Below are 69,218 nucleotides of genomic sequence, written 5' to 3' on the forward strand. Positions count from 1 at the left end.
ATTAATTTTGGAATCAGATTGTCATTTCTGCAAAGAAACCTCCTGGGTTTTGACTGGGTTAGTGTTGAATTTGTATATTAGCTTGGGAATAATTGTTATCTTAACAATACTGAGTTTTCTGGCCTATAAGCAAGTTTTATCTCTCCAAGTATTAAAGTCTTCTTCGATTTCTCTCAGAAATATTTTGTAGTTTTCAGGGTATAGATATTTCACATCTTTTCTCAAACTCATCCCTAAGTATTTCATATTTTAATTTTATTATAACATTTTTAAACATTTTATTTCTGATTGTTGCTAGTATATACAAATGCAGTTGAGTTTTTTATATTGATCTTGCATCCTACAGCCTTTCTGAACTCAAGCATTAACTCTAGTAACTTTTTGTACATTCTGTCTGATTTTCTACATGAGATGGCCACGTCATTTGAGAATAACGGTAAGTGCTATCTTTACAATTTAGAGATTCTTACTTCTTTCCTTCCATTGTTCCTTCTTTTCTTTCCTCTTTTTTTTCCCCCTAATTTCACTAGCTAGAATTTCCAATACAACATTGAATAGAAGTGGTGAAAGCAAACATGACTATCTTGTTTACGACCTTAGGGGGAAAACATTCAGTCTTTAAGTATAATGTTAGTTGTAGATTTTTTGTAAATACCCTTTATCACATGAGGAAGTTCTCCTCTATTTCTAGTTTACTGAGAGTTTTCATCAGTAATGAATGTTGAATTACGTCAAATGCTTTTTCTGCCTTATAGTGTGACAGTCCTCCACCAGCTTGCTTAAGGGTGATATCTGCTACTTGAACCCTGAAGGCTGGGTGATAAGCCAAGGCCATGGTACCCAGCCGAGGAGCAGGTATCCCTGAGAACCCAAATATCCCAGAGAGTATCTGAGAACCTACCAAAGAAAACAGTCTCCTTGCCTAAACACAGTAGGCAAAGACCAGAACATTAGCTTAAAAGCAGCTTAGAGATGGTGGCAGCACAGCTCTCTAGAGCTGTCTTGCTGCCGTCCAGGAATGCCCTCTATATAAGTCCTAATAAACTCATCTACTTATCAAGCTGAACTTGTCCAAGTCATACTTTGGTCTCTGGGTTCCTTCCGAGTTTGGGAGAAATGTTACAGTCCCAAGTTTTTCTTGTAACATTCCTCTGTTGAGATTTCTTACTTTGTTAATATGGTATATTATGTTGATTGATTTTTCTAATGTTTAACCAACTCCACATTTTTTGGAAAAGCCAGGAATACTTGATCATGGTGTATTATTGTTTTTACGTATTACTGAATTTGATTTTCTAAAATTTTGTTTAGAACTTTTGTATCTCTGTTCATGAAGGATATTGGTCAGTAAATTTCTTTGTTTATATTTGTCCAGTTCTAGTACCAAGATGATGTTGCCCTATGGAATGAATTAAGATAAAAGTTAACCAATATTTTAAGAAGCCAGACAGTAAATATTTTAGGCTATGCAGACAATCAGGTCTCTGTCACAACAATTCAACTTTGCTGTTCTGGTGGAAAGTAGCCATAGATAATACACAAATTAGTGAATGTGATTGTGTTCCAATAACACTTTTTTTTGAAAATCAGGTGGTGGGTCATATTTGGTTTGTGGGCCATAGTTTGTTGACCTCAGTTAGGAAGTATTTCTTCCCGATTCTAACACTTCTATGAAAATGAAAAGCCAATTATAAAGAAAAACACAGTTGGAGAATTTACAGTGTAAGTTGCCAACCCCTATCTTAAACTATGGTAATAAGAATGATTGCTATTGAGCCAGAAACATGTGTGTAGTCACCTGATTCATGAGAAAGGTAACACTGCAATGCAAGGGTTGTCTTTTCAACAAATTGTGTTAGGTCAATGATATGTCCATATGGAAAAGTCCATATGGAAAAGATTGTTACAAATCAGTAAGTAAAGTACAAATAATTTAAAAATGGGCAAAGACATGAACATTCTCTTCCACTAAATGACATTCAATGTATATGAAGCATATGAATAGGTACACAATATTAAGACTCATCAGGAAACTGAAAATGAAAGCAACAGTGAGATATCACTAACACATCCTATTCAGAAAGGCAAAACTTAAAAAGCCTAACAAGATAAAGGCAAAAATTTGAAGCAATTAAAATCATCTTATAGGAGTTTGAATTGGTTTATACATTCTAGAAAAATATCTGTCAGTGTTTACTAAACCTAAATATATGGTTACTTTAAAAACTGTTAATTCCATTCCTATTATATGCTCAAAAGAAATGAGCATAGGCTGGGTGCAGTGGCTCATGCCTGTAATCCCAGCACTTTGGGAGGCCGAGGTGGGTGGATCACAAGGTCAGGAGATCAAGACAATCCTGGCTAACACAGTGAAACCCCGCCTCTACTAAAAATACAAAAAATTAACCGGGCGTGGTGGCACCCACCTGTAGTCCCAGCTACTCGGGAGGCTGAGGCAGGAGAATCACTTGAACCTGTGAGGTGGAGGTTGCAGTGAACTGAGATTGTGCCACTGCACTCCAGCCTAGGTGACAAAGTGAGAATCCGTCTCAAAAAAAGAAATGAGCGCATATGTACACCAAAAGACATACATAAAAATATTCATAAAACTTATATTCATAATAGGGAAAAAGATAAGCTAAAAGCAACTGAAAAGTAACCAAGGCCATTACATTTTAAATTGTTAACATTTCCTGAAATTGTCTTCTAAAACAATGTCTTCTTTTAATTCTTGAAGTACAGATGAACACTTTAGTCCTAATGACATCATCATTTACAGAACATGGTGAGTTAACCAACTATTTTACCATGCATGTATAAATCTCAATAAAACAAAGAAATTTTAGAACTCAAATCTATAAACTTTAAAGTATTGACTTTGTAACGTGATTAATTTAAATGTAAATTAAAATATATGTTTGTGCCTGACATAGTGGCTCACGTCTGTATTCCCAGCATTTGGGAGGCTGAGATGGGCAGATCACCTGAGTTAGAGTTCGAAACCAGCCTCAACAACATGGAAAAACCCTATCTTTACCAAAAAAAAAAAAAAAAAAAAAAAATGGCCAGGTATAGTCCCAGGTACTTGGGAGGCTGAGGTGGGAGGATCGCTTAAGCCAGGGAGGCAGAGATTTCAGTGAGCCAAAAATGCGTCATTGCACTCTGGCCTGAGAAACAGAGCCAGACCCTGTCTCAAAAAGAAAATATATATGTATATTAGTTTGATAAACTCCAATATAACTTTTTTACATAAAATTGACTTTTTTTAAGTTTATAAATATAAATATTTTAATATGATATTTAAATCCAATTTTGCTGGAAAGCCTAAATACAATGTGGAAGCTATTGACTTGTCCTATTATCAGTCTTACATACTATTATAAAAGAAATGATATACCATTATAGCTTCTCCCAACTATCCAAATGCTTATGGGTCAGGTGTGAAACCTACAAGATGAAGCAAATGAGGATTTATCTAGGGGTGACAGTTTTGTGGAAAGAAATGAGTATCAGGGAAGGCTACACAATGCAAAAACAAAATTCTATGAGGACTTGAACCCAAGGCATTTTGCTTACCAGACAAGTAAGCTGAATGACAAAGCAACAATTCCCTGTCATAAAAGTTAATTTATTTGATATTATAGTATAGACATTTTAAAACACACCAGAAAAATTTTAGAGTTTGAAAATAACAAGTCACATTTTGTTTTGAGCAGGAAACATATCAAGACAACTTCCTTCATACAAGACATTATTGTAATCCCAGCGAGTCAGGAGGCCCAAGCAGGAGGACCACTTTAGGCCAGGAATTTGAGATTAGCCTAGGAAACATAGTGAGACCTCGTCTCTAAGAAAATAAATTAGTCATTGTAGTAGCACACACCTGTAGTTCTAGCTACTTGGGAGGCTGAGGTAGGAGGATGACTTGAGCCCAGGAGTTTGAGGCTGCAGTGAACCATGATCACACCACTGCACTCCAGCCTGGGTGACAGAGTGAGAAAGAAAAAAGAAAAGAAAAGAAAAGAAAACCAGTTATTTCCACTGTTTTCAGAACAAATCAGACTGAAGTTTACTTGTGTCAACAGTGTGTGAGGTTACAATGTGATACTTACTATTCTTGAGGAGATGGAAATGTTCAGAAAAGAAGCCACATAAAGTACATGGTGGAAGAGCAAAAATGCAAAACAGGCTTAAAGAACTGTGAGAGTTTAGAAAAAAGCAATAGATCAAAGGGATCAAGAATGGGCATTAGAAGATGAAACTGAAGACAGAATAGGGAGTAGGGGGTTCCAAGTATAGAAATAGGACATCATTATGAGGAAAAGAGAAGAACCTGTTTAGTTGGGCATGAAACATACATTCTAGGTAGAAATAATTTTTTTTTCTTTTTTTTTTTCTTGTGACGACATCTAGCTCTGTCACCCAGGCTGGAGTGCAATGGCACAACCTTGGTTCACTGCAACCTCCGCCTCCCAGGTTCAAGCGATTCTCCTGCCTTAGCCTCTGAGTAGCTGGAATTACAGGCGCCCGCCACCACACCCAGCTAATTTTTGTATTTTTAGTAGAGACGGGGTTTCACTGTGTTGGCCAGGCTGGTCGCTAACTCCTGACCTCGTGATCCGCCTGCCTTGGCCTCCCAAAGTGCTGTGATTACAAGCATGAGCCACCGCGCCTGGCCCAGTAAAAATAATTTTTAAAAGCTTATCTGGAAAAATGTATATAGAAACAAGTAATGGTTTAAAACCCAGACTAAAAGGATAGAAGCTCTTTTGAAAAACTTCGAGTAGAGAAGTTACTTTCTCAGACTAAGCTTTGAAGTGTATTTCTTATCTGTCAGGAAGGTTGGAAGATGGTGAGCCTAGAAGTGGAGAAACCAGAAACTTTTCAAACAAGGCCCCCAGATGCTAGGCCATGTTCTTCAGCCTCTGAAGTCAGCAGTGAATACATGTGACACCGCATTTCCTCGATAATGCTATGTGCCACGAATGCATGAAGGAATGAATGAAAAGAAAGCAAATGTGCGGGAATAATCTACAAGAGTTGGCGAGTCATTGGAGGTGGAGATGTATGTCTAATGGGTGGGAATGCACAAATCTGTAAATATGTGTCAAGTGAACCGTTGGGTACATGCGGACAAGGAATGTGGAGGGAACATGAGCTGATACGTGAGAAGCAGCACATTTCAGAATCAAAACTATTCTGCTTTCTAGTACTGGCTTTGCCACTTATCAATCTTGGGACTTAAGGAAGTTTTCTACTCTGAGTCTCAGCTTCATCTCTAAAATGAGGATGATGATACCTGTTTGTGAAAAATATTAAGCTGGATAAAATGAAACAATGTAAATGACTCAATTTTTTTTTTCTGAGAGTCTTGCTCTGTCGCCCAGGCTGGAGTGCAGTGGCGCGATCTTGGCTCACTGCAAGCTCCACTTTCCGGATTCACGCCATTCTCCTGCCTCAGCCTCCCCAGTAGCTGGGACTACAGGCTCCCGCCACCACGCCCAGCTAATTTTTTGTATTTTTAGTAGAGATGGGGTTTCACCGTGTTAGCCAGGATGGTCTCAATCTCCTGAGCTCGTGATCCACCCACCTGGGCCTCCCAAAGCGCTGGGATACAGACATTAGCCACCACACCTGGTCATGACTCACACTTTATTGTCCCCTAATACATAGCCCTGAATAGATGGTGGTGATTTTTTATGATAAGGTCCTTTTGGTGATATTTTCAAGAGGAGTATCTCAGGCCATGTGGTTGCAAGTGCAGATTTAAAACAAGGAGAAATCTAGGCTAGAGACAAGTTTGCCAGCATTCATCCTTTCAGCTGTACTACGTCACCTACTCTGCACTAGGGCCAGAGAGGAAACAATGGCTGGTGAAAGAGCAACTGATATTTCTGAAGGCGGGAAGACACAAATAATTAGAACGAGAGGGTGAGCAAGGAACATTGACAGCGCAGCCCTCAAGTCTTGGGTCCTTCTAAGTGCAGGACGAAAAAGGAAGCCTTGGCGACACATAAATTCTTACAAGCCAATGTTTCTCTTCTGGAAGAAATGGAAACTCAGAAATCAGTGCTCTCAAAGGGAAATTAGGTATGATTTCTTGAGAGCCACAACCCAACCAGGCTACAAGGCTTTCCAAATAATAGTCCTGAGTTTGAGCTTCAGAGAAGGAAGGTATATTTTCAAGTCATGCACTGTATCAATTGCCTTTTTTGGTACATAAAAGAAAATACTGTATATGCTAATAATCATTAACAAAAAAACATTCAGGTAAAAAGAAAAAAATCTGAGTTTTAACAAAACTGAAAAACACTCAGAAGAGGACTATATGGAATGACAATTTGTTTTTCATCTTCTGGATCATCCCCTGAGGAAAGTAAAGAAAGTTCCCTCAGGATATTCCAGTTGGCAACAGCGGAGCAGAGGAATATTATTTTATCCATTTATTCAGAGAAGTACTTTGCTGGGCACTGTTCTAGAAGCTGGGAAATACAAGTGATCAAAATATAACCTACCCCACAACTCCCCAATCCAGCTCCAAAAAACTTTTAGTGTGGAGGATGGCATAGTAAAGATAATAAGCCAATGAATAAGGAAAACATAGCATTTCAGATCTTTATATTATGACCAAAAAAAAAAAAAAAAGTCCTAAATTGGAACAGGAAACACAGATGGGGTGGCTCAATTACAAGATGGCAGTTAAAGAAGGCCTCACTGACAAGATGAGTTCCCAGTGTTAGGACCCCAATATCCTTCCTTACAAAGAGTGGGGATCCCACCCTAGAAAAGGAATAGCAGTTCAACCACCCCACAGCAGCTCTGGCAGGGCTGTTTCTGGATAACTTCATGGAGAAATGCACACACTGCCTTTCATTTCAAAGATGAGCATCAGTCTCGTCTTCAGAGAAGATGCAGCCATTTTGGGGTTAGGGTTTCTCTCCTCAGGTCACTAGTGTAGGTGCACCTGCTGAGAAGTTTCAGCCACTCCACCTGCAATAAGACAGTTAGTTAATGAGAAAAGCAAGACAGAACCTGTGAAGAACATGTGACCATCAGCCATTTGAATGAAAGGGGGCAAATTTGAATGAAAGGGGACACATTTGTTTGTGTTTGCATAAAGATATTCCAGACAGGTACACAGGAAACGAATAAAAGTGGTTCATTGTAGTATATCAAAGATAAAACACCAGGCCTTACTTTAAATGACGAAAACAGATTTTATTTAGTAACCACTGACAGTGGGGAACGATCTGGGTTTCATAACTGGCACATATCAAAATCAGGCTCCACTCCTACCACAGAGCCTGGGAGACGAGGGCCCTATCTTCAGACATTGACTGAAACAAACGGTAAATTCCTTTGGCGGCATCAATTGAGTTTTCTCAGGCAGGCACTTGAGGAGACTGGGGCTATTAGGAACTATGTTCGGGTTTGTTCAGGTCTTTATAGGCCAAGGTGGCCACCTAGTCCAGAAGAGGGCTCAGAAGAAGCCGCCTAGAGTTTGGTCAAAAAGAGAATCTTTGCCAAGTAGATGGGGGAACTGGGCGGCTGGGGGCTGTTGGAGATGGGATGGTTTAAAGTATTTTTTGTATATTCAATTATTAAACCGTAGCAATGAAATACCTAATCGAAATCATAAAACTAAACAAAGTTTTAGCTACATTATCCTATCCGTTATTGCCACAAGATGGCGACAGCGCTTCTCAACTCATAAAACTAAAGTTGTAGCTACATTAGCCTATCCATTATCGCCACAAGATGGCAATAGCGCTTCTCAACTCGCCTGCGGGATGGAGGGAGGGTGTGGCCCCGAGAACTCCTCCCTGTGCCAACAGCAGCTCTCCAGCCCGCAGCGCTTCCTGATGTTCCGTTAGTTCAGTCGTCTGAACTCTGCATGTAGATTCCTCTCAGGGCAGCCCTTTGTTGACCAAAAAAGAAATATGTTCACTGATTTGGCCAGCTTTTTTAAACTTTTTTTTGGAGGGGAAAGGGAGTGGTCATGGACATCCTGAAGTAGAACACAAAAATACAGAGAATCCTGCACTTCCCAAGTCTCGTCGCGCAGGCTTCAACAATTACCAACATCTTGCCCATTTTATTTCATTATCCGCACCCACACTGACAGACGAGGGAGTCTAAAAAATATCCAAAACATGAAATCCCAAATATGTGATTTTAATCATGAATATTTTCACAAATATCCTAACAGATATGGATATAAAGAAAATACACTAAGATTTTACACCAAAGAAAATTTAAAAAATGATGTGTAACATTATCCCATACCTAGCCCTTAAAGAAAATCCTGAATTGTCTCAAATATTTTTTGTATTGATTTTGCCTGAGATCCCACCAGATCCAAATATGGCATTTGATTGCTGTTCCTCTTGAATGTATTAAAATCCCTAAATTTACCCAAGTCTCCAAGTAGCCTGAGTGCTCTTTGAAAAAGGAATTGACTTCCTTCCTTCCTTCCTTCCTTCCTTCCTTCCTTTCTTTCTTTCTTTCTTCTCTTTCCCTCTGTGGCCCAGGCTGCAATCTACTCAGCTCGCTGCTGCCCGCGCCGCGCACTGCCTGGGACTGCCACCGCACGCCACCGCTGCCTGCTTTTTCTCCTTTGGCTGCAGGCGCGCGGTCGCCATGTTGGCCACGCTGCTCGCCAGCTCCTGACGCCGAGTGCTCTGCCCGCCTCAGCCTCCCGAGCCCCTGCCCGGCCACCGCCCCGTCTGGGACGTGGGGAGCGCCTCTGCCCGGCCGCCCCGTCCGGGAAGAAGTGAGGAGCGCCTCTGCCCGGCCGTCCCGTCCGGGAAGAAGTGAGGAGCGCCTCTGCCCAGCCGCCCCGTCCGGGAAGAAGTGAGGAGCGCCTCTGCCCGGCCGCCCCGTCCGGGAAGAGGTGAGGGGTACCTCTGCCCGGCCGCCCCGTCTGGGAAGTGAGGAGCACCTCTGCCCGGCCGCCCCGTCTGGGAAGTGAGGAGCGCCTCCGCCCGGCCACCCCGTCCGGGAAGAAGTGAGGAGCGCCTCTGCCCGGCCGCCCCGCCTGGGAAGAAGTGAGGAGCGCCTCTGCCCGGCTGCCCCGTCTGGGAGGTGAGGAGAACCTCTGCCCGGCCACCCATCGTCTGGGAGGTGAGGAGCGCCTCTGCCCGGCCGCTCCGTCTGGGAGGTCTACAATGGAGGCCAGAAGCAATGTGGGGGCTGGACGTGGTGGCTCACGCCTGTGGTCCCGGCACTCTGGGGGGCGAGGCGGGTTGATCACTTCGGGCTAGGAGTTCGAGACCAGTCTGGCCAACTTGGCGAAACATGAAAAATACAACAGACAAACCAACCAACCAACTCAGTGACAACAAAACAGGTCTACCCTGGAGTCATACTCTAATTTTTTCTATTTTCCTCCCTTTCTGATCCTTTATCCCACTTTCTTTTTCTTCCTCTTCCTTCTCCCTCTTGTCAAATAGAGGATTGAGTTATTATCACTGATCCACATAAAGTCCCTCTCTACCTTATTTTAACTCCCACCCCCCATTTCTATTCCCCGACTTCCCATGTGTAACCTTCCTAATATGTTTGATACGCATCTTTTTGTTTGTATGTATTTTTAGAAAATGTTTATTGTTTTTGTGTGCAAAAAAAAATAAAAAAAAAAAAAAAAAAAAAAAAAAAAAAGAAAAAGGAATTGAGAGACCATAATCTGGGTGGGAATTCTCACTGATCATGGATTGTCATTGCTTTTAAACCATTCTTTGAAAAGTGTTGGGGAAAAAATGTTTTGTTTTCTCTTTTTTTTTGAGACAGAGTCTCGCTCTGTTGCCCAGGCTGGAGTGCATAGCACGATCTCAACTCATTGCAACCTCTGCCTCACGGGTTCAAGCGATTCTCCTGCCTCAGCCTTCCAAGTAGCTGGGACTACAGGCACGCATCATCACGAATGGCTTATTTTTGTATTTTTAGTAAAGACCAGGTTTCACCATGTCGGCCAGGCTGATCTCGAACTCCTGACCTTACGTGATGTGCCTGCCTCAGCCTCCCAAAGTTCTGGGATTACATGCGTGAGCCACCGCACCCAGCCAAAGGTATATTTTTTATGAGTGTTTTTTAAAACACTCAAATTGTCTGTCACGGCTCCTTGCCTATGCCCCTAAAAAGAGAGGGGAGGGGTAGGGGAAGGGGGGCAAACAGAAACAAAAAGAAAACTGACAAACAGAGGAGAAGTCCAAAATTCCAACACCCATTAAGTCAAGACTTCCCACAGTTCTCTAAGCCAGCAAATGAATGTAATTTAAACTGTTTTAAACTTCTCATAAAAATAAATCATTTTTGGTAAATCAATAAACAGAGGCATCTCCATGACTACTGGTGGGAGTATGTACTCCTCCTTTTCTAAAACAAAAAAACAGCAGAGAGCCCTGAGTTGGAAACATGAAAAGCATAACTTTTTTGAGTTAGCTATTATTAAGTGTAATATGAGAGGTACCACTCCATTCCTACCTCTCCTTTCTTTAACCAATGCATTTTGGCTACAGAAGAAATTATGCTTTTTCTTAGTCACTATTCAGCACATCTACAACGTCCAAAATTGAACAGTACTCCAAGAGGGTGCTAAATGACTACATGCCACTTTAACTGAGTCTTCCAAAAATTCAGACTTCTGCTTATAAGGAATGTGGTACACATTAGGACTACCAAGTCCCATGGTCATCCATGCATTACCTTACCCTTTCTGTATAATGTATAGAAATGGGTCCAAAAAATGTTGAGATATGAGGTATAAAGTGTTCAGTAAGTTCACAGATGGTCCTGCTAGCAATAGCATGTAAGAAATTGAAGCATATAGAAATCTAGTGTGTTTATCTCAGTGAAGACAAATCCCTGCCTCATCCATGACAAAGTACTTGCAAGAATGCAAGAATACTTCCCCTGACATATGGGACACTTAGCAGCATCAGTATCCAGAGGTCAGCCTTGATGAGCTAAGTCTATGCTACAGAGCTCAAGTATCACCTCTACCATTGCCTACCACCCTGGTCACATTGTCTACAAGTAAATCACTTGGGCAAAACGTGGGGTGATAGGAAAAGAGACTACATGACAGCCATATGGTTGATGTGTACCTGATTTTTGATAGCCTCCTCTGAAGAGTGGGAATTTAAGTTAGCATTCACGTGGGACATTATTCTCATACTCTGGGACCATTCGGGGAAATTCATCCATATCACTGGTCCCCAAAGCTTCTTGTCAACACAACCTCCACTTTTGCCCACTTAAAAAATCTCTGTCTATCCAAACCATTAGCCATGTACATTCAGTTTAGATCAGTGTCTTAGGTCACTCTCCTTCTAGAAAAAGTAAATAATGACATTCAATACTCCAAATTGTGCTGAGTAGCAGCAATTCTTTTCCGTATTGCCATTTATGGACATACTTGAGTTACGGCTTCTAATACTACTGTTACAACCGGCATCAGTAGTATTAGCCAACATATATTGAATGCTTACTATGTAGAGGACATTGTTCTTCTAATTATACCAAAACTATTTGCTCAAGAGGCACTATTAGATCCCCCTTTTTAAAATGAAGGAAATAGCCAGAGGAAAAAAAAGGGAAAAAAGCCAATTCTTTAGGAACTGGTTAGTAATGGGTTGAACTTGCAGCATCCAGTTTTTCTTGTTTCTTTTTTGAGACGGAGTCCCCTCTGCTGCCCAGGCTGGGGTGCACTGACAGGATCTCGGCTCACTGCAACCTGTGCTCTCTGGGGTCAAGTGATTCTCCTGTCTCAGCCTCCCGAGTAGCTGGGATTACAGGGTCCCACCAGCACATCGGGCTAATTTTTGTATTTTTAGTAGGGACGGGGTTTCACCATGTTGGCCAGGCTGTTCTCCATCTCCTGACCTCAAGTGATCCACCAGCCTCGGCCTCCCAAAGTGCTGGGATTACAGGCGTGAGCCACCCCGCCCAGTCCCATTCAGTTTTTCAAGCAAAGTATTAACTCTTTGTCCTTATTCTTAAGGGGACACTAGCAAGATGAAAATAACCCATAAGGTGATCATTTGTTTCACTACTCCTTAGGCAGTTTAGTCCTCTGAGTAACAGGAGAATTAGCTGGGTTCTTTTCAACTTAACTTTGTATAGTTTTCGAAAACCTAGCCTTTACAAATTTTCACCTGTGGCTGGAGAATATACCCATGAGTCAGTCACAATCCTCCTTTTCTTACAAACTCTGCTTTTTATTCTGATTTCTATATCCTGTAAGATAAAGAAGCGAGTTATTTAGCTTGGAAATTATCATCTGACTATTTGGATTAATAGAGAGGGTCAGAGGCCCATGTAACATAACAATAATGACATAAAAGTAATTTAAGTTCTGTTTATTCACAGAATTGATAACAGTTCAGTTATCCTTAGTATGGGATGATTATGGTGAAGGAAAAGAACTTGAGTGTATATTTTCTACATAGAAATATATACAACAAACGAGATAGCAATTCAAAGAGATATATATTTTAGAAACTCTACAGAGACAGTTTCCAAAGGCTGGACAAGTGTCTGAGAAAAAGCTCAAAAAATAGAAGAAATTTCATAAAGCAGGCAATATTTCACTGGGCTTTAAAAAAATAGGTAGGACTTGAGTCAACAAGGGAAAAGTGTGTATTTGGTAGTGGATTTAACAAAAATACTAATTGTTTTAGATGTTTTTACTGTTCTAAATTTAGATCTATTTTAAATAAACTAGATAGTAACTCAAGTTTATATACAATTACTACCTTTGAAACCAAAACCCAGTCATAGTAGGAGCTTCCAAATGCTTTATAGACCTTGGATTTTTACCTAAAAGACACATGACTGAAGTTACAACCTAGAGCAACATCGTTTGTTGGGTGACTGGTTCTCATTTGTGACAACCTGAATATGGGGGAACTTGTTTTTCCTCACTTCTTCTAGGCAAAGTCAAAAACAGTATTTAAAATGCTAACGAAAGGAGTTTTAAAATTGAAATTGACTTGTTTCAGAAGAGTCTGGGATAAATGTCCTCGAGCTTTCTGCCTTCCTTACGCCCCGAATTGTCCTGTTTAGGCTTCTAATGCCTTTGCTTATATAGATATACCATAAAGGGAAAATAGTATTCTGATTAGAAATAAAGCATTGATCTTTCTCAGGCTGAAAACTACGGCATTCAAATTCCGTTGTAGCCGGGCTTGATGGCTCATGCCTGTAATCCTATCACTTTGAGAGGCTGAGGCTGGTGGATCACCTTAAGTCAGTTCGAGACCAGCCTAGCCAACATGGTGAAACCCCGTCTCCACTAAAAATACAAAAATTATCCGGGCGTGGTGGCGCATGCCTGTAATCCCAGCTACCCGGAAGGCTGAAGCAGGAGAATAGCTGGAACCCGGGAGGCGGAGGCTGCAGTGAGGTGAGATCGCGCCACTGCACTCCAGTCTGGGCGACAGAGGAAGTCTCCTTCTCAGAAAAAAAGACTGATTATGTTGCCATAGAGGGTCCCTTTAAAAAAAAAAAAAAAAAAAAAACCTCTATCCAACGAAAACTAAGAAGAAATAAATCTTCCCGAAAGCGATAAAATACTGAAGAATGAGAAACTGACAGTTTACTGAGTTTGTAAGGAAGGCCAAATAAAGGCGGGGTTTGGATTCCTTTGGCGCACCCAAGCCGACCGTGGACTTCCTGGATACAACAACCAATCAGGATGCAAAGAGGAAGGGCGGGCGTTGCCCGGGCAAATTCAAACTGACAACCGCTGCAACTTGGCACTGTTCCAAATCACTATCCGACGGGGGATCGACGAGCATTTTAATTGGTTTCGAACTTATAATAGAAAATCTCCCATCTCCTTACTTAACTCTAAGGGGATTAGAACGGCAGATCTAAAAAAAAGTCATTAAGAATTAGTTAAGTAACTCCTCTACTTCAAACTAAAAAACACAGTAGCGAGTTACAAGGGCTAGTCAGCGGCCAGCACAGGACGAATGCAAGCACCAGCTCTTTCTTTGAGAAGATGGGTGGCTCTTAAAAGAGCCGTTAGGGTTGAGACTTCGCAATCAACTTACCGTTTACTTAGCGCTAGTGTACTTGGTGACGGCCTTGGTGCCCTCGGACACGGCATGCTTGGCCAACTCCCCGGGCAGCAGAAGGCGCACGGCCGTCTGGATCTCCCTGGAGGTGATGGTCGAGCGCTTGTTGTAATGCGCCAGGCGGGAAGCCTCACCTGCAATGCGCTCGAAAATGTCGTTCACAAACGAATTCATGATGCCCATGGCCTTGGACGAAATGCCGGTGTCGGGGTGGACCTGCTTCAGCACCTTGTACACGTAGATGGAATAGCTCTCCTTGCGGCTGCGCTTGCGCTTCTTGCCGTCCTTCTTCTGCGCCTTAGTCACCGCCTTCTTAGAGCCCTTTTTCGGGGCGGGAGCAGACTTCGCTGGCTCTGGCATAGCACTGTCCGGCTACAAAGCGCCAAGGAAAAGGAAAAACAGCGTGAGTAGGGTATGACAAGGCGCTTTTATATAGAATCGTTTATGCAAATAAGGTGAAGAGTTGAAGTCTTCTGTCTGATTGGTAGTTATTCAGGGTAACGTCAGAGGTCAGTTCTGCCCAATCAGAATTCGTAAGTCCAGAAGACGCACTACCATTGGTTGAAATTAAACTGCAGCCCTAGCCAACAGCACATCTTCTTTTTCGCGCCGAATAGTGTTTATAAAAAGCGCCGCCTTTCATGTTCGCTTTGTGGTTGCGTGTAGTGAGTTGTGGCTGCTATGTCTGGACGTGGCAAACAGGGAGGCAAAGCTCGCGCTAAGGCCAAGACCCGCTCTTCTAGGGCTGGTCTCCAGTTCCCCGTGGGCCGAGTGCACCGCCTGCTCCGCAAAGGCAACTATGCCGAGCGGGTCGGGGCCGGCGCGCCGGTGTATCTGGCAGCCGTGCTGGAATATCTGACCGCCGAGATCCTGGAACTGGCGGGCAACGCGGCCCGCGACAACAAGAAGACCCGCATCATCCCGCGTCACCTCCAGCTGGCCATCCGCAACGACGAGGAGCTCAACAAGCTGCTGGGCAAAGTCACCATCGCACAGGGCGGTGTCCTGCCCAACATTCAGGCAGTGCTGCTGCCCAAGAAAACTGAGAGCCACCACAAGGCGAAGGGCAAGTAACTACCTGGACTAGTTTGTGGCAACTCAAGTAAAATCGAGTCCAAACCAACGGCTCTTTTCAGGGCCACCCACGTCTTCTCTAAAAGAACTTAACATTTATTCCATGTGAAAGAAAAAGTGAGACATGGACAAGACTCTAGTCATAAATTACCCATCTTTGTCCTTTTTGAAAACAGTGTAGCGAACACCGCAGATTTAAAAGAAAAACTAGAGGGAAGGTGGTCAGATTCTACCACGCTTAAAAGTTTAAGATGTGAACAAATCTATTAGGCCATTACTTAATTTTAAACTTAATGTGTGTCCACAGAGCACCAGTGGCTTCGTGAGTTCTTGAAGCACTTTGGCCCAAAAGAGTTATCGCCCTGGCTAGAATTTAGCACACAGCTGTTCCACGCGGGCTGGGGAGGCATGAAGAAGTCGCGCCGCTACATGCCGGGCACGGTGGCCCTGAGCGACGTCCGGCGCTACCAGAACTCCGAGCTGCTGATCAGCAAGCTGCGGCTCCTGCGAGAGCTCGGCGGTGACGTGACGCCGCTGCACGAGAGCGAGGCTGCAGAACTTTGTGACACGATAGTCCACCTCCTTGCAAAGGCTCTGTCAGAGACACATCTTTCCTGATGGATAGCTGTGAAGCATTCTCTTCACCACCCCACTGCATGTTGCAAAGTATTCCTTTAAAATGAAGTGAGTAAAATACTGGGATGACTGTTATCTGGAGCCCAAGAAAGATGGCTTATTTGGAAAGGCCTAATATCCCAAGTTGCTTACCCAGAGGAACTTGACAGGAGAGTTATTTCTAATAAACCTTAAAACCCATCAAGAAATCTGAGGTAAAGTGTTAGCACACAGACTGTTAAAACGTCTGCCTCACAGATATGGGGGGAAATATATAGAGGATTATAATATGGTTCAACAAATGTTGATGAGTATCAGAAATGTGCATTAGAAATAAGTATTAGAAATGTTTATGAGTATTAGAAAAGTACAAGGTGTTGGGCGTTCCTGACACAAACTGAGGCCTCCTAGCAAGACTGGTAGTTTTCTGTGGAGGAGGGTTATTTAGTACGATAGTGCAAATAACTTTTGGTATTCTCGCTAAACAAGGAATACTCATGCCAAGATTGCACAATCGTGCCTCCTACCTCTGTTCACTGAACTCTGATGTAATTTTTTTTTTTTTTTTTTTTTTTTTTTGAGACAGAGTCTCGCTCTGTTGCCCAGGCTGGAGTGCAGTGGCGCGATCTCGGCTCACTGCAAGCTCCGCCTCCTGGGTTCACGCCATTCTCTTGCCTCAGCCTCCCGAGTAGCTGGGGCTACAGGCGCCCGCCACCACGCCCGGCTAATTTTTTGTATTTTTAGTAGAGACTGGGTTTCACCATGTTAGCCAGGATGGCCTCGATCTCCTGACCTCGTAATCTGCCCGCCTTGGCCTCCCAAAGTGCTGGGATTACCGGCGTAAACCACCGCCCCCGGCCCACTCTGATGTAATCTTAAGAAAAAGACATTAACTCATTTTTCTTGTGTATTGTAGACACTTTTGGCTGTCTGGTAACATGGAAAATCTCAGAATGATGTTTTAAGTATATAAAATGCCTAACAAAGTTAAATTACAGTTATCAAAGTATTTTTAAAACTTCATAGTGATAAATGAGCCTATATAGTTATGTTGTTAATATAGTTAACACATTACATGATTTGGTGAGCCTAATTGCTGTTACTAATTAGAGGAGTAAAAATGTTTTAAGATAACTCAGCAATTGTAATGAGAAATGAAACATCTAATGTCTTTTGGGTTACAAACTAACAGGTACTGAGATTTGTGGCCTGAATTCATAATAAAGTGAAATGTTCAAGTTCAGTCAAGGTTAACTTTTTAAAAATAGATATTTTACTACCCAAACTCACGGACTTCCCCTTCAACACCCTGCAATTACTGAATTTTTTCCTTAGGGGCATTGTGACATATAAGTATGGACTTCAGGTTAAAAACTCTTGCTCTAAAATTTGGTCGACCTACCCCATTTCTTTTCAGCTCCTTTTCTCTAGATACCTCCTCTTCCTATCTGGAATTTCTTTAGCACTTAGTCGATTGACGTCTCATAACCTTTTACTGTTTCTGTTTCTTGTTCTTAAAATATAACTACTTCCAATCCTAGTATAAATATGATGTTTTGGAACAGAAACAAGTGCTGACAATATCTAGCAAAAATAGGTACTTGAGAGGCCCCCAAAATAGTAAAATATTTGGCTTTTTGATGGATTTTTATACTGTGTAACCCAAATAATAATTTTACTCATTTTTGAATTGCTCTGTCTTTAAAGGTCTTTCAACTTATTTAAATTAATATTTAATAAATTTCACAATTAAATGTACAGTGGTTAGACGCAGGATGTACTTTGCAAGTGTAACTGTTACTGGAAAGGGGTCCCAATCCAGACCCCAAGAGAGGGTTCTTGGGTCTCTCTTAAGAAAGAATTCAAGGCAAATCCATAGAGTACAGTGAAAGCAAGTTTATTAAAGTAAATTGTTCTTTTGTTCTATTCTAAGGATATTTATAGTTATTTCTTGATTACGTGCTAAACAAGGGGTGGATTCTTCATGAGTTTTCCGGGAAAGGGGTGGGCAATTCCCCAACTGAGAGTTCCTCCCCTTTTTAGGCCTTATAGGGTAACTTTCCGACGTTGCCATGGCATCTGGCACTGGTGGGAGTGTCTTTTAGCATGCTAATGTATTATAAGTAGTGTATAATGAGCAGTGAGGATAACCAAAGGTCAATTTCCTCACCATCTTCATTTTGGTAGGTTTTGGCTGGCTTCTTTACTGCATGCTTTTATTAGCAAGGTCTTTGTGATCTGTACCTTGTGCCAACCTCTTCTGTGACTCATTCTGTGACTACAAATGCCTTAAGCCTCTGGGAATGCAGCCCAGTAGGCCTCAGCCTTATTTTACCCAGCCCCTATTCAAGATGGAGTTTCTCTGGTTTAAACGCCTCTGACATAATAAAGTTTGCTGCCAGATTTGTTTTGTAATGTGAAAGAATGTGAGAACTCAGAGTTACTCTATTTGAACTAAGTTTATCTTGATAGTCAGTTATCCTGTTAGAAAACAGACTGATTAGCATAACATTTTTTAAAAATATTATACTGTGTGTATGTTTACTGTCGATTTCAGAACTAAATTTACCGTCAATTTCAGAAACTAAAGACTCTGACAAACTCAAATATCCTTGTAGGGGAGGCAAAATTTTACCTCTATCCTCTTAAGAGTTTTTATGGCTGGGCCTGATACTTAAACTGACATAAGACAGATTAAGAGGAGAAAAGCATATAAATTTATTTAATATAAATTTTATGTGGCATGGGACATGGGAGCTCTAATAATAGACCCCAAAGAAGTAGCAAAACCTAAATGCTTTTATAGTAGGTTGAACGGAGTAAATTGTGGAAATGTAACTATGTAGGAAGGAAGGCTAAAGGAAAACAAGAATTATTTTAAGATCCGCTTGTACAGATTTCTCTTGGTTTCAACTTCCTGTCCTTGAAGAAAATGTTCTTTTCCTTTTGGTATGGGGAGGACATCTTCCACATGGGAATTTTAATTCCTGCTTTTAGGGAGTAAAAGGGAATGGTCAGAGTGCCTTTCTTGTACCTACTCTTTTTAAAATTGCCTGTATCTCAGAATAATTCTTATTCCAAACTTGCATATTTTGGGATGGCATGCTCTGCCACCTTTTACCATTCATTGCTATCCTTGTCACTAATTGCTATGCAAAACTCATGAAATCAGATACAGAAAAAGCCTTCTGATTGGTGAGAAGCTCAAGCAGAGAAAAATACTTAACTAATGTTGGGGAAATACAATTTTAAAATCTCCCAAAGAAGAGAAAGGAAATAATTTTATTATTGAATAAGCATTAAACCAGACAGAGTTGCTTATCACAGGCAATCTTATGAAGAGGTTGCAAAAGCAGAAAGAAATCTTGCTTTCTTATTATGTATAGCTACATTAGATAGGTTTTGCAATTTGAAGTCAGGTGACAGCTAAAGTTCAGCCCGTTTTCTCGCTGGAAACTGGGAGACAGAGCACTATCTTTTTTAATGATTAACATTTCAAAGGGATGGCTCTCCAGGCATTGGGAAAATATTCTGAGTTATAAGGCCTATTAAGCCATTAAAGGGATTTACATACATTTTAAAAGGACAGAGAAAGACATTTTGAAAGTGATGGGAAAGGAAAGGGAAGTCTCTTGTTTTCAACGGATAATTAAGCCTCTTATTTTTAATTTGTATTTACCCTTAGCTTAGCATATTCAATTAACCTATGCTACCTTACCCTCTTTACAACATATACTGAATTCAGCTACAGCAAGTTACAGCCAGTCATATCAGTTTTTTTGTTTTCCAAAGGTGTATGGCAAGTTCTCTTTTATTGCAACATAAATGCAAAAATTTCTAAAGTATTTTAATGAAAGGTTTATCTTCATTTACTTTATGACATTTAAGTGGAATACTTTGAAAATACTTCAAGCACTGCTGTAAGGAACTCATTGAAATAAAGAGTAGCAAGAAAATCACCAAATAGGCCAGGTGTGGTGGCTCATATATTCAGTATATGATAATAAGTTCCTCAAATCAGTGGGGGAAATAGTTAATGTATTGTGCTGACTAACCAGCTGATTAACTTTTTGAAAAGTTATTTCTATATACAAGAAATCAAGTCCTTATTAGTACAGTTATTGAAAATGGTTCTACCCAGCATTAGTTAAGGTTGTAGGCATATCAAGAACTGCTATTGGTGCAGGGGCCAAGAGAAAACCTCCCTTTTGGCCTCTGAAAGTTCAGTGAAAATCAACTGACAAGATTAATAAGAGAAAAGACATACAAATTTATTAAGATACAGGGCTGAGGACCACAGAATAATTACCCCAACCCCCCAGTGGGGTACAGAAGCTTATATATCCTTTCTCAGAGGCAAAAGAGGAGATGGGTAACGTAGACAATTCTTTGAGGAACAGTAAATGATTATTAGGGAGAAGGAATGGACCAAGGAGACAGAAATTAACTTGTAAATTATTCTCTTTGGAATCTGAATGAGATCAAGAGGCCAGCTTTATCTTGTGGAAAAGTACATCTAGGTATGGTTGCATTCTTGTCTTCTTTTCTGCAATAGATAATGAGGTAACCGAAGGCAATTGTGCTTCTTTTGATAAGAAGCTTTCTTGGTCATATCAGGAAATTGCAGAGAAAATCCCTCCCTGTATTTGGGGAAGAGAAACAAGACAAAGTTAGAGGGACCTTGATTCTTAGACTTGTTTCTTAGAACCCTCAATTTTCAAAAGCACCCACCATTACCAAGCTCGATATTTAGGGGGATAATTCTCCACCCCAAACACTGGAAATGAAAATAAGTAGAAGAGAACTTAGCAATCTACCTAAACGATCTTTAAATTCTGAGTCTATCTTGTTCTATTGCTAGGAATGTAGCATATGGAGTATATTTCCATGGTATATTAAGGAGAAAAATGCCACAAAATAGCATAGTTCCATACAAATAATGTTAAAAGATGTACATATGCAGAGATAATATTCTTTTTGCTTTATGTATCTTCTACAATGTTAACATTTTTCTTATGAGGCAGAAATCCAGCCTAGGTCTTGAGGATTAAAAAGGACTGAAGGAGAACAAAAGGGAGTAGAGCACGGCAGGCCTGTTTCCCTTTTAGGTCCCCTCCCCCAACGCAGAGGGACTTCCCGCCAAAGCTCTTCCGGTTTTCAGTCTGGTCCGCAGAGGTTACCCATAAAAGAAAGCTGCCATCACAGGCAGCAGATCTTTGTTCTCTAACCACTTGATAATGTCAGGACGCGGCAAAGGAGGTAAGGGCCTGGGAAAAGGGGGTGCCAAGCGCCACCGCAAGGTGCTGCGCGACAACATCCAGGGCATCACCAAGCCAGCCATCCGGCGCCTTGCTCGCCGCGGCGGCGTGAAGCGCATCTCCGGCCTCATCTATGAGGAGACCCGCGGGGTGCTGAAGGTGTTCCTGGAGAACGTGATCCGGGACGCCGTGACCTACACGGAGCACGCCAAGCGCAAGACCGTCACCGCCATGGACGTGGTCTACGCGCTCAAGCGCCAGGGCCGCACCCTCTATGGCTTCGGCGGCTAAATGGCATTTTGAAGCCCTGTCATTCTCTAAAAAGGCCCTTTTTAGGGCCCCTAAGCTTTCAACAAAAGAGTTGAAATGACTGCAAACTGAGTTTCTTAATAGGGCCATTGTCAGTGAGTTCTGTCATCCTGTTTTACAAGATTAACTCGGGATGTCGAAAATGGGCTGATGACTACAGGTGACCCTGGGCCGAGATTTTCCAAGGCCAGAAGAGCCTCTGCTGGCCAGTAACTTCTGGCGGCTGCCTGGAAATTGCCTGCAGCCAGTTTACCGCTCGGATTAGTTTAGAAAACCAAGGGGTCTGGGGTCTAAATAGGGGCGGGCTAGACAACTAACTTCCCTCTGGACCTTCAAATACGTCTCGGGAGAGATGAGGAGTTTGATGGGCTCCATTAAATGCTGGAACCTCCAGGAAAACTTCGTGGTGGCTAGTTTAAGAGAGGACTTGGGGGGCACAGAGCTCTGCATGGGGGGGAGGGGGGCAGACCATATTTTTACTACTGTAGAACAGTCGGGCACTCTTGAGTCTTAGTAATAATATTCCTTTATGTTTGCCTTCTGGTACGATTTTTAAATACTGGAATATATCAAGTATACAAAATGCGCTGGTGACCACACCACTTATTCAAGTGCAGCTAAAATCCTTCCTTACGTCCCTTTCTCAGTAGCACAGCCCTCCCTTTTTCCTATCTAGAATTAACTGATATTCTAGGATAAACTGATATTCTGAATTTGGTGTTTACTGTTCCCACACGTTTTATTTTTAACTTGAGATGCACATACCCCTAATCTATTTGAATCGTCTTCATGAATTTTTACATTTGCTCTTGAAATATATCCGTGTTGAAATGTGCAGTTCTAGGTTATTTTTATCATCAATCTAGTTTTCTAATGTGTCAGTAAATACTTTATTCATTTCTCTGTTGATTTTTTTTTCCTCATTACAAAACAGCACTGTATACAGCTGTGCGTTTTCTGATTACATGGAAGTGGAATTATTTGGTAAAACTATGTGCATATTCAACATGAATAAAAATGAACAATTTGCTTTCCAGGGTAGTATTTTAAATTTACACTCCCATATTCCACCAGCAGTGCTTGAGTTATTATCAGCATTTCCTAATGTCAGATCGGAGTTTTTTTAATGAGATTTTTGGCTATTTGGAGATTTTCCCACTTTCCTGGGAATGGTCTATTCAGATTCTCTATAATTTTTATGAGTTTTGATTTGTAAATATTCTTTATATATTTGAGTTTTAACTTTTTGTCAGTATGTGACAAATATATTCTGTCACCTGGTGGGTTTGTTTTTAACTGTTCGTGATATCTGGATATGCAAAATTTTAATAATGTTGGGTTTTTATTTTTTATAGTTTTTGAATGCTGCCTTTTCATAAAGGAGTTATCTGACTTCCACTTTCCCCAGGAGCTGCAGGCATCAATCTGGGAAAAAAAAAAAAAAAACATTTAGGCTGCTTATCTCCTGATTTGGCTTGAATTGGATAGTAAGGCTTTTCTGAAATAGCTGTAAGAGTAGCATTAAGAGCGAGCTAAGGGGAGACCTCATAAAAGATTGATCTTACTCTCTAAATAAGCAATGATTAACAATACCTAAAATTTTCAAAGTATTACAAAACGGACAAAAGAAAGGGTGAAAGAGGAAAGTAATGCCTAAGATACACTGGAAGTTTGTTGAAAATTGTGTTAAGTGCTTTACATGGATTCTCATATCTCATATTCTTGTGAGATAAGATTTTATTACTCTTATTTTAAAATGGCAAAAGAGGCCAAATCAAATAACCAATTCACAAATGTTAGATTTTATGACCCAAACTTGTAATTTTTTCTTTAATTTTTATTATTCCAGGAGCATAGATTCAAATTGCCCGGAACATACACTCACTCAAACCTGTAATATTCTTAATCACACTCTCTTAGTAGATAGAGAAGCCATCACAGAGAGTAGTAGTGGTGCTAGTCCTATAATGGAGAATTTGGGGAAATGTGTCAGGACAGGTACAAAACCTGCCTGTCACTTATCCCAATTGGAATGAATTATTTTCATGTGTCAGTTTGTGGGCCTACCTGAGAAAGTCATTTTTATTTTGTGTCTATATAGTTATGTTATTGTTAATCTGCAGCAATGTAACATGTCCTTCCCTGTCATTTTTCATGTTCCAAGCCCAATGGGTTAAACACTCCCTTAGGAAAAACTGTAGTAGGTGGTGATGCCAGAAGGAATTGTAATCCTTTGCATAGTGCCCTAGTGGGTTTCAGGTCAAGTTCTGGCCATTGAATGTCTTATGGTATTATAGCACTAGCCATGCATGGAGTTTGAGCACTTACAATGTGGCATGTGACTGAGGGAGTAACGTTTAATTATATTTTAATTAGTTTACATTTAAAAACTGGTGGATTCAATTAGATAACATTCAAGTATACTTGGAACACCTTAGAGACATGAATCAGAATCTTCTTATTCTAATTACAGATGAAAAATTCCCCATGAAAATTTATTTTGATATACTGCAAAAGTGTAAAATACATACCAGATTTTGAAGATTTGAAATGAAAAAAGAATGCAAGATATTTAATATATTCTGTATTGACTATATGCTGAAACTGTATTTTTGATATATTCTGTCAAATAGGATACATTATTAAAATTAATTTTTTTAACTTTTTTTTTTTTTTTTGGAGACGAAGTCTCACTCTCGTCCCCCAGGCTGGAGTGCAATGATGCGATCTCGGCTCACTGCAACCTCCGCCTCCCGGGTTCAAGTGATTCTCCTGCCTCACCTTCCCAAGTAGCTGGGATTACAGGTGTGTACCAGCATGCCAGGCTAATTTGTATTTTAAGTAGAGACGGGGTTTCACCATGTTGGCCAGGCTGGTCTTGAACTCCTGACCTCAGGTGATCCGCCCGCCTCGGCCTCCCAAAGTGCCGGGATTACAGGCATGAGCCACTGCACCGACAATTTTTTTTAACTTTTAAAAATGGTTACTGGAAAGATAAGAAGTACATGTATGACTTGTATTATATTCCCTTTTTTTTTTCTTGAGATGAGTCTCGCTCTGTTGCCCAGGTTCGAGTGCAGTGGCACAATCATGGCTCACTGCAACCTCAGCCTCCCGGGTTCAAGCCATTCTCCTGCCTCAGCCCCCCAAGCAGCTGGGACTACAGGCATGCGAAACCATGCCCAACTAATTTTTGTATTTTTAGTAGAGACGGGGTTTCACCATACTGGCCAGGCTGGTCTCAAACTCCTGACCTTGTGATCCACCTGCCTCGGCCTCCCAAACTGCTGGGATTACAGGCATGAGCCATCGCACCTGGCCACATTATATTTCTATTTGAGTAGTGTCTTAAGAGTAACAAACTGGCTTTCAGACACATATAATAAAGACAAAAAAATCCTAGTTCAAGAAAGAATGAGAAAGTAGGAGAAACCAAATGAAGAACAAATCTCCCAGGCCCGGTGTGGTGGCTCACCGGCCCGGTTCACACCAGCACTTTGGGAGGCCAAGGCGGGTAGATCACCTGAGGTCAGGAGTTCAAGACCAGCCTGGCCAACATGGTGAAATCTCATCTCTACTAAAAACATAAAAACTAGCCAGGCATGGTGGCGGGCACCTGTAGTCCCAGGTACTCAGGAGGCTGAGGCAGGAGAATTGTTTGAACTCAGGAGACAGAGGTTGCAGTGAGCCACACAGTGCCACTGCATTCCAGCCTTGGTGAGAGAGTAAGAGTCTGTCTCAAAAAAAAAAAAAAAAATTAATTTCCTTTCCTTCACTTATATTCCTGAAGACAGAGATAAGGTCTTCTCCCAACTGTACACCTCAGGCAATATCAAGAAAGCAGTGACATGATATATTACATTTTCATGGGCATAGAGTTGTGAGATTTGCTCCTTTGTATTAAGCACTTGAAGAATTACTAAGTTTTTCCAGCTCATCTAAGGTAGAAAGCCATGCCATTTTCTTAGGTCCATTGACCTCTTTACCTCCAACTTCTAGACTTAAAGATACTAGATAACAACAGAGACCAAACATATGATTGCCAAGTCCCTAACCACAGTTAAATAAACCTCCACTTTTCAATCCCAGAGCTACTCTCAGTTTCCCAAAGGATGGGAGAATCTGAAGCAGGCAATTATTCTGTGCAAGCATTCTTCAGCAGGCTGTAACAATTGCTAGATTGAATTGCTGTGGTCCAGAATCACACAGCAATTATTGTAAAGCACTGAACTACTCTTTAAAGAAAAAAAATATATATTTTGAGACAGGAGACAATTTAGCACATTCAACTTTTTAACGATTTAAAAGAGATTATGAAATATACAAATAAATAAGTTAAAAGAGCCCTATTTTTGTTCCAAATTAAGTCAAAGTAATACACGTGGCTAATGAGAAAATGACAAAGAGATATATGGTATAATGGAAACAAACAAGAGCATAATGGAATCTTGTTCTGAGTCTAACGATCTGAGCAAATTAAGCTTTGCAACCATTTAGCTATTTGTAAAATAACATTGATCTGAACTTTTTGATTCCTTCAAGCTGTTAAATTCTGTGCTATCAGCCAGGCGTGGTGGCTCACACCTGTAATCCTAGCACTTTAGGAGGCCGAGGCAGGTGGATAGCCTGATGTCGGGAGTTCGAGACCAGCCTGGCCAACATGTTGAAACCCCATCTCTACTAAAAATACAAAAATTAGCTGGGCGTGGTGGCAGGCACCTGTAATACCAGCCATTCGGGGAAACTGAAGCAAGATAATCACTTGAACCTGGGAGGTGGAGGTTGCAGTGAGCCAAGATCTCACCATTGCACTCCAGCCTGGGCAACAGGGTGAGACTCTGTCTCAGGAAAAAAAAAAAAAAAAATCTGTGCTACCAAGAGAAATAAAATGAGATCATTTTGAAGGGAGAAAGGGGTGAGGGTGAAAGCAGGAGAAAGTTATGGCCACTTCCACCACGTATTTCTATTAAAACACAAATGCACTTCCAGAATTTTGTAAAAAGAGCAAAAAGGACTGAAAGTAAATTGTATAAAATCAAGATGATATGTCCATTTGCAAAAATGGTTTGTAAGTCTAAAGGTAATAACAGCAGATAGCTCCAGAGTAAAAATTTTAGTCTATAAAGAGTAGTCAGGTATACCTGAAGGTAGAATTCATTGGCATAGTGTATTTTAGTTTATTTTTTAATTTTATTTGCGACAGAGTTTTGCTCTGTTGCCCAGGCTGGAGTGCAGTGAGGTGATCTAGGCTCACTGCAACCTTTGCCTCCTGGCTTCCAGCAATTCTCCTGCCTCAGCCTCCCGAGTAGCTGGGACTACAGGCACATGCCACCACGCCCAGCTAATTTTTGTACGGTTAGTAGAGATGCGGTTTCACTATGTTAGCCATGCTTGTTTCGAATTCCTGACTTCAAGTGATCAGCCCTCCTATATAGGTATGAATATAGATCAGTGCCTCCCATGTAGGTAAACAATAAATATAATTATTTGTTGATACATTTCTTGGAATATTAATGTAACCCCAAAATTACTGGTAGGATAAATAAGACTTGGATGAACAGTGAACATATGCTTTGCATGTATGTTTTCCAATATGACCCTGCTACTCTCCAAATGCCCAAGGGCGGGCAATATCCCCAGACTAGAACAATGCGTGGCCAAATATGTTAAACATATATACACACACACATAAAAAATTTCCCTGTGAAACTGGCCTACATTTCCAAATCACAAATTTAGCCAGGTAGCAACCTAGCTTAAAATTCATGGACCCTTTCTTTCACTTGGTTCTTCCAAAAGTTTCACATTGCTCATCACCGGCATAGCCATTCTAGCCTCTAATCACACAATAAAACCCACCACCTAACTCTAACCCACCACCTAACACCTAGCTCAGACCCTGTGCTGCTGGGGAAGTTCTCTTCTCCTCAACTCCAACTTCTTATTTCGGGGCGGACTGTCTCTAGTCTCAGTCTGTCTCCCCTCTGAATCCACTTGCTTTTCATTTTCCTTTTCTATAAGCTTTCTTATCAAAAGGAAAAATTATTGATTGAACCAACTGACGCTGAACATGCCTTAAAAACTAGTAAACTATTCCAAAAATCTCCGTGATGATCTCATGTTCCGTTTCTTCACTCATGAGAAAAGCTGTGCTCCTCCCCTTACCCTTGCAGACTATCCTGCCTGGTGGTCTGGCATCTTCCCGATGTCCTGTGGGCTGGAGAGATGGAATCGGGGGGTGAGGGGGAAGCAAAGCAAGGCAGAGCTGGGTACAGCCTAGAAGGGGTTAAATAAGGTAACTGGCTCGATCGAAAGCCATACGTACTGGAAGGCCATCGGAAACCAAATTTACTAATATAGAAACTCACGTTAGAACTCCTTTACATAGTGGAAAGTACACGTGACACAATAGGCTTTCAACAAGTTCTAACAGGAAGTCACAGCGCTCGACACAACGGAAGTATCCATTTTCGCGCCAAGAGCCAGGAAGCACTTTCTGTTAACACAAGTTTCCTGCACATCCCTAATTTTTTAGGCGCCATATTCCTCTCAGTACCAACAAAGTGCATGTGGTTTCTCCTTAGCCAGACTCGATTACAAGCACTGCACGCATTACTCAGTGTAATAAGATCATAATAATCCCTTTAAAGAGATCGCCCGAATTTAAAACTGGATTAGGAACTCGTGTTTGCAGCTCTAATATAGACAATTTAAGTGGCTCTTAAAAGAGCCTTTGGGGTTGGGCTTTAAAACGCTTACTTGGCAAGTTTACTTGGCGCTGGTGTACTTGGTGACGGCCTTGGTGCCCTCGGACACGGCGTGTTTGGCCAACTCCCCGGGCAGCAGCAGGCGCACGGCCGTCTGGATCTCCCTGGAGGTGATGGTCGAGCGCTTGTTGTAATGCGCCAGACGGGAAGCCTCACCCGCGATGCGTTCGAAGATGTCGTTGACGAAGGAGTTCATGATTCCCATGGCCTTAGAGGAGATACCGGTGTCGGGGTGGACCTGCTTCAGCACCTTGTACACGTATACGGAGTAGCTCTCCTTGCGGCTGCGCTTGCGCTTCTTGCCGTCCTTTTTCTGCGCCTTAGTCACAGCTTTCTTCGAGCCCTTCTTGGGCGCGGGAGCGGACTTTGCTGGCTCCGGCATGTCGAAGGCGAACTACGAGTCTGAGGCGAGCAGGAGATCGAGAAAACGGGAAGTAATGTGAGCAAAGCACCAGGAGTCGTTTTTATATAGAACCTCTCATGCAAATAAGGTGAAGAGTTAAAGTCCTGTATCTGATTGGTGGTTATTAGGGTGACGTCAGAGGTTAGTTATACCCAATCAACCCAATCTGCAAATCCAAAATACGTACTTCCATTGGTTAAAATTAAGCTACAACCCTAACCAATGACATATCTTCTTTTTCGCGCCCAATAGTGTTTATAAAAGGCGCTGCCTTTCCACTTTCTTTTCGTAGACTACTCTTAGTAAGTTGTGACCAGTATGTCTGGACGTGGCAAGCAAGGCGGCAAAGCTCGCGCCAAGGCCAAGACACGCTCTTCTCGGGCCGGGCTTCAGTTCCCCGTGGGCCGAGTGCACCGCCTGCTCCGCAAGGGTAATTATGCCGAGCGGGTTGGGGCTGGCGCGCCGGTGTATTTGGCTGCGGTGCTGGAGTACCTGACCGCTGAGATCCTGGAGCTGGCTGGCAATGCGGCCCGCGATAACAAGAAGACCCGCATCATCCCGCGTCACCTCCAATTGGCTATCCGCAACGACGAGGAGCTCAACAAGCTGCTGGGCAAAGTCACCATCGCTCAGGGTGGTGTCTTGCCCAATATCCAGGCCGTGCTGCTGCCTAAGAAATCTGAGAGCCACCATAAGGCCAAATAAGGAGCGAGGTTGTGAAAACTGAAAAACAAAGGCTCTTTTCAGAGCCATTCTACACTGTCCTAGAGAAAGCTGGACACAGTCATGTTTGTTTCACTTCATGTTTGCTTCACTAGATAACATTGTAAAGCGCTTCTTTGTGGTTGGGCTGGAGCAACTCTTTACAATGTTTTTAAATGTAAGTTAACCCACTGGAAGGCAATGAGGACCCACAAGTTGTTGTAGGATACTCCGGAGAAGCTGATTCAGCAGGGGTGACAAGTGAAATCAAACGTACAAATCCCTGAAATCTATTTACTAATTCCAGTGGGGTTTTTTTGTTTTTTTTTTTTTCTTTTTTTTGAGATGGAGTCTTTGTTACCCAGGCTGGAGTGCAGTGGCGCGATCTCGGCTCACTGCAACCTCCACCTCCCAGGTTCAAGCGATTCTCCTGTCTCGGCCTCCCGAATAGGTGGGATTACAGGCACACACCACCAGGAACGGCTAGTTTTTTTGTATTTTTAGTAGAGACGGGGTTCCACCATGGTGGCCAGGCTGCTCTCGAACTCGACCTCAGGTGATCCGCCCGCCTCGGCCTCTCAAAGTGCTGGGATTACAGGCGTGAGCCACAGCGCACGGCCTCCAGTGTAATAATTCTGTTACATTAATAGTGTTGTCAAACAGCCATAAAAATGGGATATACTCACCACTCTTTAAAGGCAAATTTTGCAATTCTAAGTATTCTTGAAAGGCAAGAAAGGGCAGCCTGATTAGTCTATCTCTTAAGAGTAAATTCACCCAGGTGATGAAAATCTAGTGACTCATTTGCATCAGAATTTGATTCCGATGGGAGGAGAATACGGGATGCAGAATTTACTGAATCCCATATTTGTAAATCCTTAGTCCCATTTCTTTGGAGCAGGTGTATTAATGCACTCTTGTAGTAGCTTAGGATACAACATAGTTTTTTCTGTCTGGCTAATTTGTATTATCAAATTTATTAAATCAAGATTGCTATTGCTTTTGATTGCTTGTCCACATTAATTTACCTACCCTAGGAAGCCCTATGAGTTTCCTTCCTCCCCCCCTCCATCCCCTCTTGATATTACTTGCCTGCTTTTACTTCATAGCCTCAAGGCTTTCTGGCTATTCCCACAAAATGCCAAACACATTTTATGTCTTAAGGCCTTTGCACTTTAAATTCCCTCTTCCCCTGATAACTACCTTTCTCACTTTTTTTCAATCTATGTAGGTCTCTGATCAAGTAACACCTATAAAGAGGTCATCTTTGTTTATCTCCTATCTAAAATGGAGGGCCCCATTATGCTCTCTATGCCTATGGGGAGAGGATATATATTAATTGAAATATTACATGTATACATCTTTATTTTTTCTCTGTGGAATTCAAGCCACTTAAAAAAGACACCAAAAAGTAGTATTAACTTTGTATTTCACAAAGATTTAAGAGGACATAGTTTATAATTCAATACACATAGATTTGTTTGCTACTCCCAGTCTTTGCATTGCAGAAGCCCAATTGAAAAAGAAATGCAAGAGATGCAGAACAAGAAATTATAATGTAGTGACATATGAGTTCTCGATAAACAGATGCTGAGATGGAGTTTGGGATGCAAAATGTTTATTAGGGCTCAATATCTGTGAAGGGGTGAAGGAAATAGGATTAGGCAAAGGAAAATGTCAGACTATGATACAGGCCAGACAAATGCTCAACCAACCCAGTGGAGAGCTCTGGAGCCAGTATGCCTGTCAAGTTGCCCCCACATTGGGCCAAAGGGGCTCTAGATCACCCTTTTTAACTCCTTTGTGGGTCACTGAATGAGGACTGTCCTCGGGAAGGATGCAGCCTTGAGTGGGGAGGAGCTCTGCAGCTGAGGCAAACACTGAAGAAGCTAACAGCTGGTGTTTATCTGCCAACTGTGCTCTCTGCAGTTGGGCTGCAAGCCCTTCCTGGAAGGAGGATCTGGGCAGTGTATTTCCATGTCTATGACATATATTAACATGAATATAAATATCAATGTTAAGTAAGGTCTATGATAGTATCTGGGAGACTGACTTTAGCATGCGTAAGTGCATAGCTGGTATTGCTCTTTGACTTTTTTTTTTCATTTTTCTTTTTTTTTGAGATGAAGTTTTCCTTTTCTTGCCCAGGCTGGAGTGCAATGGCCTGATCTCGGCTCACTGCAACCTCCACCTACCAGATTCAAGCGATTCTCCTGCTTCAGCCTCCCGCTGGGACTACAGGCATGTGCCACCACTCCCGGCTAATTTGGTAATTCTAGTAGAGACGGGGTTTCACCAGATTGGTCAGGCTGGTCTCGAACTCCTGACCTCAGGTGATCTGCCTGCCTTGGCCTCCCAAAGTGCCGGGATTACAGGCATGAGCCTGTAATTACTTTCATCAGGGAATTTAAAGGTCGGGGGGGGGGGTCTTTTCTTTTTAGAGAAATAAGAAAATGTACAGACTTTCTAAAAATCTTTATTAGTTTGATATACTCCTGTAAGAGCTTTAAATGCCTCAATCGTTGCACATGGAAGGTGATAGAAAACAATTATAAAGGAAATGGGAGATTCTTCCACTGACTTTTCCTACCCCAGATTCAGCAAATCTCTTCACTTTTCCCAAACTGAGAAATAATCCAGCTTTGCTCCATACTGAAGAAACTTCAGAATGAATATTTGAGGCTCAAAGGAGAGGAGAGGAAACCTTTAAAAAAAAAAACCATGGAATGAGTTTCTGTAGTATAGTGGTTATCACATTAGTCTCACGTGAAAGGTCCCTGGTTCGAAACCAGGTGGAAACACATTTTAGGCCGGGTGTGGTGGTTCATGCCTGTAATACCAACACAAAAACTTAGCCGGGCGTGGTGGCAGCTGCCTGTAGTCCCAGCTACTTGGGAGGCTGAGGCAGGAGAATCGCTTGAGCCTGGGAGGCAGAGGTTGCAGTGAGCCAAGGATGCACCACTGTACTCCAGCCTGGGTGACAGAGTGAGACTCCATCTCAAAAAAAAAAAAAAAAAAACACCTAGAAGAGATATTTGGTGCCAGCCACTTATGGGCTACATATGCAATATGAATGTGCTTATTTATTTCTCACAACCTTTTGAGGTGGGTATTGTTTGGACTCTAATTTGGAAAAGAAAGTGTGGTGTTACTTATCCAATCAGATTCTCAATTAGTAAGAGAAAAAGCTATCAGAATATTATCTACTCAACATGGAACACACACATAACTGCCTTCTCTTAACTATCTGGTCTCATGTGCTTTAGTCTAAGGTATATAGAAACTTGGGTAAGAACTGTTAAAGGGAGATGTTGAAAGGTTCTACCAGAAGAGTATCATGATCATATTTGAATTAATAGATACAAAATGAGAAAGAATAAAACTGGACTTAATTATTCAAACAGTGTTTACAATAGTTTAAAGTGAATAGCTAAAGATTCCTGAAAATGGGAATCACACTTAAAATATATACTTTTAAAAAATATATTTTTAAAACACATACAATTTTTAAATTGCCTACATACATGCTTTTCCTCAGTTCCGCCCTTCCCCCTCATCTTCATACCTATTACAGATGGAGTCGTTGTCATGCACTCCTTGTAAGGAATAATTCTGGTAAAATCAAAATAGTAAAGTCACATCTAAAAATATGTGAAGGTTTATATCCCAGAGGAGCTGCATGATTTAAATAATTAACAATGACAAAATATGGGAAACACATGTGATTATGGATAATGAGGGTACTTAACTAAGGACAAAATAATATAATTTTATATCAGGCTAACTATTGACATGGCTTCACTTATCTGGGAAGCTAGATTCTGTGTGTAATAGTAAACACCTGGGAGGAATAGTGATTGTTTACAAGGCTGACTGGTATCTGGACTCAGAACTGGCCATCAGTAAATCAACTTGAGATCACAAATATGCCTTGGAATCACACAAAGGAAAACACCAAAAAAAAAAAAAAAAAAAGGAGGTAAAATTGCTGGTGTACGTTGTTGATATTGCTTGACTTATTAAAAGCTAACTTTATTCACAGCAGAATTGCTAAGCTTTTTTCTATTCACAGCAAAATTGCACTTTTTGAAGAAACCAGTGCATTTTGTAATTTACTTGAAACTATAAGATTTAATAAAATTAACGGACTGGAATTAGAAAGTGTATTCAAGGATTGGCCTGTTTGATTCTATCTGGTACTCCCGTAGCTTTGCACTTGCGATTTCCTAGGCCCAGAGTGTTTGTCCTACCAGCCTCTCCTTGGGTAACTCCTATTCATTCTTCAGTTTTCATAATATGGCACCTCCTCAGTGAGGTATTCTCTTATTCCTAGTTCTCGTTATGCCTTCTGGGTTTACCAGATCAGGTTCTTTTTTTTTTGAGACAGAGTCTTGCTCAGTAGTCCAGGCTGGAGTGCAGTGGCGCGATCTCTGCTCACTGCAACCTCCGCCTCCTGGGTTCAAGTGATTCTCCTACCTCAGCCTCCCAAGTAGCTGGGATTACAGGCGAGTGCCACCACGCCCTGCTAAGTTTTTTGTATTTTTTGTATAGATGGGGTTTCACTGTGTTAGACACGACAGTCTCAATCTCCTGACGTCGTGATCTGCTGGCCTCAGCCTTCCAAAGTGCTGGGATTAGAGGCATGATCTTCCGCGCCCAGCCCAGATCAGGTGCTTAAACTCCATGTCATCACCGCTTCTCAGCCTTTTGGCTAAGCCCAAGTGTTTTCAGCCTTTTGGTTAAGATCATCTGTTCTTATGGGTTTAAACTCCATGTCAATGATTATATTTTGAAAGTAAATATCTTGTTTGTATTTTCATTTAATATCTGTAAACACAGCAGCATATAAGCTAAAAGAGGTCAATATGTCAGCCAGTGTCCCATCAGGAAAGAGATGAGTCCTTCAAATTGGGTACTTTGGGCCTGACGCGGTGACTCATGCCTGTAACCCCAACACTTTGGGAGGCGGAGGCGGGCAGATCACTTGAGGTCCAGAGTTCGAGGCCAGCCTGGCCAACATGGTGAAACCCCGTCTCTACTAAAAATACAAAAAAATTAGCCAGGCGTGGTGGTGGGCACCTGTAATCATAGCTACTCAGGAGACTGAGGGAGGACCTTGAACCTGGGAGGCGGAGGTTGCAGTGAGCTGAGATTGCAACACTGCACTCCAGTCTGGGTGACAGAGCAAGACTCTGTCTCAAAAAACAAACAAACAAACAACAACAACCACCACCAATTGGGTGCTTTGAAGATTGACAAAGAAGTGAGCAAGGTGTTAGGAAGCCACAAGAGATAGTGCAGTATTTTGAAGCTAATACCATATATAAGTAATTACCACACCTAGGCCTAAAGGGGCAATGGGAGGAAAGGAAATCTGGAAACAGAAAAAACTCCTTCCTTTCTCTGACATATTTTCACTTTTCATCAGCCAAATTTGACCAGAAGCCAAAGGACAAGGATCAAATTCATGTATAAATCAGCCTCCTAGGGACACAGGATGAAAGAAGGGGACAGTGGGCCAGGCATGGTGGCTCACACCTGTAATCCCAGCACTTTGGGAGGCCAAGGTGGGCGGATCACAAGGTGAGGAGATCGAGACCATCCTGGCCAACATGGTGAAACCCCATCTCTACTAAAAATACAAAAATTAGCTGGGCATGGTGGTGGGTGCCTGTAATCCCAGCTACTTGGGAGGCTGAGGCAGAAGAATCGCTTGAACCCGGGAGGCGGAGATTGTAGTGAGCCAAGATTGCACCACTGCACTCCAGCCTGGGTGACAGAGCGAGACTCTGTCTCAAAAAAAAAAAAAAAAAAAAGGAGAGGACAGTGTATCTAGGCTGGCAAAAGTAAATATCTAGCACAGTCCATCCCTTTTGTCCTTTGGCATGTACTGTCGTTTTCTCAAGTGAAAATTCTGCATTGCATTCCAACATGGAATTTGTGAAATCACAGCCAGCTCACGGGGGTGATGCCAGTTTGTTCATAATCCTACTTTAAAACTAAAATGTTAGTTGTCACCTTCCTAGAATGTACTGGGGTAAAAAGTGAGAAGTACTTAGTTAACATTATACAAAGCTGTTATGAACCTTGCTTCTGTAGATGATCATAAGGCTTAGGTTAGCAATCACAGCTTCCTTCTAAAATTCATTTCTTAGGCCAGGTGTGGTGGCTCATGCCTGTAATCCCAGCACTTTGGGAGGCCGAGGGGAGCAGATCACTTGAGCCCAGGAGTTCAACATGAGACTGAGCAAAATGGCGAGATTCTCACTCTACAGAAAATACAAAAAATTAGCCAGGCATAGTGGTGCATGCCTGTACTCCCAACTATCGGAGAGGCTGAGGTAGGACAATCACCTGAGCCCGGGAGGTTGAGACTGCAGTGAGCCATGATCATGCCACTACACCCCAGCCTGGGCACCAGCCTGGGCAATGAAATGAGACCCTATCTCAAAAATAAATAAATAAATAAAAATAAAATTCATTTCTTGTTATCCTGACTTCTGTCAGCATGTTGGCTGAATTCTTTACATGGTAGTATAAAATATGCCCTTATTCCTGTGGGATCTGTGTCCTCATGATCTTTTATCTCATTGTCACAATTTTTAATTGACGATGGCTTGTGGGCAAAAAACATTTAGAGACTTCCTGGATTAGTAATTTTTGTTTGTTTGTTTGTTTGTTGTTTTATTTAACCTCCACTGTACAGCAGACACCAAACTACCTCCTAGAAACTGGGAGCAATCACTCCAAGTAGAGGGACACTTTTCCCTGCATATTGGTTCAGTGGCATGAAAAGACTAAAATGGCCAGAAGCAGTTTTCAGGTTTCAGTTGATTTGAAAGGTGACAATGCTCCCTAGTGGAAACATTTATCCACTGGGCACAAAGACACTCGTTCCCTCAGAGCTCAATCAAGGTCACAGGGATAGGATACAAAATTGTCCAAATGGATCACTGAGTAATAATGAGAAGTGCCACTCACACCTCTACTTCTTGACTCCCAGACATGTGCATTCTGGATATGGAGAGATGGCTCTACATATTGGCCACTGTTTTAATACTTATTAATACTATCACATTGGTAATTAACTATCAACATAAGAATTTTGGGGAACACATTCAGACCATAGCAGTTTCTAAGAGGAGGTAGAAATCCAATGTATCAAATAGTGTTGAGAAATCATATAAGTTGAGGACTAACATAGCTATTTCAACTAGTGAAATGTAAAAGATCAGTTTAAGTGGAGTGTTGGAGAAGAAAGCAAAATGAAGGAGCATATTAAAGAAATGAGATGAAAGAAATAAGACATGGGTTTGATGACATTTCAAGGAAATATGACTATAAACTGAAAGACAGTACTGTCAATAGCTGAAAGGAAAAGTGAAAGCAAGAGAACATTTCTTTCAGATGAAAGAAATAAAAGCAGCTTTGAATGCTGATATGAAAGATCCTATAGAGATCAAATAGAATTTTTTTTAATACAGGAGAAAGAGGAAAATATTGCTGGAACTATGCCCTTGAAAGAAAGAGGGTTTTTAATTATTTCTTACAGAAAATTTAGAAATTCAGAAGTAGAAGAGTGCATGGCATTGGTAACGGTAGAACTGGTAGGTTCAACTGTGCCAGCCTGTCTCTCATTCTTCCCAGAATCCCTGTAGTGAATGTGTCAGATGAAATCTTCCAAATGGCCTTCCAAAATAAGCACAACAAAAGAGGCCTTTTTCTAGGCCTATGACATCAAAGATACAGCTTTTCTCTCTTTTTATGGAGAAGCACATGCAGATCAACCCAATTTCCAAAAACATCCCAGCAGAAAATGCTGAAAAGCACTTTCATTCACAGCAGCTTTCTAAATGAGGTTGGGGAAGGCCCTAAGCAAAGGAAAAGGAAAGATCCAACTCAAGAGTCTTGAGACAGAGGCAGCTTGCATTTCCTTCTTATTGGCTGCATTTTCTTTGATGGAGCTCATGTCTTTGAGACTGAGAAAGCCCTTAGGTCACTTCCCTGATCAAAAAAATTAATGTTAGGGCTGGGCGCGGTTGCTCACGCCTATAATCCCAGCACTTTGGGAGGCGGAGGTGGGCGGATCATGAGGTCAGGAGATGGAGATCATCCTGTCTAAAACAGTGAAAACCCATCTCTACTAAAAATGCAAAAAATTAGCCAGTCATGGTGGCACGCGCCTGTAGTCCCAGCTGCTCAAGAGGCTGAGGCAGGAGAATCACTTGAACCCGGGAGGCGGAGGTTGCAGTGAGCCAAGATCACCCCACTGCCCTCCAGCCTGGGCGACAGAGCGAGACTCTGTCTCAAAAAATAAAATAAAATAATAATAATAATAATAATAATGCTAGGAAACAGGTAATTCTTCATTCAGTAAACCTTTTAGTAATTAGAATACTTTTGTGTAATCCAGACAGGAAAGGAGATAAAGAAAATTTTAGGAAATTAAGCACATTATTTTGGCTCTGCTGAGAAGCTTTATTATGGATAGCTGCAGGGGTAATTTTGAACTCCCTTCGTTTTTAAATTTATTATTATTATTTTAGAGGCAGGATCTTGCTCTGTAGCCCAGGCTGCAGTGCAGAGGCACAATCATAGCTCACTGCAACCTCAAACTCCTGGATTCAAGTGATCCTCCTGCCTCAGCCTCCCTTGTAATGGGGACTACAGGCATGCACCTCTGTGCCTGGCTCAATTTTTTTATTTTTATTTTTGTAGAGACAGGGTCTCACTATGTTGCCCAAACTTGATTCAAATTCATGGCCTCAAGCAATACTCCTGTCTTGACCTCTCAACCTTCCTTTAAATTATTACCAATCTTTTCCCATCAAAGGTCAAAAGGCAAGCCTGCTGAACTGGGCCAGATGCTGCTGGGAGAAGTTGCTTTCATAGAGCTTTGGATTGTAATCTCTGCCCATCCATTCATTCATTCTGCAGCCAAACTATGTTGATAAAGAACCTACCAAATGGGGAGCCCTAGTGATAGATTATTGAACAAAATAGATACTCCTCGTCTTGAGGCATATGGAGAAGGAGGAGGGAAGCTGACATTAATCAAATAACTCTGGTATTATACATTACAAACTGATATAAGAGCACTAAAGGAAAAGTGAAAAAGAATCAAGTGGCCGGGCATGGTGGCTCACGCCTGTAATCCCAGCACTTTGGGAGTCCGAGGCGGGTGGATCACTTGAAGTCAGGAGTTGTAGACCAGTCTGGCCAACATAGTGAAACCCCATTTCTACTAAAAATACAAAAATTAGCCCTGCGTAGTGGCTTACGCCTGTAATCCCAGCTACTCGGGAAGCTGAGGCAGGAGAATCGCTTGAACCCGGGAGTTGGGGATTGCAATGAGTCGAGATTTTGCCATTGCCCTCCAGCCTGGGCGACAGAGCGAGACTCTGAGAAAAAAAAAAAGAAGAGGAAAGAGAAAGAAAGAAATAAAAGAAAGGAAGGAAGGAAGAGAGAGAGAGAAGGAAGGAAGAGAGAGAGAGAAGGAAGGAAAGAAGGAAGGAAGGAAGGAAGGAAGGAAGGAAGGAAGGAAGGAAGGAAGGAAGGGGAAGGAAGGAAGGAAAGACGGAAAGAAGGGAGGGAAGGAAAAAAAAATCAAGGAACCATGTGTTGCGTGGAGACTGGAGGTCAAGAAAAGCTTCCTTGATTTGAAAGCTTCCTTAAGTTGAAGCTGAAGCATTAAACAAATTTAACCAGGTAAAGAGAAGAGGCCGGGCGCGGTGGCTCACTCCTGTAATCCTAGCGCTTTGGGAAGCCGAGAGGGGCGGATCAGTTGAGTTCAGGAGTTTAAGACCAGAATGATTTTACAGAAAGAAAATCATTTCGTATCAAGGGGAAAACACGACCAGGACCTTGACTCTAGAGGCTACGTTCCTAAAACAGCAAGCGGGGCAGGAGGGAAGTCCCACAGAGATTTGGAGCCCCAGGAGAGGCACTCTCTTATCTCCCCCTTCTGGCAAACTAGGTATGAAAGGGAGAAAGAAGTTTCACTCTGAGGTGCGAGCGCCGCCGGACATTTCCTGACGGCTCAGGTGGGCAGACTGAGTGCTCCAGCGCCTCACTGGCTTCTCATAGGTACCTGGGTCAGGACGAAGCCACATATTTCCTCGTGCTGAGAAATTCACTTCTGGCACCTGTCGAGATGCCAGATTCCATGCCAAGCCCCCAACGATTCTGACTAGTTTGGCAAAAAAATGGGATCCGGCAGGTCCACTTCAAAGCAGCGCCCTCTTCCTTTTGTTGCCAAAGATCTGAGGACCATACTGCTAAACTGAGCAAGAAACATGCGTGGGTTGGAGATGGAAGTGAGAGTAATGAGTTTACAAGCACAGTATTACCAACCCCAAAAAACAACCACCACGCTGGGAAAATTCCATATAGTGAAACTTAATTTGTGTTAACTTTGGCTTGTTTGCCATAAGCAAAATATTGGGGACCGGGAGTGGATAAGGAAGTAAACTGGGTAGGTGTGTAAATAGGGACGGAAGACAGTGCACCATTCTTTAGATGACAAAAAATAGACGTTCCTGAGAAAAGAGCAAAGGAAGAGCCTCACAAGCAGCGGCCTCTGGTGGCGTGCCGTGATCGTATAGTGGTTAGTACTCTGCGTTGTGGCCGCAGCAACCTCGGTTCGAATCCGAGTCACGGCAGTACCTTGACGTTGCCTCAATTTTTCAACGTACTGGGCAGTACCTTGACGTCGCCTCAATTTTTCAACGTGCTGGAGTGGAGACGGTCTAGGAAAAACCCTTGCAAAATTGAATTGACTCATGATCTAATCTGTACACAAAAAACACTAGTATTCATCATGGTGCCCCAACCAGTCAGCCAACCAGAGAGTGTCTAGGTTTGTTGCCTTGTCTTTTTTTCCCTCTCCAAAGATTCTCTTCCCAACTCTACCCAAGCCCTACAGTCTTGTTGGCATTGGCTGTATGTGAAGAAACTGAGATAATTTTTTTTTTAATGGAAAACTTTTACTTTCAAACACTGGTAGGCATGAGGAAAGGACTGTTCAAAAGGGGATCCAGGTTTGTTGTGGAGATCTTTCTTAAAACACAAAAGACAAATTATTATTATTATTATTATTTTTTTTTTTTGAGACAGAGTCTCGCTCTGTCGCCCAGGCTGGAGTGCAGTGGCGCAATCTCGGCTCACTGCAAGCTCCGCCTCCCGGGTTCACGCCATTCTCCTGCCTCAGCCTCTCTGAGTAGCTGGAACTACAGGCGCCCGCCACCACGCCCGGCTAATTTTTTGTATTTTTAGTAGAGACGGGGTTTCACCGTGGTCTCGATCTCCTGACCTCGTGATCCGCCCGCCTCGGCCTCCCAAAGTGCTGGGATTACAAGCGTGAGCCACCGCGCCCGGCCGCAAAAGACAAATTATTAATCACGCGTTTCTAAGTATCCTAGCTGGACCAATGCTGAGAAACTGTAACCTTTGATCGTCTGGAGAAAATTAAAGAAATTTGAATAATTGAAGGAATTTGGGAGGGGGTGATAATGGCCCAGAAGAACAGCCCCCATTTCTAGCCCGTCCAGTTTCTAGAATGAGTTCTAAAGGGCCAAGTAGTCTGGGTGAGGCGGGAGTGGAGGAGAGCTGATCTGAGATAGGGAGGTGGCTGGAAAGAAGTAGTTGGTGCTACCTGGGACCAGTAGGAGGTGGCTGGAGACAGGCAGATCCCCAGAGGCACTTCCATGAGCCCAGTTCTAGTTAGCAGCACAGTACTCTGAGAACACATTAATGGCACTTCGTCCCTCCTGGCCCTGGTGGATGGTTAGTATTCAAACAGCCGTGGTGGCTCATGCCTATAGTCCCAGCACTTTGTATAATCCCAGCACTTTGGGAGGCCGAGGTGGGCAGATCACCTGAGGTCGGGAGTTCGAGACCAGCCCAGCCAACATGGTGAAACCCCGTCTCTACTAAAAATACAAAAATCAGCTGGGCGTAGTGGCATAGGCCTGTAATCCCAGCTATTCGGAAGGCTGAGGTACGAGAATTGCCTGAACCCAGGCAGTGGAAGTTGCAGTAGCCAAGATCACACCACTGCACTCCAGCCTGAGTGACAGAGTAAGACTCTGTCTCAAAAAAAAAAAAAAAAAAAAAAAAAAAAAAAAAGAATACTCACACTTTTAGCAACTTATCAAAAATTTCAGCAAAAGAGATTTGTTCTTTCCTTCTTGGGGCTAAAATAGCCCCCATTTCTTCTCCAACTGTCCATCCAACTGACACGGATTCTGAAACTCAGAGATAGTGTAATTGAGCTGAGCTGCTTTATACTGTAGGATATCATCTCTCCAACAGGTTAGGTTCTAGGCCTCTTCTCAGTAATTTAATACCATTCACAGTGGTTATTCATGTTCACTTGTATCACACTCCACTTCAATTTTCTTTTTAGTCTATTTTATCTTGACTCAGTCTTACAAGAGTGAAGACAGGGATTAAGTATGTATTGACCCTAAAGGATCAGTTCTTGTCAATTATTTTGCCACAAGTGAGTGATAAAACTGCTAAAGCAATAAACGTTTTGATCTTGCAATTCTCCAGAACACATTTTTTCAGATCTTACTGGCCTGAGTAGCAGAAATCTATGGACTCTAACTCAGAGGCTACCTCTTAGTGAGAGAGCTAGGGTCCTAGATCTATTACAGAATAAAATTGTAGTGACAAGTGAGTAATAGGGATCGATAAAACCCATGCTATATGATTTGCTAGAAAAGTAGAGAGCTTGCTTGGTGTGTACCATATGATATTCGGTGCAAAGCACATGTTTATCTTAGAGGTGTGAAGTTCTCTGGTTCACAAGAATGTTTTGCAGCTTTGAATGAGCATTGCTAGAAATCTCGTATAAAGTAAACAGGGGAATTGTGAGATTAAAAGCTTGCATTTTATGAATGCACTAACATTGGTATGGAAGTATCTTACACAGTCTGCCAACCACATTTTCAGAAAGAAAACTGTCTTACTCTACCTATGGCATTCATGGTCTTGAAATGACTTTTTAACATTTCTATGTCTTATCATTCTCATCTCTCCATGGAAGTTAATGAAAGTTACCACCTTCTAAAATTGTTCTAAAGATTTAAGGGTGTTAGATGCATGATGGCACTAGCTCAGTAAGGTACAAACAAACAAAAAAAAAATGATAAAATAAGCCATTTTTAAAGTTAAATAAATAAATATCATTGCTACTTAAGTGGTGGAAGGCCTTCATGCAGTAGTAATATTGCAAAGACTGGTACCAGACTCAGCATCTATTTAACTTGACTACAATCCTCTGCTTCTTTGATGCTGATAAGATAGTTCTAACAATAACAAGAAGAGTTTTGTCTGTCTTCAGGACTGAGGCTTGTTTGAAGATTTGAGCAAGGCTTTTTATAAGGCGGATGTTGGCCAAAATGTTTGCTATGATAGGCCGTAAGTTTAGGGAAGACACAAATGTTGTGGGAAAAGGTAGGTTCTAGAAAGAATAGCCCCAAAAGTCAGGGAATCAGGAAAAGAACTTTCCTTCTAATGTCAGCAGAAATCCAGATGAAACACTTTAAGCAGCGGTTTGGTAGTGTTAATTTCTCTCAAGAGTGCAGCAATCTATCTGTAGCCACACCACTCCAGCACCTACTTTATGTTGAAAACGTCTGCTCGTATCTTGGAAAGATTTCCTAAAGGAGAAACAAAGGGCTTTTCTTCCAGGGTTTTACACCATAGCAAGATTTACGAAACACCTGTCAGTGAGAAACAGAAGTCAGGGAATAAATAACTAAACTTCACAAAAAACCTCAGCCAAGAAAGCTGAAAAATTGGTATATCCTGGCTTTGTGATTAGCTAGGTAGTGAGTAGAAGCTCATGACCCACAGGAAATAAATCAGAAGCAACAACAGCCTTGGTTAAAAAATAAAAACTCAACCTCAACCTAAGTAATTTCTCATCTTTCCAGAGTCTTGCATTTTGTGGATGTTTAATGAATGCATATGCAAAGCACCAGGCAGTTATTTAAATATTTCAGGATATTGGTTTCATCTGCTTTTCCCCATGCTAAGCTGCATTCAGTTAAACATTCCATGACTCCTTCTGCATTCATCTAAACATTCCATGACTCCTGCATTCATCAAACCAACATAGAACCTTAGATAAAAGGTCATGCAGCTCTGTGAGGCCCAAGTGAGAGGTTCCCACAGCATCCTGTGAGGGCTATCACATCGTACTCTGCTTTGTTCTCTACTTCTCTGCATCATCAACGCAGTTTTACAATCTATGTGGGTCTAGAAATTGAGTCTATTTTAACCCAGCAGGCAAATGAGCAGAACAAGACTATGACAGAAGCAAAGATATCCACCCAGGAGAACTCCCTGTGTACACCTAACTCATTGTCTCTAACAGCAGACCTCCTGTTGAGACCAAAGCTGTCTTTGAAACAGAGGGTCTCAAGGTGCCTAGTCTGGGTAAGTGGGAAGCAGGGTGACCACAGATCTCTACGGCATCACTGTGTCCTCATCTAGGCTCACTTTCTTGTGCCAGATTAGATAAAATAGAAGGAAGCATAATGGTTTTACTCAATTGCAGTGAATTAGCTCAGAAGGTAGTGAAGCATAATGGTTTTACTCAATTGCAGTGAATTAGCTCAGAAGGTAGTGTCGTGGGTTCTATAACCCAGCGGTAGAGAGCTTGGTTTTCATATCACTTGTGTTTTTGTTTGTTGTTGGATTTTTTTAGGTGGTTAGTTTGTTTTGGGGTGTTTGTTGTTGTTTTCCGCAAATTTTAAAAATTTGCTTTTTTATATCCCTGTAGAACATAAATCCAACAATGGAAGAAAATTTTGCTATTTTATTCAATGTTCCATCTCCAATACCTAGAAAAGTACCCGAAATGCAGTAATGACTCAACATTTGTGGACAAAATGAATGCACGAACAGAGAAATAAATTAAAAATATGTTGCGATATCCAATATTTCCTGTAGGGGGAGATAGTCACCATGAAATAGAAATTTCAGTCATTTCAATTTGAAATAAATTCTGAAACCTTGCATTGAAGAAAAGTATTTTTTTTAGTGTTGGAATTGCTGCTTTGTTGCTGGTTCAGAAACACAGATGTGCTTTCTTTGTCACAAAATTAAATAAACTTTTGGCAAATTGATACATTTCACAAAAATGTTATAAATACGATATATCTGAACATATGCCCAAGAGGGGCCCTGTGGCTTAGCTGGTCAAAGCGCCTGTCTAGTAAACAGGAGATCCTGGGTTCGAATCCCAGCGGGGCCTTACTTGTTCAATTTTATATTTTCAATAGTATGTTGCAAATACATATGTTGAAAATGCATTAAGGAATTTATAGGTTGTGAAATCTGTATTGAGCGATTAGCACAGTTATGGAGAGTCCCTTGCCAGGTAACTGTATCACAGTATGAAAGGGTTGGGATGAAGGGAAAAATGAATAAAGTTTCTCTTGGTAAAAAGCAATGGGTTTGCTGATGACAGGTAAGACTGGGGATATACAAGTTGTACAAAAAAAAATCTTGTAATACATATTAGAGAGTAACATTTCAAATTCTGTTGTAGACATTCAGTCTCCAGCCTCTTAACCTTGATAGTCATCATTTTCAGCTACATGACAGATTCTGATTATCAGTGTCAGGCAAATAATTAATAAGCCATGGCGTTTTGTTTGGAGTCTGATTCACTTTGATTTTTGAAAACAAGAGAGCAATGGTGCAATTTCTATTCTCACCATTTCGGTTTTGTATGACCCTAAAAATTGTCTTATTTGTGCATCTAGGATCTAGGGCCTCAATTATATCTTGAGGAAATAAATCGCAAATGAATGAAGACTTTCCTGAATCTTAAGTGGCATTGCAGTTCATAAACTAAAGTGTACCCTCTACAGCACTGGCCTACTCATTAGGCTTCTCAGTTTTATCTAAAGAGATTTCAAAGGTTATTATCAGAGTTCCAGCAGAGTCATTGTCTTTTCACTGCTGTAAAAGTAGTCCTGCACTGTGCCTGAAATCATTTGTACTTCAGAGTAAATCTGAATTCTGCTTTCTCATTTTATTCATAGCAGTTCTCTCCCACCTACTTTCAAAGGAATGTGAGCGAAAAAGACTGTCACAAGCCTCAGCTTCACTTCTCAGAAAACTGATATTTAAAGGATCCTGAAAATTGGAATGCTGCTATTGAAAAATTTGTAAACAATTAGTTAAGCTGTGTCTTCAAAGTTTAAGTATCTAAAAATACAAACTTGAATACTACAGTATTCTCTCCTTCTTGCAAACTAAATTCAAAGAAGGCTGAAAATATCTTAAGATTTATATATTACATGTTATAGTGTTATTCTTGCTCTACGCTTACTAAAAGCTCAGAGAGGAACAAATATGTTCTCAGGTACATTTCAGTTAAGTGGCCCTAAACAACCTCTGTCTGAAATATTAAGTGGAACACACAAATCACATACCAAACTCTCACTACCTGAGACCTGTCAGTTACTCCAAACTCAACCCACACTTTGAAAGGAAGCTTCAGGTCAGGTGCGGTGGCTCACGCCTGTAATCCCAGCGTGAGGATTTGGGAGGCTGAGGCAGGTGGATCATGAGGTCAGGAGTTCAAGACCAGCCTGACCAACATGGTGAAACCCCATCTCTACTAAAAATACAAAAATTAGTCGGGCATGGTGGCATGTGCCTGTAATCCCAGCTACTCAGGAGGTTGAGGCAGGAGAATCACTTGAACCCAGGAGGCAGAGGTTGCAGTGAGCTGAGATCATACCACTGCACTCCAGCCTGGGCAACAGAGCCAGACTCCATCTCAAAAAAGAAAAAAAAGAAAGAAAAGAAACGGAAAAGAAAAGAAAGGAAGCTTCCTCCATTATTAACATATTTGCAGACTGTCTCACAGCCTGGTTTTGAAAGATGAGGAAGTAGAATTCTCCCTTCCCCCTGTTACATTTACGAAAGAAGGGAGAAGTAAATTAAGAGGAATGACAGAAGATGACACAGAATATATGGTGTCAATGTTATTTAAAGCTTTGCAAAATAACAGAGATTCAGTGAAGAATTTTTATAGAGGAGTGACATGAAATATTCTTAGAAAGACAATGATTAAAAGGAATTCAAGAAAGCAAGACAATCAAGAAAGTAAGATAAGATAAATAAAACAAACCAAAATAAATAAACAAAAGACTTGCTGGGCTTGGTGGCTTATGCCTGTATTCCCAGTACTTTGGGAGGCGGGCAGATCACCTGAGGTCAGGAGTTTGAGACCAGCCTGGCCAACATGGTGAAACTCCATCCCTATTAAAAATACAAAAATTAGCCAGGCATGGTGGTGTGCGCCTGTAATCCCAGCTACTTGGGAGGCTGAGGTAGGAGAATCACTTGAGCCCAGGAGGCGGAGTTTGCAGTGAGCTGAGATCACACTACTGCACTCCAGCCTGGGTGCCAGAGTGAGACTGTCTCAGAAAAAAAAGCCTTCAAGCAAAAACAAAACAAAACAAACAAAAACAAACACTTGAAAATAAAATATCTGACAGTTTATGAGCAGTAGCTTTGGTTTTTAAAGATATTGATTTATAAATCAGATCTTGAAATATATTTTAATGACTTTTTAAATAATTTTCTGTACTCTAGAGCAGGCAGAACATTCTTCACACAGAGCATTTCATCTCAAAAGCTTTCTGCTCTTTGTTTTAATTCTCCAGTGACCATCAATTCACTTCTCAGAAGACTAATATTTAAAGGACCATGCGAATTGGAATGCTGCTATTGAAAACCTTATAAGGAATTGATTAAACTGTGTCTTCAAGGTTTAAGTATCTAAAAATACAAACTTGGCTAATGCAAACCATCACAACACATATTTTTATTTGTATTTATTATTATTATATATTTGATATTAAACAAGATGCAATAAGCCATAATTTCAGTTATTTATTTAAATGTTAACTTAGTCACAACTTTACTTTGTTCATTTGAATTTAGCATCTCTAGGCCAGTGGTTTGCAACTGGAGATTTGCATCACTTACCTATGGAGTTTTATTAATATGCAAATATTGTAGGACTTACTCCAAGCTTACCAAATCTCCATTTGATATTATTAATATATTTTTTATGTTTTTATTTTTATTTTTTTGGAGACAGGGTCTCACTCTGTCACCCAGGCTAGAGTGCAGTAGCATGATCATACCTCATTGTAACCTCAAACTCCTGGGCTCAAGCGATCCTCCCATCTCAGCCTCCCAGAGTGCTGACATTACAGGTGTGAGCCACTGCACCAGCCTTTATTGATATATTCTTGGCATAATCTTATCATATGGTAATATATTTGTGGTATATCATGTTGTATCTTAAGACTTTTTTCTTTGTAAAGATTATGTTCATCCACTTTAATAAATTAAATGCAATGTCTACTCTTGTCTTTGAAAATATAATTAATCAGTATGTTCATAACTATTATGTCTAAAATTTATTTTGGATTGGCTTTATTGTCTTGTCTTACATGCCACAGAAAAGCCAAAACTCCTTATTAATGTCATTATTCTTATTATGAACTCTCATCAGATATTTCACTTTTTTTTTTTCTTGAGGTGAAGTCTTGCTCTGTCACCTAGGCGGGAGTGCAGTATGGTGATCTCGGCTCACTACAACCTCTGCCTCCCAGGTTCAAGCAATTTTCCTGCCTCAGCCTCCCGAGTAGCTAGGATTATAGGCATGTGCCATCACGCCCAGCTAATTTTTGTATTTTTAGTAGAAGCGGGGTTTCATGATGTTGGCCAGGCTGGTCTCAAACTCCTGATGTCAGGTGATCCACCCGCCTCTGCCTCCCAAAGTGCTGGGATTACAGGCATGAGCCACCGCACCCAGCCAGATCTTTCACTTTTGAAAATTATAAGTAATAAATTAACTATAACCATTTCAAGTCTTTTGTCATCTACATATAGTTATTTTGTTTTACTTTGATGCTGCATTGAAAGCCCTTGCAATTAGCTATAGGCCAGAGTGCTTTATCTTCAACAAAGAACTCTCAAAGCCTTATGGAAAAAGACTATGCCAGGTACTTTTGGGTACAGGCTTCTGAGGGCATCACTTAAGCAACTTTAAGACCATATCATTCTACCAAGGCAGCATTTCCAAACTCTAGTCAAGAAACACATGGTCTCATGAGAATGTGCTAGGGAAATAAAATAATCTTGCCAACAAAAATACCCTTCTGTACCAATAGAAGAAAGAACATCTTTTACTGAGTGTGCATTAACAGATGCATATGTATGTAAGACAGCATAAAGGTGATGACAAAATTAGAACAAAATCTCACTCATTTTATGTAGCAAAGCTGAAAAAAGAACAATAATTCCTCTTAACTCCTTGAAAAGCAAAGAGCTGCACCTCATGACACTCTCCCATTCGTCTTTGAGAGAGACCACTGACCTAATTCTAGAGCTACCTTTTCTACATATCTAAAGTTTATTTAGTCCACCAGCTTGGAAATAGCCCTACATTGCAAAATCTGGAGACTGGGTTTAATCTTTTTTTTTTTTTTTTCTTTTCTTTTCTGAGATAGGATCTCCCTCTATTGCCTAGGCTGGAGAACAATGGCATGATCATAGCTCACAGCAGCCCCAAATTCTCCAATTCCTGGGCTCAAAGGATCCTCCCCATCTCAGCCTCTCAAGTAGCTAGGACTACAGGTGCACATCACTACGTCCAAGCATTTTTTTTTTCCTTTTATAGATGGGGTATCACTATGTTGCACAGAGGCTGATCTCAAACTCCTGGGTTCAAGCGATCCTCCCACCTTGGCCTCCTAAAATGTTGAGATTACAGGTTTGAGCCACTGCACCTGGCCTAATCTTTAAAAATACTAATCTCTGCTGAAGATTAGCATAAGGACTCAGACTCACTATGTCTACAAGGAAACTCTATAAAGAGAGAGATAAGCACTTTGCCATACATGAATGGAGAACATAATTTTCATTTACCCTTACAACTGCTAACTGGAGATCCAGTGGGGCCGGAATTAATTACCTAGAACTATATGAATTTATGAGGGATGGTTGTAGTTAATATTTAGAATATTGTTGATGTCTTTTTAGTGTTCTATTTTCTGAATGTATAAAAAAGCTCTTTCTCTTTCCTCTCCTTTTTTTTTTTTTTTTTTTGAAATGGAGTCTCGCTCTGTTGCCCAGGCTGGAGTGTACTGGCACAACTTCGGCTCACCGTAACCTCCGCCTCCTAAGTTCAAGTGATTCTCCTGCTTCAGCCTCCCGAGTAGCTGGGAGTGCAGTGATGCGATCTCCGCTCACTGCAACCTCCGCCTCCCGGGTTCAAGCGATTTCCCCGCCTCAGCCTCCCGAGTAGCTGGGACTACAGGCGCGCGCCACAGTGCCCGGCTTATTTTTTGTATTTTAGTAGAGACGGGGTTTCACCATCTTGGCCAGGATGGTCTCGATCTCCTGACCTCGTGATCTGTCCGCCTCAGCCTCCAAAATTGCTGGGATTACAGGCATAAGCCACTGCTCCTGGCCGATTTTTTGTTTGTTTTGTTTTGTTTTGTATTTTTAGTAGAGACGGGGTTTCACCATGTTGGCCAAGCTGGTCTTGAACTCCTGGCCTCAAGGATCCGCCCACCTCGGCCTCCCAAAGTGCTGGGATTACAGGCACGAGCCACTGCGCCTGGCCTCTCCTCTTAAGCGATCTATATTATGAGCCATTTACTCATAACAATTTAGCAGACTTTGCTTTTGTAAACTAAAATTAAACATTTGTAAATATCTTATTGTCCCTACCTGACCCCTCTAAAATTGGGAAACTCTTATTAAGTATTCTTGTTTTCATGGCATTATAGATACTTGCACAGGTTCAATAAGAATCTGTCCTTTTTTTCACTAGGACATAATTGGAAACACTGGTCATGCAACAAAGGCTTTGCCTCAAATGTCACATTTGAAAATGGTGTTCATTTGATCAGGTATCACCAGACATTTTTAAGAAAGTAAGGTTGACGTTATAGAGACTTACAAAGCAATCTCCAGGAAACTAACCTGATACCTGGTTTGCAGTGTTCCTAGCCTTCTAAGTGAGTGTCTATAGAAGGACATTTCCCGGCAGGCCCAAGAAACTCAGAATGTTTTAGGAACCTTGAGAAGAGAGGTATTCACTCAAATTTACAAGTACTGCAGGTTAAAGCTGGTCATGAGTTCTTGGCTTCTGAACAAGCGACTAATAAGGAAAACAAATAATAAGAGTCTTTATTTAAAGTCCAATCTGTGATTCCTTGTGAAAACTTCCAGCAAAGCAAACTTAAGACAGCCTATATGCTGCACAGACGTAATCAGGTCAAATTAATGACCTCATTCTTATTTTATGATGAAGAATATTATTCTTTTTTTGACAAGAATATTCTTTTGAGATTATTTTTGGTCAAAAGAGGGGAAGTCTGTAAGAAAATAATTTTGTTTCAATGGAAAACCATGCATCGTCTAAATACAGCATATGCTTCTGGGATATCAGGTTCTAGCCTTTTATTATCTTTGAGTTATTTTACAGTTTTTTGTTAATTAATAGGCACGCAAATTCTATATTGTCCAGTACAGTTTCAGTTGATTTCTGACATGGTTTGGATGTTTGTCCCCTCCAAATCTCATGCTGAAATATGATCCCCAATGTTGGAGCTGGGGCCTGTGAGGAAGTGTTTGAGTCATGAGAGCAAATCCTTCATTAATGACTTGGTGCCCTCTCCTCAGTAATGAGTTCGTGTGAGAGATCTGGTTGTTCAACCTGAGCGTTCTCACAAGGAATCTCAGATTGGACTTTAAAAAGAAACCAGGACTTTCCTTCTCTCTCTCTTGCTCCCTCTCTCACCATGAGGCGCCTGCTCCTGCTTCACCTTCCCCATGAGTAAAAGCTCCTTTTGGCCTCACCAGAAGCTGAGCAGATGCTGGTGCCATGCTTGTACAGCCTGCAGAACCATGAGCCAAATAAACCTCTATTATTTATGAATTATTCAGCCTCAGATATTCCTTGATAGCAATGCAAAATAGACTAACACAACTTTCCTCCCGCAGTGGAAAAACCAGTTTTCTCTCCATTTCCAATGTAATCCTTCTACTCCATATAAATTTGTGTTTTTTGACTTTCCCTTTAAACTGGTTATTACATCCGATTCCTTCACTGAATCAGCAAAATAAGATATTTAATCTGTATTCATTATTTTTATTGAGATAAAATTTACATAACATAAATTAATCATTTTAAATTGTACAATTCAGTGGCATTTAGTATGTTTACAATGTTGTGCAGTCATCATTTCTATCCACTTCCAAACATTTTAATCACCTCAAAAGCAAACTCTATACTCATTAAGCAGTCACTCCCCATTGTTGTTTTCCTCAGATCCTAGCAATCATTAATCTAAGTTCTGTGTGTATGAATTTACCTATTCTGGATATTTCATTAAATGGAATCATACACTGTCAGCCTTCTATTGCTTAGCATAATGTTTGAGGTTCATCTGTGTTGTGTATATATGAGTACTTCATTATTTTTTATGCTGAATAATATTCCGCTGTATAGATATACCATATTTTCCTTGTGCCTTTATCAGTTGATGGATATTTGTGTTGCTTCCACCTTTTGGCTATTGTGACAGTAATACCATAAATATTCATGTACAAGTATTTGTTTGAAAACCTGCTTTTAAATCTATTGATTATATGCATAAGGGTGGAATTGTGAGTTCATATAGTAATTCTATGTTTAGCTTTTTAAGGAACTACTAAACTTTTCCACAGTGGCTGCACCATTTTACATTCCTGTTAGCAATGTATGAGAGTTCTAGTTTCTCCATATTCTTGTCAACACTTGTTATTACCTGATTTTTTTATTCTAGTCATCCAAGTAGGTATGGAGTGGTATCTCACTAATTTGCATTTCCCTAATAATTAATAATGTTGATCATCTTTTCATGTGCTTGTTGGTCATTTGTACATCTTCTTTGAAAGAATTCCTGGTCAAGTCTTTTGCCCAATTTTTAATTGGTTTGTTTTCTTTTTGTTGTTGAGTTGTAAGGGTTTTTAAAAATATACTCTGGACACTAGACCCTTACCAGATATATGATTTATAAATATTTTGTCATTCTTTTTTTTTTATTTTTTTAAGACAGAGTCTCGCACTGTTGCCCAGGCTGGAGTACAGTGGCATGATCTCCCCTAACTGCAACCTCCACCTCCCAGGTTCGAGCAATTCTCCTGCCTCCTGGCTAATTTTTTGTATTTTTAGTAGTGATGATATTTCACTACATTGGCCAGGCTGGTCTTGAACTCCTGACCTCATGATCCGCCCACCTTGGCATCCCAAAGTGCTGGGATTGCAGGTGTGAGCCACCGCACCCGGCCTTTCTATTATTCTTTACGCTGACTTTTCACTCTTCTGATATGTCCTCTGATCCACAAAAGTTTCTAATTTCAAGAAGTCCAATGTGCCTATTTTTCTTTTTGTTGCATGTGCTTTTAGTGTCATATCTATGAAGCCATTGTCACATTGAAGGTCATGAAGATTTATTCCTATTTTTTCTTCTAGGAATTTTGTAGTTTTAGCTCTTCCATTTAAGTCTTTGATCCATTTTGATTTAGACTTTCTATATGGTACAAGGTAGGGATCCATTTTCATAGCTTCACATGTGAATTTTCAGTTATTCCAACCCCATTTGTTGAAGAGATTATTCTTTCTCTCATTGAATTGTCTTGCTGGTCCTTGTCAAAAATTAATTGGTCATAGGTATATGGCTTTATTCCTGAACTCTCATTGATCTATATGTCTATATGCTAGCACTGCACCATTTTTATTATTGTAGTTTTGTGGTATCTTTGGAAATCAGAAAGCACAAGTTCTCCAACTTTGTTTTTCTTTTTTTTTTTTTTTTGAGATGGAGTATCACTCTGTTGCCCAGGTTGGAGTGCAGTGGCATGGTCTTGGCTCACTGCAACCTCCGCCTCCCAGGTTCAAGTGATTCTCCTGCCTCAGCCTCCCAAGTAGCTGGGACTACAGGTACATACTACCACACCCGGCTAATTTTTGTATTTTTAGTAAAGACAGGGTTTCACCACATTGGCCAGGCTGGTCTTGAACTCCTGACCTCAAGTGATCTGCCCACCTCAGCCCCCCAACGTGCTAGGATTACAGACACGAGCCACCACGCCCAGCCTGTTTTTCTTTTGATTGCAATAACACATGAATTTTAAGATCAGCCTTTCCATTTCTGCAAAAAAAAAAAAAGTTATTAGGATATTAATAGGGATTTAGACAGCTTTGGGGCAGAATTGCCATTTTAATAACACTAAGTCTTCCAATCTTTGAACATGGGATATTCTGATGGCTAATTTTATGTGTCGACTTGGCTAGACCACAGTACCCAAATATTTAGTTAAATACTATTCTAGATATTTCTGTAAAGGTATTTTTTGGGTGGGATAAGCATTTATATCTGTAGACTTTGAGTCAAACAGATTGCTCTCCATAATGTGAATGGGCCTCATTCAATCAGTTGAAGAGAAAAAAAAACTGAAGTTTCCTAAGGAAAGAAGAATTCTGTCAGCAGAATGCCTTCAGACTCCAGCTGTATGATCAATTCTTCACTGGGTCCCCAAGCCTGCTTCCCTACCACGAAGGTTTTTTGTTTTTGTTTTTGTTTCTATTTTTGTTTTGTTTTGTTTTGTTTTTTTGAGAAGGAGTCTCGCTCTGTCACCCAGGCTGGAGTGCAGTGGCGCGATCTCTGCTCACTGCAAGCTCCGCCTCCCATGTTCAGGCCGTTCTCCGGCCCGAGTAGCTGGGACTACAGGTGCCTGCCACCATGCCCGGCTAATTCTTTTCTTTTTTTTTTTTTTTTTTTTTGTATTTTTAGTAGAGACGGGGTTTCACCGTGTTAGCCAGGATGGTCTGGATCTCCTGACCTCGTGATCCGCCCGCCTCAGCCTCCCAAAGTGCTGGGATTACAGGCGTGAGCCACCGCGCCCGGCCACCATGAAGGTTCTAAACTTGTTTCCACAGTTGCAGAAATCAATTCCTGAAAATAAATCCCCCCTCCTATATACATACACACACACACACACACACACACACACACACCGCATTGGCTCTGTTTCTGGGGAGAACCTTCAGTAATGCACATGCCTGTTCTTTTATTTACGTCTTCTTTAATTTCCTATTAAAAAAATAAAAGTTTCTTCCTAATTCTAGTTAGGAATGTTCTTACCTTAGGAAAGTGAAAGAACTCTAGCTAGGGCTTACGGAGGTACTAAACCAAAACACCTTTTATCCCAACCTCAACCCTGGAAAGATAAAGCAAAGTGAAAGAAAATGCACAGCAAAATAGACATAATCGTGAAGATTTTTAAAGAATAATTTTTTAAAATTAAACATTATGCAAATACGTGCCACACTTGCTTTGTCCATGCATATGCGCTATACACAATTTTGAAAAATACTGTGTTGTCCTCTTGTTTTAAAAGTCATATACAGGCCGGGCACGATGGCTCACGCCTGTAAATCCCAGCGCTTTGGGAGGCCGAGGCTGCGGATCACCTGAGGTCAGGAGTACGAGACCAGCCTGACCAATGTGGTGAAACCTTGTCTCTACTAAAAATACAAAAATGAGCAGGGCGTGGTGGCACGTGCCTGTAATCCCAGCTACTCAGGAGGCTGAGGCAGAAGAATCGCTTGAACGTGGGAGGCAGAGGTTGCAGTGAGCCGAGATCACACCACTGCACTCCAGCCTGGGTGACAGAGTGAGACTCCGTCTAAAAAAAAAAAAAAAAAAAGTCATATACAAAATTTTGTTTTGTTTTGTTTTGTTTTGTTTCATTTCTTGCTGCCTAGCCCCTTCGTCATCCCAAGATTTTCTTTACAAGGACCTAAGCATAATTCACTCATTACCTTGGGGTATGAGGGCAAGAGTCAGTCTGTGTGGCAGGGGTGTGCTTGTGTAGGGGAGGAGCAGAAGAGGCCTTTTATCAAATTACAACAAAATGTCTGGTTTGGACATGAAAAGCAGTGTCAAGGAGCTGTTTGAAATTTTAACTGTTCTACACTCATGAAAAAGAAAAAAGAAGTCAGCTTTGAGAATGAAGCTATGTTACAAGTTAAAGTTGGAGGGCTTTTAGTGTGTCTGTTACAGCTTCATTTTCTTTTTCTTTTTCTTTTTCTTTTTTTTTTTTTTTTTTAAAGCAGGGTCTCATATCTGTCACCCAGGCCGGAGTGTAGTGGCACGATCTGGGCTCACTGCAGCTTCCGCCTGCTGGGTTCAAGAGATTCTCATGCCTCAGCCTCCTGAGTAGCTGGGATTAATGGGGCACACCACTATGCTTGGCTTTTTTTTTTTTTTTTTTTTTTTTTTTTTGTATTTTTAGTAGAGATGGGTTTTGGCCTTGTTGTCCATGGCTGGTCTCAAATTCCTGACCTCAAATGATCCACCCGCTTCGGCCTCCCAAGGTGCTGGGAATACAGACCTGAGCCACCGTGCCCAGATGTCTGTCATAGTTTTCTTGGTGGCCTAGAATACTGTTGTACAGTGTTTTATCTACCTTTTCATTAAAATATAATTTACTTACACTTGGCATCAACAAGACTTCTGGTACTACAGACGCGCAGTGTCAGAATAGGCTTAGTGCCTCCTTGTTGATGTTTGTTTTGTTTGTTTTAATTGCAATGAGCACTCTAACGTCTTCTTTAATTTCTTTCAGCAATGTTTTGTATTTTCCAGAGTACAATTCTTGCATCTCCTTGGTTAAATTTATTCTGAAGCATTTTATTCTTTTTGATCATATGCTTATTTTTATACCTGTATGAGAGCTACGGATTTAGCTTTTTCTGAAAGTCATCTCTTAGCAAATGAATATGTAATTTCCTTTGATCAACAGAGTGTTATGGATCCCCTACTTGAAGACTCTTTGGATTATCACATGGCTTCATACAGAGTTTTATTCATATTATTAAAGTAAAGGTGTAATCTTCTCTCTCTCTCTCCAATCCTGCTTGTATACTTCCTATCCTCAGTGGTGGGATGAACTTAAAGGGTCTAGATTCAGCCGGGCTCGGTGGCTCACGCCTGTAATCCCAACACTTTGGGAGGCCGAGGTGGTGGGGGGGGTATCACTTGAAGTCAGGAGTTCGAGACCAGCGTGGCCAACATGGCAAAACCTCGTGTCTACTAAAAATACAAAAATTAGCCAGGCATGGTGGCGGGTGCCTGTAATCCCAGCTACTCGGGAGGCTGAGGCAGGATAATCACTTGAGCCCAGGAGGTGGAGGATGCAGTGAGCCAAGATCACATCACTGTACTCCAGAGTGGGCGACAAGATGGAAACTCCATCTCAAAAAATAAAAATAAAAATAAAGAAGTTTTATTTCTGTACAGTATACAATGCTGTTTGAAAGCATTACAAGTGTTGCTAAACTAGACATCTCCAAGGCACATCAAGTGAAAAAAAGCAGAATGTAAAATAGTGTGTATAATGTTATATTTTACATAACTAGAAAGGAAAAGTAAAATGTATTATGTACATTTGCACCTATTGCACAAAGAACATTAAGGAGAATACATAGGAAACTAAGAAGAATTGTCATATATAGGAGGTAGTGCTGAGAACTGAGCAGATGTGGATTATGAAGAAGAAGAAAATCTTCACTTTTAGTTACTGTTTATGTGAATGTATTAACTTTTCATATATATGCATATCTATATCCTTAATTTTTAATGGATCAAAAGAAGCTGTCTCTTTTTTTTCTTTTCATTCTTATTGTGTTGATGTTGAAAATTATTGTCCCTCATTTTAAAACCATATTCCATCTTACACTGCACTGAAGAGAGGAAGATAACCCAGGATAGATAGTAGGAAGTGTGGGTGGGTTAACAATTTCTTGTTTTGTTAGTTTTTCTATTACTTCCTTAATAAACTAGCACAAATTTAATAGCTTAAAACAACATCCATTTATTATCACACAGTTCTGTGCATTATAAGTCTGGCAGGGTGTCATCAAACTAATACCAAAATGTCAGCAGGCCCGTCCATGTCCCTTATGGAGGCTCTAGGGGAGAATTCGTTTTCAAACTCACTCAGATTGTCAGTAGCATTCAGTTCCCTGCAGCTGTAGGACTGAGATAACGGTTTACAGGTTGTTCACAGTTTCTAGCAGATGCCTGAGTTCTCTGGCTGGTGGCTCCCTTCGTTTTCAAAGTCAGCAACTGCCTGTGGAATCCTTCTTATACTTAAATCTTTATATATCATCTAATATACAATGGACTACGTAGTAGGTACTCTTTATTAATTCATTCTAAAGAAATTTTTTTCAGTCGCTGACTTTGAGCTACTTAATGTTCTTGACGTGAAAAATCACAGCACTGAGCAAAACAGAGGGAGCCCCTTCCCTTTGTGATTCGCCCACTATGTCCTTGGCGCTGTTTTTGAGCCATTATTTGCCGCATTATTTATCAATATTGTTAATGTCATTTCCATATCAACCCATGTTTTAAAATAAGAGAAGGGTAAAAATATGTTGGGAGGATGAGGAGTGAAGGAAGAAATGTAAATGAGACACGTGCCAGGCACACGGGGACCCAGTGACCAGACTCCAAGAAAAGCACAGGACAGAAAGAGCGAGGTGCTAAGACTTCGAGTGGACCCAGAGGCTCTGGCCCTCCTATCTCCCACCACGCACTCCATTTTCGTTACATTTCAAACCTATCGCTTTTATGATATATGTTCAAAAATTGTTTAATGAATTGTAAATAGCTTGGTAAGGACCGCATCATAAATGGCTTGGTATGGGCCACATCGAGAACGGCTGTCAAATATAAGCCTAAGGCTAACCACGGATCCATTTTAACGCTGAGCAGTTGTGGTTGCAAGTCTGGAGCTTGGCAGAAAGCAACGTCACAAGTCTGGCTTTTTCCCACATAGACTGAACCCTCGCCCTCAAAGCTACAAACACAACAATTTAACCAACTGAGTGATCAACTAGGGGAAGAATCAATATGATCTCTTTCAAAAGCTTAAAATATGTCAAAATAGTATTATCTCAGAAAGTTTTTTTCCCAAAATAATACAAAACATTATCGAATTCTTATTTTCCCCTTTTCTAAAATCACCCACCCACCTCATTGAATTTCCTTTAAAAAATCTTCATCCTGGCCGGGCGCGATGGCTCATGCCTGTAATCTCAGTGCTTTGGGAGGCCAAGGCAGGCGGATCACCTGAGTTCAGGAGTTCAAGACTAGCCTGGTCAACATGGTGAAACCCCGTCTCTACTAAAAATACGAAAATTAGCCAGGCGTGGTGGCACACGCCTGTAATCCCAGCTACTTGGGAGGCTGAGGCAGGAGAATTGCTTAAACCTGGGAGGCAGAGGTTGCAGTGAGCCAAGATCGCGCCGCTGCACTCCAGCCTGGGCGTCAGAGCAAGACTCTGTCTCAAAAACAAACAAAACAAACAAATAAAAAAAACCTCTTCATCCTAACTCGTATATATTTCTTCAAAAGAATAAAAAACGTGCAAATCTAATGCTTGTCTAGCTATTGCAACCACATTTACAAATGGATAGGCAGGGCTCCGGAGTTGGATGTAAGACCGTAGTATACAATCCAGGTGTGGTCGATTTAAAAAAAAAAAGAAAAGAAAAGAAAAAAATTCCTGTCTAGCTAGTGCAACTACATTTATAAATGGATAGGCGAGGCTCCGGAGTTCGATGTAAAACCGAAGTTTACAAGCGAGGTGTGGTCGGTTTAAAATAAAAACGAAAAAGGAAGAAAAAAAAAACAACGAACTAAGTGGCCCGTACGGGGATCGAACCCGCGACCTTGGCGTTATTAGCACCACGCTCTAACCAACTGAGCTAACCGGCCTCCTCGGTGGGAGGGCCTTTTCTTATGTTTATTTAAATCATACCTGATCCATGCCCGCTGATTTTTTTTTTTTTTCCTTTGTAATAGAAGCGTTACTTTCACTTTTATTAATAAAATATATTTTTTTAAGAAAAGGAGAATTCCTCACTGTAGGCACAGGTTAAACCATGCTTTTTCAGGGAAAACAGTCTCAAACTACTGATTCTGACTGGAGAAAACTCAGATTCAACGACCCCAAGCAGGGCTTCCTTTCCCTCACCAGGTGAAGGACTCAGAACAAACCAAAAAGCAGCTCCAAGCTTGCAATCGCGGCCAGTTCCTCACGGAACCGACCGCAGAGCCGCCGCAGGTTCGGAGGGTTCGGAGGACTCGGAGGGTGCGGATTCCTCTCTGTTCCTTGAGACCATTCCAGCCAGGTGGGCTCTTCGGCCTGGGAACCTGGGAAAGTGCACTCTCTTGCCTCCTGGCCTCGCGGTGATTCCGCAGTCACCAGGACCCGAAATTCACAGCTGTGCGTCCTAAGCTTGCAGCTCCACAAACGATAAAATCAGACTTGGCCCTGCAGTCCCGGGCATCGGGCCCTTGGTGATGCTCGAGTGCCGGGCTGGCATCGGCGTAAATGAAAGGACCAGCGGGACGGCTCCTTTCAAGAGTCTCTGACTCCTTCCGTCCCGGGAAGACCAAGACACCCACATCTAAGACAAGAGAAGTCACCATTATCTACACCAACGATAAACGCCGGTATCTGGGAGGAACTGAGCCCAGGACCGGGTCAGGGAACTCAGAGTGTTGGGACAACTAAGTCCCTCTTCAAAGACTCAACTTTCTGGTCATAAGTTGCAAAAGTTGTACATCAGTCCTACCCGCCCCCCCGCCCCCCACCACACACAAACACTCCTTTTTTTCGCAAATCCAGGGTTTACCCTATTTGCCAAAGTTTAAGTCTTAGCCAATCGGAATCAGCTTAGATTGTGCGGTCCAACCCCAGCCAATAGGGAAAGGACACAGAAACAGGAACTGCGTTAGGATTAAAAACTCCTTCCCTCCTTTGTTTGGTGTGCTCTTGCAATTGTAACAGGCAAGGAGCACCCTTCTGCAGAAGTAAAGATGCCTTGCTGAGGAATTTTCTAAGTGCGGGTTTCTTTTGGCTACACCGATCACTTGTTTCCAGCAAATCTTAGGCACTTGTCCGGGATCCTATTCCCCTTCGGGAGGGGCTAGCGATTATCTTTCGTGGGGAGACGCGCCCCATTGCCTCTTGGTGGCCCCAGGAGCAGAGGATCGAGTCCCGCCCGAAGTGACGAATAAATCCGGACTCTCAGCAACGCGGACAGTAGGGAGGATCCTTAAGAATTCTGAGACCAGCCTGGCCAACATGGTGAAACTCCGTCTCTGCTAAAAATACAAAAATTAGCCGGGCTTGGTGGTGCGCGCCCGTAGTCCCAGCTACTTGGGAGGCTGAGGCAGGAAAATCACTTGAACCCGGGAGGCAGAGGTTGCAGTGAGCCGAGATCATGCCACTGCACTCCAACGTAGGCAACAGAGCGAGACTCCGTCTCAAAAAAAAAAAAAAAAAAGAATTCCATGGCGACCACAGGTAACTGTGTGCACAGACCAAGGTAAGAAACGTCGCTATTGGGGCGGCAAAGCATTCCTTGGTGGCTGGGGTCTCTGGAGGTTGAAAGTGTGTGAGTGAGACGTACCACGGGGCGCCAGTTGAGTGCAGAGTCCGGACTTGGTTCCGTGGTCACCTCATACGGCTTAGGGCGGTTTTCCAATCAGGAGATTCCACCTACCCGCCAATACTGAGGGGCCTAAAATTCCCGCAAGGGAAGCAGCCAATAAGGACGAAGTGAGTGCTCACGAGAGTGCAAGAAACCTCCAGTGGAAAAAGGGGAGGTAGAGCCTCTAAGACACGGGAATGCAAGAGATCTCTAACATTATAGATTAAGCCTCACCAGCCTCCAGGATGGGAAATACCCCAAGTAAGACAGAGACTCTAAAAGGCCAAGCAGACACTCAAATTTCCCTCACACCCCTGTAGGCCTTATGTTAAAATACTGGAAGGATAATGAAAGGACCAAACACAAGAAAAGACAGCAAATGATAAAGTATTGCTGTTTTATTTGGACTAAGGAACCCATCCTCAGACCTTCAGTCTTTTGGCCAAAGTTTGGGTGGGACGAGGACTGGATATGCCAACTCCTGATCCAGTATGTCAATGATAAAAGCCCAGTTTCTCAAGAGGAGATAGATTATGCTCTACGTTGGAGACAAGGACCTGTCCTTCTCTATCCACTAAAGGACGAAAAAGCAAAGCCAAACTCAAAACCCCCCAAAGACGACCTAGCCAAGTCATATTCTATATCCAAAGATGCACGGGATCCTCTAGACCACCTTCCCCCGCCTACCCCTCCGCCCCTGACTGCACATCAGCCCTTCCCGAGCCTACCCCTCTGCCCCAAGCTAAAACTGGGTCCCTCCCCCATATAACCCTGCCCCATGGGCCTTGACACCACACACCCCTGCTGGACAGCTACTAGAACATGCCCCTCCCTTAGGAAAGCTCCAGTGGCAAATAGAACAATGCCAAAGGGATATTCAAAACTTTCCTTTCCTCTCTGCAAAGACGTCTGCCCCAACCTTTTTTCCCTTAAGGGAAGTACCACTAGGAGGAGGGGATATTGGCTTCGTAAATGCCCCCCTTAACTAGTTCAGAGGTTAGAAATCTAAAAAGGGAACTCAAACCACTGTTAGATAACCCTTTTGGAGTCTCAGATCAAATTGGTCAATTTCTGGGGCCACAACTGTATACCTGGGCTGAATTGATGTCTATTCTAGGTATTCTCTTAGGAGAGGAAAGAACCATGATCCACAAGGCTGCTATGATAGTCTGGGAGCGCAAGCACCCCCCGGTCAGAATGTCCTTGCAGCAGAGCATAAATTCCTGGCCCAGAACCCTCAATGGGATAACAACAGTGCGGCTCACCGGGAAAACATAAGAGATAGGGATATGATAATTAAAGGGATTCAGGAATCAGTTCCTCCAACCCAAAACATTTCCTGAGCATTTAATGTACAGCAAGACAAAGATGAAGGGCCTATGGAATTCTTAAACAGACTAAAGGAACAGATCAGAAAATACGCAGGTTTGGACATAGAGGACCCACTAGGACAAAGGATGTTAAAGCTCCACTTTGTCACCAATAGTTGGCCGGACACTATCAAGAAATTACAAAAGATAAAAAATTGGAAAGACTGTCCCATAGAGGAACTTTTAAGAGAGGTCCAAAAGGTATATGTATGGAGGGATGAGGAAAGGCAGAAGCAAAAGGCAAAAATTTTGCTGCCCACCCTACAACAGGGAACTTTTCAACAGGGATCCCAGGGAAATAGAACTTGTAAACCTCTTAGTACCAGTCTGCCAGACCCTATACAGGAAGCAAAGGGATGAAACCTGAGAATCAGGGAACCAGGAGGGGGAGAAGGGAAAACAGATGTTTCAGGTGTGGAAAGCCAGGACATTTTAAGAGGGAATGTCCTGAATGGGAGAGGGAAAAGAAAGGCCTTTCACTCATGACATTTGAAGAACGGTGGGCTCAGGGGCTGTACATCTTCCAACTTGAGTCCCACCAAGAGCCCTTGATAAATTTAATGGTGGGACCCCAATTGGAAATCGTCACTTTCCTAGTCAATTTGGGAGCAGCTGGCTCCTGCCTATGTTTTCTCCCATCAGGTTTATCCTGTTCAGCAGAAGACCTTACTGTCTCAGGAGTTAAAGGGGAAGGATTCAGAGCAAAAATTCTAGAGGAAACCGAAGTCATATATAAGAATAAGTCGGTTACTACTAAGTTCTTCTTAATTCCTGAAGCAGGAACTAATTTATTAGGAAGGGACTTAATGTTAAGGTTAGGCATAGGCCTATATGTTAATCAAGGGAAACTCTTTACTTCCTTAAACCTACTCACCACTTCAGAAGAAAGCCGCATCCATCCCAACGTATGGTCGAAGGAAGGGAATCGAGGACGGGTTCCTCCAATCCATGTCAAATTAAAAACTCCCGGGGAAGTAGTGAAACGAAAACAATACCCTATTCCCTTGAAAGCCAGGATAGGTTTAGAACCTATAATTGAAAGCCTTGTCCACGAAAACAATACCCTATTCCCTTGGAAGCCGGGATAGGTTTAAGACCAGGATAGTTTTAAAACCTATAATTGAAAGAGTTGAACCCTGTATGTCCCCTTATAACACTCCAATATTGCCTGTAAGGAAGTCAGACAGGTCATACCAGCTAGTGCAAGACCTCTGGGCTATTTACCAAATAGTTCAGACCATCCCCCATGTTGTTCCCAATCCTTACACCATTTTCAGTAGAATCCCGCATAACCACCAATGGTTCATGGTGATAGATTTAAATGATGCCTTTTGGGCTTGCCTTTTCTGGGACAAATTTGCCTTTGAGTGAGAGGACCCTCACTCCAGTCGATGGACAGTCTTGCCCCAAGGTTTACAGGGTCTCCAAATCTATTTGGTCAAATTTTAGAGCAAGTCCTAGAAAACTTCTCCCTGCCTTCATCCATATGCCTACTCAAATACGTAGATGTCCTGCTCATTTCAGGAGATAACAAGGATCAAGTAACAGCAATTTCAGTTAACTTCCTAAATGTCCTAAGGGGACAAGGATTACAGGTCTCAAAGAACAAACTCCAATTCATAGAATCTGAGGTAAAATATCTAGGACACTTAATCAGTAAAGGTGAACGAAAGATAGGATCTAAACGAATTGAAGGTATCGTATCTTTGCCTTTACCTGAAACAAAGCAGGAACTTAGGAAATTATTAGGATTGGTTGGATATTGTCATCTGAGGACTGACTCTTATGCCTTAAAAACAAAGCCCCTCTATCAAAAACTCACTCAAAAAGGACCAGACCCCCTCCTTTGGACCCCATCAGAGATCCAACGATAAAAGAATTAAAGCACCTAATTTTAACTGCCCCTGTTCTAACCTTGCCCTCCTTAGAACAGCCATTCCACCTTTTCGTTAATGTACGCAAAGGAGTGGCCTTAGGGGTACTCACCCAAAAACATGGAGGCCACCGGCAGCCTGCAGTCTTTCTGTCAAAAATCCTTAACCCAGTAACCCGTGGATGGCCCGAATGTGTCCAATCCATAGCAGCAACTGCCTTGCTAACAGAAGAAAGCAGGAAAATAACCTTTGGGGGAAACCTCATTGTAAGTGCCCCTCATCAAGTCAGAACCACTCTTAATCAGAAGGCAGGGAGATGGCCCACTGACTCAAGGATTTTAAAATATGAAGCTATCTTATTAGAGGGAGATAACCTAACACTAACCACTGACAATTCACTCAACCCCGCTGCTTTCCTAACAGGAAATCCAAACCAGGAGGAACGTGAGCATAACTGCTTAGATCTAATCAGTTTTCAAACTAGAGTCAGACCGCATCCAGGCACAAAACCCCCTTCCAAACAGGGCATCACCTCTTTATAGAGGGCTCCTCCCAGGTCATCGAAGGAAAAAGGCACAACGGGTACTCTGTAGTTGATAGGGAAACCCTCACAGTGGTAGAGTCAGAAAGACTGCCAAATAAGTGGTCTGCCCAAACATGTGAACTCTTTGCGTTAAACCAAGCCTTAAAATCCCTGCAGAATCAGGAAGGAACTATTTACACTTACTCCAAGTATGCCTTCGGAAAAGATCTGGACTGAACGAGGCCTCATCAATAGTAAGGGCCAAGATTTGGTCCACGAGGAATTAATTATGTAAGTGCTAGAAAATGTTCAGCTGCCGGAAGAGATTGCAGTTGTCCATGTCCCAGGACACCAAAATAACCCATCTTTTGAAAGCCGGGGAAATAACCTCGAAGATTAAGTAGCTAAGCAAGCTGCCTGTTCCCAAGAGGCACCCATTTTCCATCTAACCCCTTGTCTTCTCCCTTCAGCTGTGATCTCCATCTTCTCCCACACAGACCAAGAGAAACTAAAGAAAACAGGAGCTAAGGAAAGCCCAGAGGGGAAGTGGGTGTGGACAGATGGAAGGGAAATGCTGTCTAAACTCCTCATGAGGGAAGTATTGTCACAGCTTCACCAAGGAACTCACTGGGGTCCTCAAGCTATGTGCGATGCAGTCCTTAGAGTCTATGGATGTGTAGGGATATATACCCTCACTAGGCAAGTGGCGGATGGTGCAGAAAAACTAATAAGTAAACCCTAAAGAGGCAACCTCCCGGGGGAAGAAACCCAGGGTTGAGGCCATTCCAAAGCATCCAAGTTGACTACACTGAAATGCCTCCAATAGGGCGTCTTAAGTATTTACTAGTAATAGTAGACCATCTCACCCACTGGAGAAAGGCCATCCCCTTCCCAAGCACAACAGCCAGTAATGCAGTCAAAGCCCTTTCGGAACATATCATATGCAGGTTTGGACTAATAGAGAATGTTGATGCGGAAAATGGGACCCACTTCATTGCACACATCATTAAGGGGCTAAACCAAGTACTAGGAATAAAATGGGAATATCATACTCCCTGGCACCCGCCCTCATCATGGAGGGTAGAAAGAATGAATCAAACTCTAAAAAAACCTCCTAACCAAATTAATCTTTGAAACCCAGTTACCATGGACAAAATGCCTTCCCATTGCCTTACATTGCCCTCAAATTCCCAGTTAACCAACACCAGCCTTATCAAAAGTTGGAAAGAGGGAAGGCTCGAACCAATATGGGAGGGACCTTATCTAGTACTCCTAACCACCGAAACAGCAATCTGAACAGCTGATAAAGGATGGACCCACCACACTTGAGTAAAAAAAGCCCCACCCTTTGCAAAGTCATGGACTGTCAGGTGACAGCCCCCAAACTAACATTCAAAAGGGTTTAATCTGTCTTTTTCTTCTTCCTTTAGCTACCCAAGGACATCTTATCATCAATATAACCCAATCACCCTCCCCCGAAACAATTACATTTGATGCCTGTCTTGTCATGCCCTGCAGGGATCTCCAAAGTGAAAGACAGCTAGCCTCTTCAGAAAAGTACCTTTGTCCCTCTAAGATAGACTGTACTGCCTACAAAACTGACTCTTGCACTGAACGGGCATGAATCTGGCATTAGTGGTTTTGCTATACTTGGGGAGATGTTATATGGACTACCAAGTATCAGGGCTGGACCTCCTCAGAGGGTTGCACTGCCCTAAAACCCTACCTCCACTTCACCAAAGGAACCACCCCCTCTAATTGCCAATCTCACCATTGCAACCCAGTACTTATCTCTATTAATACCCCTACCTCCACCAACCCTACACCCACTTTAGAGCACTTTTACAGCCTAGGAGCAGATATCACTGGAAAGGACCCTATAGGCTTCTTTGAAATGCGCTTTGTTCCTCCTTCTCCATCTTCCACCATTACCCCCTCCCACACAATCAAACCATTTCTCGCTTCACGCCGAATGACAAAACCAAAGTAGCTATAGTAGATGTCAAGGACTTGAAGCAAACCCTAGCCATAGAAACCAGGTATCAAGATATAAATGCCTGGCTGGAATGGATTAAATATTCTGTTCTCACTCTAAATAAAAGCAATTTTTACGCTTGTACAATGGGCAGGCCAACAAACCCAAATTGTTCCTTTCCCACTCGGATGGGCCAACCAACTAGGCATGGATTGTATGGCAGGTCTCTTCCAGCACCCCACAGCCTGGGAAAACAAGTCATGCACCACTCTTTCACTACTTTTCCCAAAGGTAAAGAGCCCTATGGAACTTCCCCCAAGGACCATTTAATCTCCAGCTCTCGATGCCAATTTTACCTTGTGTCTCTCACAGCAAGGGGAACATTTGACATTCCTTGGAAACCTGATGGGATGTAGTAGGCCTAAACTTTTTTAAGAACTAACCACTCAGTCGGCCCTAGTCTATCCCCAAGCAGATGTGTGCGACCTAGTCTATCCCCGGGCGGTATTGTGGGGGACCAACATTGGGTACACTGCCAAGCAACTGGAGCAGCACTTGCGCTCTGATCCAATTAGCCATCCCTTTCACCCTGGCATTTCATCAACCAGACAGGAAGCAAGTAACTGAAAGAAAAAGAGAAGCCTCTCACGGGTCCTTTGACCTGCATGTTACATAGACAGTATCGGGGTCCTGCAGGGAGTACCAAATGAATTCAAAGCTTGAAATCAAATAGCCACCGGGTTCGAGCCTATCTTATTCTCGTGGTCCACTATTAACAAAAATGTAGACTGGATAAATTATATATACTACAATCAGCAGCAATTTGTCAATTATACCAGAGATGCCATAAAAGGAATAGCTGAACAGTTAGGCCCAACCAGCCAGATGGCCTGGGAAACTAGAATAGCCCTTGACATGATGTTAGCTGGAAAGGGCGGAGTTTGTGTCATGATCCAGGTCCAGTGTTGTACTTTTATTCCTAATAATACAGCCCCCGACGGGACAATCACAAAAGCCTTACAAGGCCTTACCACCCTAGCAAGTGAGTTAGCAGAAAACTCTGGAATAGACGACCCCTTTATGGGCCTGATGGAAAGGTGGTTTGGAAAATGGAAAGGACTCATGACCTCAATCTTTATCTTCCTTGCAATTGTTACAGATGTACTCATCCTTGTGAGCTGCTGTATCATACCTTGTATTCGTGAGTTAACCCAAAGGCTCATAGAAGCAGCTCTTACAAAAACCTCCCTCTCCTCTCCCGCTCTGTACTCAGATAAGCTCTTGCTCCTAGATAATCAAGAAGAACAAAAAAACCAAATCCTGTTGAAGAAATTTGAAGAGGAAGAACTATAAAACAGAAGAGGGGAAATGGTTAGGACAACTAAGTTCCTCTTCAAAGACTCAACTTTCCGGTCATAAGTTGTAAAAGTTGTAAATCAGTCCTACCCCCCGCCCCCCCCCGCCTCTTCTTTTCGCAAATCGTGGGTTTACCCTATTTGGAAAAGTTTAAGTTTTAGCCAATCAGGATCAGCTGAGATTGTGCAGTCGAACCGCAGCCAATGGGGGAAGGACACAGAAACAGGAACTGCGTTAGTATTAAAAACTCCTTCCCTCTTTTGTTTGGTGTGCTCTTGCGATTGTAACAGGTGCAAGCAGCACCCTTCTGCAGAAGTAAAGGTGCCTTGCTGAGGAATTTTCTGTCTAAGCATGAGTTTCTTTGGGCTACAATGAGCACTTGTTTTCAACGATAGGGAGGAGGCGGTAAATATCTGCCCTTGTGAGGGTTCCTCTCAGGCCGGGGCCTGATCCACCAGTGGACAGTGGTAAACCCAGGGAGGGGCCAACAGAGGCCCTGAGTCACCCCGTGCCTGCTGTCTTGTGGACTCTACAATTCTCCCATTTGTTTTCTACTTTTCTACTCCTTTGATTCATCTGAAGTTATTGATTGATTTACTCTCTCTCTCTCTCTGTCTGTATACAGGTATGTATCTCAGACTCGAAGGACATTTTTTCCCTTTTTTTGTTTTGTTTTTGAGAAAGGAGAGCCATATCTTTCGATAAGCCTGTTCAACTATTTACTTATTTTTGTTATGTAATTTGTAAATTGTTTTTAATTTAAAGATAGGCACAAGCTATCGCGGTGGCTCAAGCCTGTAATCCCAGCACTTTGGGAGGCCGTGGCAGGCAGATCACGAGGTCAGGAGATCAAGACCATCCTGGCCAACGTGGTGAAACCCTGTCTCTACTAAAATACGAACAAAATTAGCCAAGCATGGTGGCGCGCGCCTATAGTCGCAGCTTCTCAGGAGGCTGAGGCAGGAGAATGGTGTGAACTCGGGAAGCCGAGGTTGCAGTGAGCCGAGATTGCACCACGGCACTCCAGCCTGGGCAACAGAGAGAGACTCCATCTCAAACAAAAAAAGATACGCACAAGATCATGTTTCTTATCTTTAGCACACTTCATTAATTTTGTTTCTGCATCTACCATGTGAAATAGTAGTTGTCTTTATTTGCTTTGTTGACTAGTAGAAATTTGATGGAAGGTGAATGGTAAAACCAAAATTATTATTTTTTTACTACAGTAATTCTCGGTGGTACCTTCTCTTCTCTTTGTGCTTTACTGCCCCTCCTGCAGCTTTCCAAACCCTGAGA

At 41.9% G+C, this 69,218-nt stretch overlaps 5 protein-coding genes and 3 non-coding genes across 8 annotated transcripts; 5 read left to right on the forward strand and 3 right to left on the reverse strand.

Annotated features, from left to right (window-relative positions):
* Window positions 1-14,012: 14,012 nt before the first annotated feature.
* On the reverse strand, window positions 14,013-14,509 carry LOC100588750 (histone H2B type 1-J). The gene has a single exon (XM_030803631.1). The coding sequence runs from the start codon at window positions 14,439-14,441 to the stop codon at window positions 14,061-14,063; it is 381 nt and encodes a 126-aa protein (XP_030659491.1). The 5' UTR covers window positions 14,442-14,509; the 3' UTR covers window positions 14,013-14,060.
* Window positions 14,510-14,735: 226 nt separating this feature from the next.
* On the forward strand, window positions 14,736-17,013 carry LOC100588416 (histone H2A type 1). Its single transcript, XM_004087057.3, has one exon. The coding sequence runs from the start codon at window positions 14,763-14,765 to the stop codon at window positions 15,153-15,155; it is 393 nt and encodes a 130-aa protein (XP_004087105.1). The 5' UTR covers window positions 14,736-14,762; the 3' UTR covers window positions 15,156-17,013.
* Window positions 17,014-20,020: 3,007 nt separating this feature from the next.
* On the reverse strand, window positions 20,021-28,578 carry LOC100587536 (histone H2B type 1-K). Its single transcript, XM_003271940.4, has 2 exons — window positions 28,097-28,578; window positions 20,021-20,410 (listed from the first exon to the last, which is right to left on the reverse strand). Exon 1 carries the CDS (start codon window positions 28,484-28,486, stop codon window positions 28,106-28,108), a length of 381 nt encoding a protein of 126 aa, XP_003271988.1. The 5' UTR covers window positions 28,487-28,578; the 3' UTR covers window positions 20,021-20,410; window positions 28,097-28,105.
* LOC115832468 (histone H4) lies at window positions 20,963-21,390 on the forward strand. Its single transcript, XM_030803635.1, has one exon. The coding sequence runs from the start codon at window positions 21,008-21,010 to the stop codon at window positions 21,317-21,319; it is 312 nt and encodes a 103-aa protein (XP_030659495.1). The 5' UTR covers window positions 20,963-21,007; the 3' UTR covers window positions 21,320-21,390.
* A 197-nt stretch (window positions 28,579-28,775) lies between the features above and the next one.
* On the forward strand, window positions 28,776-29,253 carry LOC100589309 (histone H2A type 1-H). The gene has a single exon (XM_003271946.4). It carries the CDS (start codon window positions 28,826-28,828, stop codon window positions 29,210-29,212), a length of 387 nt encoding a protein of 128 aa, XP_003271994.1. The 5' UTR covers window positions 28,776-28,825; the 3' UTR covers window positions 29,213-29,253.
* A 10,545-nt stretch (window positions 29,254-39,798) lies between these two features.
* Window positions 39,799-39,870, forward strand: TRNAH-GUG. The gene has a single exon. It is a non-coding gene; the product is annotated as a tRNA-His (tRNA).
* Window positions 39,871-44,403: 4,533 nt separating this feature from the next.
* On the forward strand, window positions 44,404-44,477 carry TRNAT-AGU. The gene has a single exon. It is a non-coding gene; the product is annotated as a tRNA-Thr (tRNA).
* Window positions 44,478-59,026: 14,549 nt separating this feature from the next.
* On the reverse strand, window positions 59,027-59,100 carry TRNAI-AAU. Its single transcript has one exon. It is a non-coding gene; the product is annotated as a tRNA-Ile (tRNA).
* Window positions 59,101-69,218: the final 10,118 nt, after the last annotated feature.

Source organism: Nomascus leucogenys, chromosome 22a (assembly GCF_006542625.1).
Source record: "Nomascus leucogenys isolate Asia chromosome 22a, Asia_NLE_v1, whole genome shotgun sequence".
NCBI lineage: Eukaryota > Metazoa > Chordata > Mammalia > Primates > Hylobatidae > Nomascus > Nomascus leucogenys.

Bases quoted from the DNA above. Each gene is read 5' to 3' on its own strand.
- LOC100588750 (XM_030803631.1), bottom strand. From the start codon at position 14,441: ATGCCAGAGCCAGCGAAGTCTGCTCCCGCCCCGAAAAAGGGCTCTAAG.
- LOC115832468 (XM_030803635.1), top strand. From the start codon at position 21,008: ATGTCAGGACGCGGCAAAGGAGGTAAGGGCCTGGGAAAAGGGGGTGCC.
- LOC100589309 (XM_003271946.4), top strand. From the start codon at position 28,826: ATGTCTGGACGTGGCAAGCAAGGCGGCAAAGCTCGCGCCAAGGCCAAG.
- LOC100588416 (XM_004087057.3), top strand. From the start codon at position 14,763: ATGTCTGGACGTGGCAAACAGGGAGGCAAAGCTCGCGCTAAGGCCAAG.
- LOC100587536 (XM_003271940.4), bottom strand. From the start codon at position 28,486: ATGCCGGAGCCAGCAAAGTCCGCTCCCGCGCCCAAGAAGGGCTCGAAG.